The sequence below is a fragment of the Piliocolobus tephrosceles genome, chromosome 5 (assembly GCF_002776525.5).
Source record: "Piliocolobus tephrosceles isolate RC106 chromosome 5, ASM277652v3, whole genome shotgun sequence".
In the NCBI taxonomy this organism is placed as follows: domain Eukaryota; kingdom Metazoa; phylum Chordata; class Mammalia; order Primates; family Cercopithecidae; genus Piliocolobus; species Piliocolobus tephrosceles.
This window is the reverse complement of record NC_045438.1, coordinates 588307-660395: the sequence shown is the minus strand read 5'-3', so window position 1 is coordinate 660395 and position 72089 is coordinate 588307.

Below are 72089 nucleotides of genomic sequence, written 5' to 3'. Positions count from 1 at the left end.
CAGTGAAGAATGGCTTGATAAGAGACAACACAAATTGGCAGTGTCATAAAAGATTTCATTCTCTAAAATCATATGTTAATTTTGTGTATAAAAGATGATACATATTAACAAATAACTACCTTAGGTGTAAACAAATACAGAAAAGCAGCAACAGTAATAGCTGTACCACTTTAGGAACATTTGAATGACTATTCTATAGTTCCCCGTCATTCAAATTATTCATCCATTTATTTGTACTAAATATTTTGTTAATGTCTCTTTTAAAAGATTTCAATGGTTTTTCTCTTCTTTTTAGTTTAATTTATGTAGTATGAAGCTACATATATAATGTCTGTATGTTTCTTTATACAAATATTTCTTTTCTCAGTTCTTCAGGCTTTCTATATAAAATGTCTGAGCATAGCTAAGTTATTCCACATTTTACTGCCTTGGAAATTCCAAGAAGGGTTTCCTGTATTCTGCTGGCCCTTTTTCACTTTCTTTCTGTTCTTTTTCCCCTCAGATTCTCCTGGGCAGTAATATCAAATAACCATGAGGACATCTGATATTTCCAGAGAGAGGATTTTCTTGGGGGGGGGGGGGGGGAACAACAAAAGACCTTTTTGGAAACAGGAAATCATTTTAAGTTGACCACATTTAGCGTTCCAAAGCTAGAAGCTTTGGAAAGTTTTATTTTATTGCTTTTTGATGTCAGCCTAATGTAGGGTTCCATACTTAGTCTGGATGTCTTTCTTAGAATTACTTTAGAAAGCAATGCATAAAAACGTTCTGCAGAATGCAGCCTTATGTATGCACCAATAGTTCTATCCACCTGTCTATCTAGTTCCTCCTAAATAAGCTTTGTATGTAAAACAAGAGTTATATATTGCAAACAAATTCAACGAGTGATAATAAGCAATGATTTATAGTATAAGATGAAGGAAACTATACTGATCCTCTGTGATAATTATTTTAATATATATTTGGATTTATGGGCTTGCTTCTAGATATGTAAATTACTTCTATGAATTATAAAATGTTTTCTTAGAAGACAAGAAACATAACACAATTATAATCTGCTAATTTAGTTTATATGGAGACAATTGACATTACTTTGATCCAAGTTATCCATGTTTAAGTCATAGAATCCATAGAAAATGGATTGAAATACAATTAAAGAGAGATAGATAACATTCCCTCTATATTTTGTTTGCTTCTCTCTACTCAAAATGTGAAATCTCAGACAACAGAGAAGAAAATTAGTAAATCACCTTTTTTTCCAATTTTTAAATTTTTGGTTGCAATGGGCAGAACTTTTGGAGAAAGTTGAAACACAGGCTAAGTGCTCATCATTTTTGGAAGTTCTTTTTTAATGCATTCTAGGATCACTTAAGTTCCTTTTACATGACCATATTGGGAAACTAAAGGAAAGCCAAAGATACATCAGCATTTATTTCCTATATGTGTCATGTGTACATGAGGCAGATAAAGAATTACCGTCTCCTTTGGTGAACGGAATTTGTACCTGCCTAAGAGAGAATGAATGACTCTACAATAAAACACTCCAGGGCCGGGCGCGGTGGCTCACGCCTGTCATCCCAGCACTTTGGGAGGCCGAGACGGGCGGATCACGAGGTCAGGAGATCGAGACCATCCTGGCTAACACGGTGAAACCCCGTCTCTACTAAAAATACAAAAAACTAGCCGGGCGAGGTGGCGGCGCCTCTAGTCCCAGCTACTCGGGAGGCTGAGGCAGGAGAATGGCGGGAACCCGGGAGGCGGAGCTTGCAGTGAGCTGAGATCCGGCCACTGCACTCCAGCCCGGGCGACAGAGCGAGACTCCATCTCAAAAAAAAATAATAAAAAAATAAAAATAAAAATAAAAATAAAACACTCCAAGACCTGAGCATCCTGGCATCAACAACAGTCGAGAGAGCTCACCCAAAGGGACAGTGGAGTCCAGCACGCTGTAATCTGCTTCCAGCCATGAACGGCACCGAAGAGAACATGAGGCCCTGTGTTATGACATAGGTCAAATTCCCAGTGCCAGCGTGGGGAGCTCTGCACAGTGGTTGTTTGGAGGGGCTCCGGGGGGGAAGTGCCTCTCCTTACCCCATTGTATGTTCTTGTCACAGAAATCCCATCTGTAGTATTCACTGTTGTGTCCACAGTGTGTACAACATTGTGATGTCCAATGAATTGAGAATATAATAAACGTTATAAACTGACCCATAGTGCTAATCACACTGAGCATTCCAGTCTCAAAGAGACCCAGGGTCAAACTGAAGACTTGAAAGGGCTCTACTGGGAGATGACCAACCACCACAGGAGCTATGCCTGGCAAGAATCCACTAGTAACCACAAGTCACTGAGTACAGAGGGAAGAATGAGAGACAGCAGGAGACCTGCCTCGACTTGCATCTTTTGCTAACCGAAATTGCCTTTGAAAGCATAAACCCCAAAGCATAGTTCTCTGCTCTCTGTTGTGTTGGAAAGTTTTTAAGTGACAGATTTGGAATTGAAGGGACAAAGGGAAAAGTATAGAAAAAGCAGATGACTCATGTGTACCACTCAGTTTAGAGCAATGTAGCATGCACCTTTTGTGGATTCACTACGAGTTTGGCAAAGTCGTTAATCCACATCTCTTTGTACCTCAGTTTTACACATCTGTAACTTCAATTGTCAGCTCTCTGAGGTTTGCTGGGAAGGACTGACTTAACCTACATAAACCTGGGTTATACCAGAACCAATGATTCCATTATTGAAGACATTTTTAAGATCAATAAATTGCTCTGGGTTAATTACACAAGGACATGCCTAAACATGGTTCAGAGTATCCATTTCATATTTTTTTCCTGAAGCATTCCCTGGCTAGAAACTATACTCATGTTCATTTTTCTCCAGTTCATTCCCTCACACTAGGTACCTCCATTCAAAAAAGATCCATCTATGTAAAGGTCATTTTCATTATATTACAGTGAAATTCATTCCAGGAATAGCCGGTATTCACAGGTGTTGCAGGTGGATTTCCTGCCAAAGAGTCATATTCTCCTAAAAGGAGGTTACCAGTTTCAAGGAAAGCAAGCTCTGCTAGCTAGATTGACAAGTCCTGAAATGGGTATTGTCAGGTGAAATAGTCTTTTTTTTTTTTTTTTTTTTTTTTGAGACGGGGTCTTGCTCTGTGGCCCCGGCTGGAGTGCAGTGGCCGGATCTCAGCTCACTGCAAGCTCAGCCTCCCGGGTTCCCGCCATTCTCCTGCCTCAGCCTCCCGAGTAGCTGGGACTACAGGCACCCGCCACCACGCCCGGCTAGTTTTTTGTATTTTTTAGTAGAGACGGGGTTTCACCGTGTTAGCCAGGATGGTCTCGATCTCCTGACCTTGTGATCCGCCCGTCTCGGCCTCCCAAAGTGCTGGGATTACAGGCGTGAGCCACCGCACCCGGCCTGAAATAGTCTTCTTCATCCTAAACCACTGTTTACCAAAGGATGTGGACTGCCTATTGAAAATTACAGCCTCAGAGTTTCCTTAGACTATGCTAGAGGCATCTTTTCCAAGTTCAGTGTTCTCAGTGTGCCAGCTTAACCTCTTACATTCATACTCTGTGCTAAGTGAGAGTCCCATGTAAATACTCTTGGCTACTCTTTTTTTTTTTCCTGAAAAATCCACATCTTTACACTTAAAAATGAGTTTTCTGGGATTGCGAACTGCTCGATCATTGGAAATGTGTTCACAGAACTAATGAAATAAAAAAATGGTTGCTGTAATAAATTTAATATAAAACCTCGAGACTGTGTCTGATTTCTTGCAAATGAACTGAGGTGGATAACAGTGCCAACCTCTGTGTGCTGAGATTTCTTGCTACTGCCAGGAAGGTGATGTCTTTCCTTAGCCAAAATTCTATTTTACTTATTAACGAAGATTCTGGAAGATATAGAAAATTAGAATGAAAAAGGAAACATTCATAATCTTACATTCACAGTCAACTATATTGATATATTTATATTTATCTGTCTAGCAAATCCATTTTCTATGTATGTGTTCTGTGTTCTCTGCAGTTCTATTGTCAAGCTAATACTTATGGAGCATTTGTTAGCCATAATCCCTAGATTTTCCACTTATTACTTTGTTTTGTCCTCACCCAAATCCTATTAATTAGTTTTATATTTTATGGATAAGGAACCAAAGTTCAGATAAGTCCAGTGAAAGCCCCTTACCACAAAGTTACTGATGGAAGGATTGAGATTCACATCCATGTCTGTCTGGGTTCAATAACCATCTGTTAGCTCTTACTTTGTGTTGCCAATAGCGTAAGGAATGTGTCAAACACAGAAATGTTTGAGAATGGATCATCCCCAACAATAACAACCACTTTTTTAAGAGAAAAAATACTGAGTTGCATTCCTTGAAAAATGTTAATGTGTGCATTTATGGTTATATTCAACAAGGCTAGAGACCACTGAGACCTAAATATCTTTCTAAAGCAAATGTCGCCTTTCATAGTCAGAGATATTTGGCAACCCTAACAGAGTCACATGTGTTCATTTCTTCCATGTGCAGACGCAAACAGATGTGTATACACTGCAAAGCACAAAGGAGCTTGTCCTGGAGACTGTTTTGTCCCAAACGTGATATTCAAGTCCTCTGGGGAAGTATTAAGTCATTGGCATTGTATGCAGTTCTAGCAAGACCTCAAGGGGTTTTAGTAGTTTTGGTAAAAAACATATGGATAATTATTAGGAAACAGCATAAAGCACAAATATACTTACTTTGACTTAAAAAGAATTGGAATAATTGGATTCAGATTTTCCCGATGACAAGGGTGATTATATACAGTTTAGCTTGAGCTCAGGAGTTAGGTGACACATGTTGAAAATCACACCTGTATCAACACCTGTTCTTTGCCTTTCTTCCTCTGAAAAGTCGGGATAATAACACTTTTGAGCACCATTATGAGAGAGAGAGTGCATAATCCATGTAAAGTACTCAGAACTGGGCCTGACTCAGAGTTTGCATTTAAGAAATGCTAGCAATTCAACACTAGAACAGATTAGTTAATGGAATCCTTACCTTAAGCATATTTTTTCTTTCTTTGTAATGGATTTTGTATAGTATAGTATTTCTTTTCATCTTTCAGTGTATGACTTAAAATTCTAGAAAAAAGCTCTAGACATACATAATTTTAAAACATTGTTTGTAGACTTTCATCTCATTTTTCTTTATACCAGACTTAAGTCTTCATGATTTGATTCAACATTAAGAGCCCTCATGCTTCTTTTCTCTTTTGCATCTGTTGCCCAAGTCATTTAAAATACTGATCATATACCTTTATTCTGTTGATTAGCTTTGTATCTCTCTGATCTTATAGTATCAAGTCATTTTTTTCTCTGTGTTTTTAATACTTTATCGAGAAAACTCCAAATCACAGTGTTTAAAACTGCAAAACTAAAGTGATTAGACACAGAAAAAACGAGTAAGCCAAATGAACATTAGAGATTCAGAAAAGAAGCCTGTACGCCTTCATATTGCCCCTTAGTTGGTATGTGACCTTGGGCAGATCACTCATGATTTCCTGGTTCTGCTTTCTTGTCTGTAAAATGGAGATTATAATATCTGTCAGGCTTTTCTCAAAGGATATTGTGAAACAAGATATCAAATGTAAAAACCCTCTGTGTACTCTATGGATTGAGGGCACGAAAGCTTGTTTATTTAAGCTGTGGGATGTGCAAAAGCTCTATGTGCAAAAGTGCACATGACATTGTATGGGCTCCTGATGCAGGCACTGTGGTATGCTCTGGGGTTTTGCAACATGGTAGCAGCTTTCCAGGAAAGGGAGTTTGCAACTCTTAAGTAGAATCTGATGAGAGCCAAATAAGTGATCTTGAGAGTGTGTACTCTAGGTGTCCAGGGGAAGAAAGGAGAACCGGGGACCAACTGAGCTCTTAGGAAACACCTACAAAAGAGGTGGGTTTCTGACCCTTGCAGTAAATATTGGATAGGATGGAAATAAACGGAGGACAGAGGCGGTGTTCCAGATGGGAGGAGCAGCCAGATCAAATATATACAGTGGTGGAAGAGCACAACGGCTGAGCAATGGACTGACTTGAATGAGTCGGAACCTTCCTGTAGGGAAGTGATGAGAGATGAAACTGGCAAGGCTGAGAGAGGCTCAATGGGAGGCCAAGATAATGATGTACTTTGTTAACACATCACATTTGAAACGAAGGCCACTGAAGCATTTCTGAATAGGAGAGTGACGTGGTAAAAATTGTGAACTCTAGCTTCAGACAAACCCATTTTTAATCCAAATTGGCCTTTTAGCCAATATTTTCTTAGGCAACACTTACTGGACACACATGGTACAGTGGAAAAAGTATGAGACTCAGAGGCAAGGGAGGATCTTTGGAATGTAAGGCCTCTTTTCTGGACCTACCTTTGGGCCAGCGTGGCAGGCAAAGCCATTGCCTCATATCCTGCTGTTTCCCAACTCTTCTGGAAACATTCCTGCCACATTCTTGCTTCACTGAATTTCTACCAGTGTTCTCCAGGTTAAGAGTACAAAAAAAGGTTAAAAGATGTTTTCACTGAAAAGTCTTCAAAGAGATTTGAAACTGTCCTGTCTGGTATTAATTCTTTTTCTATTCCTTTATTGCTCAGTCTTGTTTTGTTGGTCATGCTGCCTTTCAGCATTGAGTGTGCTATTACATCACAATTAGAGGCATATGATTCCATTTTAAATGACCATTTCCTGTCCAGATTTATCACTAAAATAGCCTTTAAAGTTAGTAAATTCCAACCCACGTCTAATGTTATTTTAACATCAGATACGTTCTTACTATTTAGAATTATCTTAAGCCACGCTTTTACATGGAAAGTTTGAAAATCTTTTTTTATGTGCAGAAGCTCATGTTAATGATGTCTTTGGTCCTTTCAGGGCCAGAAATATTTGGTTTTAAAGGCATTGGTGGATTTCACATAGATTATTTAGGTTATGACATGCTAGCGATAAGATTTTTCTTTTAAGTAGGGAAAATAGATTCATTTTGCCCATCTGCTCTCTGTTTCTCAAAACTGAAAAGAGGACTAAACTTAAGTTTTTACGTATTCCTTGATTTTTATCTTGGCCTCTAGAGAGTGGCAGAAACTTGTCACTCCATATACACGTGTAGATTTGGAACCAGCATTTTTAAAATCGTGCTCCACATAACCTAATTAGTACACAAAGGACAAGTCTGCTATAACTGCTGAGCCAATAAACAGGACTGAGTAGAGTCTCCTAGCAAAATGATCAACATGGTATCCCCTTAAAGTATAAAATTGAATTGTTAGGAGCCTAAATCACTACGGTAGAGAATCAACCATCTCAATTTCTATTTCTTTCTTTCTCATAGACATTAAATATAACTTTAGTTGAATTGTCTCCATTTCAAGAATGTATTATTTTTCACATCGTGAAATGATATAGATATTTTATGTCCCAAATAATCATGGACTGACTATAGATCAATGTGAGATAGTTGGAAAACAAATAAACAATGGTGGAAATGCCTATGGTAATTTGAGTCTGGAAACCATGATAATATTGCCATCTGAGTTTTAAGTTGTTATAAATGAGAGTGGATTTAGAACAGTGTTACTATGAATTTATTCCCCATGCCATAATCAGTAACATTTTGTAGATAAAAAAGGATGTTTCAAAATGATCTTTTAGGGTAGTTACCTTGTAGTTTATTGTTCTTACAATAAAAATGCTCAGACCTTAAATTTTCTGAAACTGGACAACAAGATGGTCAACATGCGTTCCTCAATTTTCAACTAAATTGGTTATGCTTTGTTATGATATCTCTTTGGAGAATCATTCAGATAAACCCACTCTCTGTTTCTCTGTTTCAAATAAAAGTTTGAGGTAATTAAAAGAGATTTTTATAAAAACAACTCTAAGCCCTGTTAAGAAAATCAGGAATCATTACTGACATGAGATATTTAAAAAAACCTCATGAACTCCTTACAAGACTAAAGATATCTCTTGCCACGTTTTGAAAGCCATACTTTAAATTGCATTTTCAAAGCCAGCACTCCCCCCGGATGATGAAATAAATTGAAAACGGAATGTTTTCAATAGAAGAAAGAATTCTCATGCTGGAAGGGAGAGGAAATGGAAAGATACCATTCTTAGGATTATACTTAATTCCAAGTACAGTTATCAATTCTCACCTTTTAAACTCAAGAAGTCATTAATATTTGCACATGCCTATGACATAGTCTAATGACAAAAAAGACATGGTCACTGGTTATATTCATATTTGGGGGGAAAAGTGACTGTGTATATTTGAACATACATAAAAGTATGGGAACGGATATGTAATAGCAGAGTGCATGTTAAGAATACAAAAATAAGGGTACACTTTACTACCGTCACAAGAGTGTACACATAAATTAAAACCTAGAGCCTATGAATTAAACCAGATAGTTCAAGAAAAGATAGTATTGTATCATTTGGAAGAAGGAGAGGGCCGGGTGTGTTGGTTTACACCTGTAATCCCAGCACTTTGGTAGGCTGAGGCCGTCGGATCTCCTGAGGTCAGCAGTTCGAGACCAGCCTGGTCAACATGGCAAAACCCTGCCTCTACTAAAAATACAAAAATTAGCCAGGCATGGTGGTGCACACCTGTAGTCCCAGCTATTTGGGAGGGAGGCTGAGGCATGAGAATTCCTTGAACCTGTGTGGTGAAAGTTGCAGTGGGCCAAGATGTCACCACTGCACTCCAGCCTGGGTGATAGGAAAGCAGTTTCGCAGAGAGGAAGGAAACAAATACCATTGTGTCATTTACCTCTGTGTGACTGCTCGAGCCCCTCTCCCTCCTCTATCTGTCCTTGGCCTCAAAAATGGACCTGCATTGGTCACATCCACAGACCTCCCATGTCCTCTGGCTCTGTACTGTTTCACTTGAGGTTCTATTCACTTCTCCCTTTCCTCAACACTTTTGGATTAAGAGTGGTAACAGTTTACTGCTGCTGGCCACGTGGTGATTCACTTCCTCTCCACTCAAACATTCACAATCTGTAACTTTTTAAAGAAATACTCATCTAATTATTTCTATTCTGCTGGGACTTTGGCTGATACATTCATTGGTACTAGAAGTGGTCCCAGACAACAGATCTCTTGCAAGGAGATCCTAGGATTCGTACATCATGTCTTTGAGGAGTATAGAGATAACTTTTTTTTTTTTTTTTTTTGCTGGGGGTGGGAGGAGTCAGATAGGGTATATGGCATATGAGAGCATCATAAATATTCAAGTTATCTCTGGTGGTTGCACATGGGATAATGTGCTAGCAGAGATCAAGTGGTTGTGGGACTTAGCTGTTCTAACAATTAAGGTTATTGAGTCGCTTAATTTCTTGTTACAGTTCTACAAAATATACATAGGGAAAAAGAGAGTTATAACTATAAATGTGTAATTAAGAGTGTATGCAGAGAGCCAGAGGGTTTTCTGAATAACTTGGGGTAGGCCCTTCTCTCCTATAGTCAGGACAGATGCAGCTGACAACCAAGCTCAGGGTATGATTGTAAATGTTGCAAAGTTTTAGCACTAATTATAAACTTGACCTGCCAGGTCTCTTATGCTAAGTAAAAGGTAATTGTCAGGAAGCAATGAAACTCTGCCTCAGTGGGTGAGGACATTTTGGTAGATATAGATGAAGCTAAGAACTATGACTCTCAAATTCCCAGAAACTTTCCTTGTCTTGCAAGCAAATACTGACTATTGTTCCAGACTCACTTCACCAGTAGGCCTGTAATAAAAGTTGGAGCCCAGTATAGATTGCACTGAGAGTACAAAGACTTTTCACAAAAGGAGGAATGAATATTCTAGTCATCCCAGTAGACAAAAACCTCTCATCCAGCAGAAGTACTTCCAGATGCTAAGAGAGCGTGGAATTGGATGGTGGAAGCAGGCAGTTAATGATCATCGATTTATGCTAGTGGCCACCTACAGAGGGAGAATTTAGAGGTTATATTTTATGATACTTCATTTTTTTTTATTCCCTTTCCCTTGTATAGCAGGCAAGGCCTGTAATCTCAGCACTTTGGCCAAGGTGGGACAATAGCTTAAGGCCAAGTGTCCAAGATCAATCTGAGCAACACAGCAAGATCACATATCTACAGAAAATAATAATAAAAACTTAGCTGGACATAGTGGCATGCATCTGTAGTCCTAGCTTCTCAGGAGACTGAGGCAGTGTGATCTTTTGAGCCCTGGGGATCAGGGTTGCAGTGAGCCATGATCGTGCCACTGTACTCCCACCTGGGTGATAAGCAGGAGTTGAGCAAGACCTTGACTCTAAAAAAAAAAAAGAAAAAAAAGGAAGAATTAGAAGAGTTAACTTTTTAGGCTTCAGGAGGTAATATGATTGAATTGATATTATCCTATAGTGATATGATAGTTGATGAGACTTTGTTTCTTCTGTAGTTGCAGGCGTAGGCTTTCCATCCAGGCAGAAACATTCTTAAGCAGAAAGCACTGACTGTCTTGTAATACAACAAACAGCCTCCTTTCTGACTTCGGTCAAGGAGGAGCCTAGTAGGAGGCAGGAAGTAGGGAAGACAGAGACATCGGCGACTTATTCCTAGGACTGGCTGTGCCCTCAGTGGGAAATTCCTGCTGCTCTCCAGGTGGCCTTCTGTTCTCACCTTTTTCCTAGCCAGCTCCTCCTCTCACCCCTCTGGCCATGGCATGCGAGAGGAGAGTGAGAGCTCTACTGATGCCAGTGCTGGGTCTCTGCGTGATCTGACTTGTTTCTTAAACTGTATTCACATCTCAGTCATTAGTCCCTTTGTAAACAAACCCTTCTTAAATTATTCTGATGTGAATGGGCCATCTGTTTCCTGTGAGGAAGGTTTCTGAATGACACTTAGATGTCTGATAACAAATATGCCAAAACCAACTTTAGAATAAGGAGAACCAATCTTGGCAAGCTTCACTGTTTAAAAAAGAAAAGAAAAAAAAAAAAAGAGGTCACTAAGAATTTTCCTCTATTGTGTATCTTTTATGAAAAAGATATCACTGGGTCATCTCAGAGAACACATCCAACTATTTCTGAAATGATGCTGAGCTACTTCTGACATTATCCATGAAGCATGCTGAATGTCCCAGTCATGGAAAAACTGGGATCTAGGGCGACACTTTGGAGAAAGACACGATGTCTTAAACTGCTTTGCTTCCCGTATATCTAACAATACATCCCCATTTAGCAAAGCAATCTCTTTGTGAAAAAGGTTGAAATAAAATTTTTCTCAAGTAATATAAAATTTCCACAATAATCCTTTAAATGCCCCCTCTTTTCATTTATATCCTCAGTCAAAATAAGCATGACTGTATTGTGTAAATCATGTGCTTTGAGAATTTTCAAGTTGCCATGGTGGATTTTCACTGATCCATTCAATCTTTCTCGCTTATTTCTCTCTGGTGACTAATGACAGGTTATCAGAGAAGGCAACTCATCCGTAATTACGTTTTCTATCTGGTCACTAATCTACTAATGGGTTAGGTTAATAAACTCTACCAAACTGTGGAAACACATTCCTAGTAATTAAAATCCATTAGGTTTGCTGGCTTCGACATAAGAACCTAAAACAAACAAAATGAAACCAAACAAAAATAACAACATTGTCTCATGCCAGAATTAGTTATTATTATTCTTTTTTTGTAGGTGGTGATTTTACCTGACACGTTTATTAATTCTGTCCATATTTGAATACCAACTGTTAGTTTAGGTACTGGTGATAAAAAAAAAAAAAAAAAAAAAAGGCAAAGCCAAATAATACATGAATTCTTTTGAAGAGTTTCTAGTGTGGTAGAGAAGAAGCAGTTATGAAACAATGGGATTAATACTATGGGAAATATAAGCCATGGACACACATAGGAGGGACAGTATGTCAGGTGGGAGATGGTACAGAAAATCTTTTTCGGGGCATCACATAGAAGAAAGGTTTTGAAGGATAAATAGAATTAGATAGACCAAGAAAGGGAACAAAGACATTCCTAGAAGAGGGACAAACACATACAAAGGTCGATAAGTGAAGATCTCAAACAGCACAATGTGTTCACATCATCATGGTACCTCACATCTGGAGAAAAAGGTGAGTATGGGAAGACGAGCAGTCACGAAGCAAGAGAAGCAGGAAGGAATCAGATCACAAAGCTTGGATCAGGCTAAGAAGTTTACAGAAGGTCGTAAGGATGATGTCATTTGTAATACTATTCATTGTAAGGATGAGATTATCTTATGGTAAATGGCTTAAAAATAAGGGAACATACTGGTTGTCTAACTAAATCAAGGAACTCACTGTGACTTCCTGAGGATGGCTTTTCCCTGTCTCCTGGGTCCAATGTCAGGCTTTGAAAATGAGTATTCTAGTCCTTGGACTCCCACGTGCACACCACAAGGTCTGGAGGAGGAGAAGCTTCTATCCCAGCATTTGAAATGAGAGTTCTGAGATTCAGCCTAATTGAAACGTTTTAGGTCACATGCCCACTCCTAAACCAACCAGGGCCTTCCCTGGGAGTGGAAAACTTTTTCATGAGGCACATATGCCGAATTCTCAAAACTTCAGCATTTCACAAGTAATGGAAATACTCCCATTCCCACTTTTTAAACACTTTACATTTTATTAAGAAGCTCAACGAATGCTCTTAAAGAGATGCTTTATTTCTTTCTACCGTAAGCAGTTGGGAAAAGGACTTGGTATCATTTGACCGTGGACACATTATGAACCAAATGGAAAAGGACACATCATAAGCCAAATGGAATTTCATTATGTTAGTATTTTTTTTATAGAACCAAAATTTAACAGCAGGCTTTCCATGTGTTCAAAACCTTTGTACCGACCATACAACGGTAGAAAGTGTACTTTCGGAAGATCTGAGTTCTAATTCCTACCTCCCTACTTACTTCCTTTGGGCCCGTGAGCAAAAGACTCAAACTTTCCAAAGTCTTAGTTTTTCTCACTTGTAAAATACAGATAGTTATCTGTGACCTGAACACATTACAAGATTATCAGAATCAAATAACTTCATTAGAAAGTGTTATGTAATAGTAAAAATAAAATAAGTCTAAATAGTATTATATTTTCAAATTATTATTCTGTGTAGCTAACTCAACAGGTAAAAATCATTTATTTTCCACTATCTTGCTTTGAAATGAAGATTCTAGGAATATGATTCAACAAAATAAATTTCTGACTTTATGTTTATAGCCAACTCAGATAAGAGTAAGCCTTAAAGGCCTCTATAAAGGATGGCCTCTTGTCTTACCAGAAGATACAATTTATTTTTTAAATACATGTTTGTTGCAGAAAATTAGGAAATACTAATAAACATAAAGAAAAACAAATTCCCTTAGTTTCACTAGATGTACATTATCAGCATTAAATCCTAAACATATTTTTTCAGAATGTTTTTTACTCATATACATAAATATGCTATATATATACATAAGTTCACACTGTGAGGCTTATAATATTTTCTTACAGCTTATTACATCAAAACATCTTTCAATATTCATCAGATTTAATTTCAGATATAAACTGCATGAGGACATATTTTGTTCATTGCACATCTAGCATGAAGTATGTAATAGGTGCTTAGTAAATATTTGTTGAAAGGAGAAATGAGTGAATATACAATCATTTAGATATTCTCCCAACACAAATCAGGCTACATAATAAATTACAATGAGAAATAATAAAATATTTTATATTCCTTAAATATATTATTTTGATTTAAAATATCCAGAATGGTTGTGTACATTTACATATTCATCAGCAGTTCATATAATCTTGACAAATTTGCTCTTATTTTAAAACATTTTTGCCATTTTGTAAGGTGAAAACTGACATCTCATGTTAATCCACATTATTTGAATCTGACGAGAATTGTACATTTTTGTGGTACTTATCCATATTTTGTTATTTTGTAAATTGCTTATTCAAATAATTTTGGATGTGACTTCGAATATCTAAAGCACATTATCATCTACAAATTCAGGTATTCACATTATAACAATAACCACAAAATGATTAAAGAGATGTGCTGAGAAATATTCAACCAAATTTTATAATGAGAAACATAAACAGGATTTTGTAACATTATGTGCAACAAACTTAATTATGCATTGAAGGTGTCAGAATTTCAATACCTGTTCCTTTTCTAAAGAATAGGTGAGAATTTTTATCCAGTATCAGAACAGCAAAAACAGTATCAGTCTCACATGTATCCTCTCAATATGGGTGGTTCACTGTTCTGTATGGATTAGTCCTTGCAGAGATGTTCACATTTTATTTCAGGCATTTCTTATGAGATTCTTAGTTCTTGCCTATAGGTATTTCTTCCACATGCAGTCTTTGAGGATGTCATCTTTGACATTTCTTTTCTTAGAAGTTTTTCTAGTACGTATGCATTCCTCTAATGTGTTTTGCACAATGTTGCCTCTGCCTGTTCCACACTTTGTCTTTGACTGCTGCATTGTCTCTGGGGTAATCTGCTTGTTCTCATCTTAAATGTGATAGACTTATTTAAGCCCCCTTCGTGAGAAGTTGCTTATTCTTAGGCGTTTGAGTTCATCACAATGCCTTGACAATTTATGAAAATGAATATTTAACTCAAAAAGATAATCCCCCTGTTGAGTATTATTTAATGTACAATATTGTTTAGGCTGTACCTCTAGCAACCAATTAATTTTGTGAATCTTTATATTCATGTTTATTAAAGTTCCTTTTTTATTTGCATTAGTATAGACTTTCCCTTCCCTTCCAAGCTGGCTTCTTTCTGGCTTTGATTGTTCCTTAATGTTGTTCTGCATCTGGACAGGACTGATTAGTCTCTTCTCAGGTACTATCTCATTTCTAACAGTGTTTGGGTCAACTTTCGCATATGACTCACAGTGATATTATGTTAATTATATCTCTTCAATAGATGACTCACATTGATATTACATGAATTGTATCTCTTCATTAGATAAAAAATTTCTTAATGGTAGCATTAATGTTTTCTTCTCAATCATTCTGTATACTTTCTAGTGCTTGGAGGGCTACACATCCATGAATATTCAATATATAGCTGATAAGACATGCTCTTAAAATCAGTTAGAAAATGTACTCTTAATCATAGTCCTTTTGCTTGTATAAATGATTACATCAAATGTCCTATCTAAAGATGAACTATCAACATGAAATAATATGGGATTCACTAATGATGTTCGTGATTTTCATTCACCATCTCTGTTGATTACTTGAATTACAGAGTTAAGAATTTGCTTATAAAATTTGTTGATAATTCTAAATTTACAGGGGTAACAAAAACTTGATTAAATGTGAACTTAATTTTTTAAATTATTAATTTAAATATGCTGTGACAATTTGGAAACATTAATCAACAAAAATCTAATGGAATTTATATATTCAAGTATGTAAAAAAATTTAAGGGCACAAGTCATAAGATTTTATCCAAAAGTGCCCAATATAATAATAGAGTACAGAATCAACAAAGGGCTACATTATACAATATGTTTTCCTGTTATTGGTTGTTTGAAAGTAGAGATATTTGCTTTACATTGTTATCATTTAGAGTTTTTAACGAAACAGGCATTTCATTAAAATAGAGTACTGTTTCATAGTAGCATCAGTTTTACCTTTCTTTCTTCGATGTGTAAACCTTATGCTCTGAAGGGTCCTACATCTTAGGGCATGAGTTTGTCACCCTTAATTTGGATAGCTACCTAATGTTGGGGGGTTCAGACCCAATACCAGGTCGTGGGAATGACGAAGTCCGGCAGAGTCAAAGAATGAGAAAAGACAGTTTGAGAGAGAAAGTGGGTCCAGGGGGCCATTGCTAAGTATGGAGGCTGTGAAGGCCCCGAGCTCTGGAAACCTAGACTATTTATTGGTGATCAAACAAAGAAACAAGTGGTGAGAATGTAGGGGTGAAAGGGAGGGTCGCATTAAGCACTTGATTTACAGCTGTGATAGTTTAGCATATGCTCTGCTCCTTGAGACAATAGAGAGCAGGTTCTTTTAACTCAAGATACAATCAATCCTGGGAGAGCAAGGAGCAAGGAGCCAGCAAGTCTAGACACAGTCCAGAGGCCACGAGCCCTGGATTCTATCCAAGCCATGAGGGGCTTTATGCCCTGGGCTTAGATTATGGTGAGTCAGGGTAGCTTTCCACCCTTTAGCACAGAGCTTGGTGTTCCAAAGGCCACAGGGGATTTTAGACTCTGGACCCTGGATATGTTCCAAGACTCTTTTACATTATGTCAGACATGCAAGCCCTGGCTCAGCTTCTCCCATCACTCAGCTTTTCTCCCAACACCTGATGAAGTTGATGGATTTTTCTGAGGTCATTTTCAGGTGTCTCTTCTACCATAGCAGTGAAAAAGGAATCGTTACGATTTAGAGTAGTGAGAAAATGTGGAAAATTTCTCCTCTCCATCCTTTGAACACCATGGAAATTTACATCTTCATTTGCCTTCATAAAATTTGTCTTATTTCTCTATTATTTCTTTAAAGGTAGGTAGGGACTGTGGTATATCATCACACCTCTTGCATCAGTAGGAAAATTTCCTCCATTGGAAAAGTAGAACCACAAGTTTGGTGAGTTGAATTGTCTGTCAGGAAAACCACATTAAAATCCCCCTCTTGCTGTTAACTGTCCATGTGATATTTGATGAATCACTTACTGGCCTCAGATTTTTTCATCTGTAAAATGAAAGGACTGAACTAGCTGATCTTGAAGCTGATCTCTACTCCTAAAATATTACCAAGTATGTAATAGTAATAACCAATCCTTAGTCATCTCCATTAATATAACACACAAGGAACGTGTGGAACATGTTTATATCCCCAAATATTTGGATTTCCTTTGCTGAGAATCACCCACAATCTACAAGAAACTTTGGATTCCACAGGTTAGGCTCTTTTTATTAGCAAACGTGCTATGTTGTATTTATGTCATGTATACTGATAACTGCTCCTAATTGGTGCCAACTCTGAGCAAGGAATCCTCTGCTGGATAAGTGACCTGGAGATGTACCTTCTGTAAGAATTGTTTAGATCCTGCCATTTGCATGACTTTGCCATGTTCCTCCAGAGGCTGAGAAACTTGTTTGTTGATACAGGTAAAATAATTCAAGCTGAAAGTTTTATTTTGTACTCCTGCTTTCTATCTGACTTTCAAACCTGTCCTAGACTAGCAAGTTAACCAGCACTTTTTTTTTTCCAGCTTACTTAATTAGGAAAAAATAATAAGGATATATAGAAGCTGCTGTGTATATATAGTATATATAGTAAAGATCAAATTAGTTCACTGTAGATAAAAGTTTTACTGAAATAATGTTTCCTCAGTTTCTAAAATGATGTATGTGTGTGCATATAATATATATACTTTGCTGAGCTGCACTTTGACACAGAGGGTGTGACTGCAAAGTCATAATAAGCAGAGTAGCCAACAAAAACCACTTAACTAGGCCCACCTATACAGTATGACCAAGTTGAGGATAAGCCTCACTAAAATATTTCACCTGGCATGTGTTCAAGTTTTGAGGTTGAATGAGTCTGCTTTTGTTTCTCTCTAAGCCTGGAAGAAAGGGAACTTGTTAGGGAAGAGGAGAGGAAAGAAGGGAGGAATGAGTTAAGTCCTTAGCATCTTTAGCGCTTTTTCTTTGCTTCTTTTCAAACAAGCACACCACATTGAATAGCATGTGGAAAATTGGCATTTCCAGTGAATAGAAATTAACTGGCAAACAACAAAAGGGAAAACAGAGGAATGCTGCTGGATGCTGTTTGGCTTGTCTCAGCTTGTCAGGGAAGGAACACGTGTGAATCAAATGGTTTAAGATGAATTTACCTACATGTTTGGCTCCTGTTCAGATATTTTAGATTTCTTAGTAATTTTGTTTACTTGGGAGGGTTTTTAAAAGTATGATTCTTCTGTAAGTTAGAAATAAAAAACAGAAGACTTAAAAGTAGTATGAGTGAACAACTGTTCAAATATGCCACTTCAGAAAATGTGCTCACTTTGTTTTCTTTTGGAGAAACACACACACACACACACACACACACACACACACACACACACTTATTTAAATAGCCAGAAAACCAGCACAAGTATCTACAGTGTTCTTACTTTTAGAAAAGATTGCTAGTCTGGTATTTTGAAAAGAAATTTGTTTTTTTAAGAATAGAAAATCTTCTTCAATATCAAAATCCTTTCATATTCATATACAGTAATTTTACCCCCCCATAGTATGATGTATGCACTTCAAAGTTGGAAACTGAAACCTCATTTTATTCTAGTGTATTGTAAAAGTTTACTGTGAACAAGTGTGTTGTGACATCATCTACTGAGTGAATGTGTATGGGTTTAGTAAAAAGCAAGAAGCCAACCTCATGGCTCACCTGTTCTTTGCTCTTTCTTTGGAGAAGAAAACCATATGATACAAAATGCAAATCATATTTTTTATACCAATCAATGTTTTCCTGAATATGGAACAGATACTCTTTGTCATGACAACTCAATCATGACTTGTGATTGAAGCAATTAATCCAAGGAGGATATTTGGTAAAAGAGCATATGTCCAGTGACGGAAATCACCTTTCATGAAGATTACCTCTATAAAAAGTTATATAAGCTTATATTTTAATGATAAAGTTGTTAAAAAATTCATCACCTATGTAACATAACATAACCATGACCAACAATATCAAGATCTTAGAGTTTTCACAGGTCTCAGACATTGTCATTAAATTATGGTGACTGATTTGAGAAAGGGTTTAGCTTTCATGATAATTGAGCATTAACCTCAGGGAAAAATATATCACGAGGAAAAAAACAATGCCTACAGATGATACTGCTCAGTAAAGCTGGACTTCATTATTTTATATCATCTGAATGTTTTCATCTGAAAAGTAGGGACTTTCAGAATCACAGACTAGTTGAGTTGGAAGGAAACTTACTTCACAATACAACCATCGGCATACCTTGTTTGATTGCATTTCACAGTTAATTGCATTTTTTTTTTTTTTTTTTTTTTTACAAATTAATATTGTGACAACCCTGTGTAAACCAAGTTTATCAGCACCATTTTTCCAACAGCATGTACTCACTTCATGTCTCTCTTATATTTTGGTAATTTTCACAATATTTCCAACTTTTTCATTACTTTTATATCTGTAATGTATCTTTGTTATTACTATTGGAATTGTTTTGGGGCATCAGGAACTGTGCCCATAGACGATAACAAGCATAATCGATAAATGGTGTATGTGTTCTGACTGCTCCACCAGCCAGCTGTTCCCCATCTCTCTCTCTCCCCTCAGGAATAGACACAAAAATATTGAAATTAGGCCAATTATAAGCCTACAATGGCTTCTAAGTATTCAAGAGAAAGGAAGAGTTGCACATATCCTGCTTTAAATCAAAACCTATAAATGATTAAGCTTAGTGAGTAGGGTCTGTTTGAAAGTTAAGATAGGCTAAAAGCTAGGCCTCTTGTGCCAGTTAATTGAGTTATCAATGCAAGGAAAAATTTATTGAAGGAAATTTAAAGTGCTACTTCAGTGAATATATCAGTGATAAAGTAAAACAGCCTTACTGCTGATACGGAAAAAATTTGAGTGGTCTGAATAGAAGACCAAAGCAGCCACAACATTTCCCTAAACCAAAGCCTAATCCAGACCAAGGTCCTAACTCTTTTCAATTCTATAAAGGCTGATGAAGGTGAGAAAGCTTCAGGAAAATCTCTGAAGCTAGGAGAGGTTGATTCTCGAGGTTTAAGGAAAGAAATCTCAGAAAAATAGATTTTTTTTTTTTTTTTTTTTTTTTTTTTTTTTTTTTTTTTGAGACAGAGTCTCCCTCTGCCGCCCAGGCTGGAGTGCAGTGGCCGGATCTCAGCTCACTGCAAGCTCCGTCTCCCGGGTTCCCGCCATTCTCCTGCCTCAGCCTCCCGAGTAGCTGGGACCACAGGCGCCGCCACCTCGCCCCGGCTGTTTTTTGTATTTTTTAGTAGAGACGGGGTCTCACCGTATTAGCCAGGATGGTCTCGATCTCCTGACCTCGTGATCCACCCGTCTCAGCCTCCCAAAGTGCTGGGATTACAGGCTTGAGCCACCGCACCCGGCCAGAAAAAAAGATTTCTTTAAAAATACTACTGCTCATTGACAGTGTACCTGATCACCCAACAGCTCTGATGCAGATGTACATGATTAATGTTGCTTTCAAGCCTGCTAACACACATTAATTCTGCAACCCATGGATCAAGGAGTAATTTCGACTTTCAAGTCTTATTATTTAAGAAATGCATTTTTAAAGGCCAAAGCTGCATAGATAGTAATTCATCTGATGGATCTGGGCAAAGTAAATTTAAAACCTTCTGCAAAGGATTCACCATTCTAGATACCATTAAGAAAATTCATGATTCATTGGAGGAGGTTATAATATCAACATTAACAAGTTGGGAAGAAGTTGATTCCAACCTTCATGGATGACTTTGAAGAACTCCAGGCTTCAGTGGAGGAAGTAGCTGCAAATGTAGTGGAAATAGTAAGAGAAGTGGAATTAGAAGTGAAGCCTGAATATGTAATTGAATTGCTGCAATCTCATAAAAACTTTTGAATGAATAAGTAGTTGTTTCTTATGGATATTTAAAGAAAATTATTTCCCGATATGGAACCTACCCTGATAAATATGCTGTGAACATTGTTGAAATGATGACCAAGGATTTGGAATATTGTTTAAAATTAGTTGATGATGCAATGGTAGGGTTTGAAAGGATTGACTCCAATTTTGATAGAAGTTCTGCTATCAGTAAAATTCTGTCAAACAGCATCCTACAGAAAAAACTTTCAAGAAAGGAGGAGTCAATCAATGCGGCAAATTCATCATGTCTTGTTTTAAGAAATTGCCACTGCTACACCAGCCTTCAGTAACCACTACTCTGATCAATCTGTAGTCATCAACATCAAGGCAAGGTCCTCCACCAGCAAAAAGATTACAATTTACTGTTAGGAATTTTTAGCAATAAAGTATTTTTTAATTAAGGTAGGCATATTACTTTTAGACATAATGCTATTGCATACTTAATAGACTACAGTATAATATCAACATAAGTTTTATATGCCCTGGGAAAACAAAATATTTGTGTAACTTGACTTACTGCTGTATTTGCTTTTATGCAGTCTTCTGGAATGAACCCACAATATCTCCAAGGTATGCCTGGAAATTACTTCATGGATGAGGAAGCTTAGGCTTAAAAGTATCAAGTGACTGCACAGCAAGTTGTGGGCAAAATTTGGTCAAGATTCAGTTTTCTTAACCCTCCAAACCCTGTGCACATTCTATTATAGCACATTTCAGGCAGATTCTGGGGATACGCTTGTCTTCATTCCATATTAGTGTCTCTGGCATCTAGAATTCAAAGAGGGAGGTACCTGTATTTGGGTTGAGAATACCAGACTGAATTTCAAACCACATTTTCTTAGGAAATAAAGGCAGTGCTTCTGATGTGTCCAGGAACACCTGACTGCTCACTTTTGATAAATGTACAGTGAAAAGAATATTCTGCTCTTTTTTGAGTGGAGTGAGAAACTCAGTTTCTAAGAAAGAAATAAAGCCTTTCCCCTAGTGTTTTACCATTCTGATGAGTTTCTGCTAGAAGCTGACATTATTTTTCCAAAGACAGATATTCTTAAAAAAGCAAAAGAAAGAAGAGAATGTCTGTTGTAATTTTTTTTTTTTTTGGAAAAAATTTTTAGAAGTGTTCATTAAATAAAATACTCCAAATATAATTGCTATATCTGAACTGGAGTCACCCCGTGACTGTTTTGATTTTATTTGTTAGAAATGAAATTACAAAATTTAAAGGAGAGCATGTTTAACGGATTTTGAAAAGTTAATAATTGTTGACTATAGTAGGAGGTGATTAAGAAAGGGTTCAGAAACTATTTTGCATGGGCCTCTAAATAATTCATCATTTGAATCTGTCCAATGTGTTCAGCTTTCACAGACCAGCTTAGTATCACTGCCAAATTAAAGTTGGCAACTTAAAAGCTTATTGAATCTTTGGACCAAGTGTTTTCTTGTTGTTTAGAATTTTTCAAAGACAGAATAATTATTTAAGGTAGAAAAGCACTTGCCCATGAAAATATGTTTTAACACTGTTTCTCTAAGAATAGGTTCTATTTTAATACCTCGTATTTCTCTTGTATCCTAGTGACTCCTCAATATTCATTTTCATGGTGACTTCCCTCATTTTACTTTGGCTCATAGTAGATGACCTTTAGCTCTATAGGAGAGGGTAATTTGACCCTCCAGGAAGCTAATACTGAAAATATTATTTCCAATCATTTTATTCTTTGACGTTTACCTTCAAAGCCACTTAATAAAAGCCAGCTGAAACAAAGGTTCTTACTTTCCCTTTCTCTATTACTAGCTTATTTTTTCTTAAAAGATGGTGTTTGTTCATAATGTTTAAATAGATAACTCAATTTTATATTAAAAAATGTGATTTACCTTCCAAAAATGCAATATGCTTGAATTGCAAATTATGTACTGGATGTATGTTGCCTATAAAACATTGTGTTCAAGCGTCCTCAAGAGGGCTATCTATCTCATTTTACTGCAAGTAGCACAAAGAAGCCAGATGGGATATTCAACACTCAACTTGAAAATCTCTAGCTGGATCATCCCATTCATTAAGTACATTTTCCACTTTCCGTGTTAGTGCAGGCAACAGTGTTGCTAAGTTTCTGCCACTATGTAACAAAGATTCCTTTCTTCCAGGATCCAGTAACATTCCTTCACCGCTTTTAAAGACCTCCCAGCAGCCTCCTCAAAGACCTTGATGAGACTTTGAGAGTTTTCCTAAAAATGTCCTCAAGGCTTCCAGTGCTTTAATTAACACTTTCCATGGGCCTCCCAAGATTCTTTCTACTACATCGTCCCCAGAGCCACTAATACATTCTGAAACTTTGGCTGCAATAGCACCCCACTTCTAAGTACAAAAATTTATTTGTATGGGCTATCTATTATTGTGTAACAAATCACCTAATAACTTAGTGGAACAAAACAATATTAGCATCCCTCATACCCTCTGTGGATTAGGAGTTTGAGAATAGCTTCTTGGCTGTCTCCAGCTAGAGGTCCTTCAAAAGATTGCAGTTAGATTTCAGCTAAGAAAGCAGTCATCTGAAGGTTACTGGGGCTGGACTATTCACTTTCAAGGTGACGTGGTCACCTGGCTGGTGGCTGGTGCTGGTCGCTGGAAGCAGTCCTCAGTTCATTACCACACAGATCTTTCTCCAGGGATGCTCTAGCATCTCATGGCTTTATAGTGTTAGGAGGTGACTCTTCATACATCTCTCACATCTTGTGAGCAGGGGATCTTAAAATTTCCCTTGTTCTGATTTCTCTTTTCGAAGATGTTTGCATAGCAAACTGCCTTGATAGTCATGAAGATAGTCCCCCTCTAGAGCAAAGGGAACGGATTTTTCATTTGTCTCCTACTTAATAAAGATACTATCTCCTTAAGCTAAAGGTCAGACAACTTTACAGCCCATTGTAAAAAACTGAGTTTCCTAAATTTGGGTGTGTATCTTCTTTAACACAACCCAGTGTGTGTACAAGCATCCCTTGTTCCACTTTGCAGTGGTCTGTGGAAACTGGGGCTGAAGGAACTGAACATGCTTAAACTTTTGGTTACTTTCATTGTTTTGAGTCATCAGCTGTCCTTTGACTTTGACTCAGGGATCTCGTTTCTTCTATTACCATGCACAAAACTGTGGTAAGGTAGCTTGTGTGTTTGCAAGTAAGATAAAATCTCAGATATTCATGGTTCTTGATAGGCAGCTGGCTTCCCCTAGAGTGAGTGATCTGACAGACCAATGCAGAAGCTGAGATGACTTTTTGAATTAGCCTAGAATGTCACATATCATAATTTATACAATGTTCTGTTGGCCAGCCCTGATTCAGTATAGAAAGGGACTATACACAGTTGGGAGTATCAGCAGGTAGACTCATTGAGGACTACCTTGAAACATAGCTACCACAGCTCTCCTACAAGTGGTAAAAACCTTAGCTCAGGGATAATACACTGATTATGTTCCCTGTAGAGTTCAAACTAGTGTCTTCATACAATATCCACTCAACAAATATTTGTTTAGTATCATGTGGAAGAGTACTGAAATTCCTAACAATATGTGAATTAGGATCAAGTGAATTAAATGTAGCACAGTCATCTTTCATTTAATGAATATTTAACCGTATACATTCAACTTTATGAATTAAGGGGGAAAAAAGAAAACGGTTTTCACAAAGCAAAGCCCTTTAGTCATAAGCAAATTACTTCCTCTGATGCCCAACTAATAAAAACCAATTATCTATCCCTACTCCAAGGAAAAATAATTTGCTGAACTTCTTGAGAAATAGAATTATATTATATTCAAACCATGTTTATTCTAATTCGTAAAAGTTTAATGAACTTTCATAGTTAACTTTGACTTAAGCAATCTGTCCCCTATAAATGTATTTAGAATCTAATCACTGAAAATATCCTGACTGCACTGTGTAACATTTTTATGTAATATTAAGATAGGGAAAAGAAGAGATTTTTAGTGTGGTGATATAGTTCATCTAACTATATCTAAATCAAACTGCCATCTTCAAGTCCTGCCCCATTTGGTTTATGATATCAGCTCAGCTAGTGGCACAGGCTTCTTTGAAGCTCAGTGATTGAGATTTATCAAAAACAAACCAAAACCCAAAAAACTTGCCATGATCTTGGTGGAAATAATTTTCAAATTCTTATGCAGTTATTATAGTTTCTGGCTTGTAAGCATAATGAGTTTAAAGCATTAATTAGGAACACATTCCATCCTTTGCCTCCCATGGTTAAACTGTTTAAAGACTTTGAAGCCTCCTGGGCAAAACAATCAGGCCATGGTGTGATCATCTCCCTCTTGTTTTCTTTGCTTTGTGCTTCTTCATCTTTAAAAATGTAATTCGTTTATTCTAGGACTGTTTGGCACTTTCCACTTAGCCAACAGTAGACAAAAGAAGTCAGTAGTAGTTTGGGTTTGTAGATTCTTGAAGTGACTTAGTTCTGATGGTTGTATACAGTCATTTATTGCATAAATATTTGTTGAGCAAGTGCCAGCTAAGAATCCTGAAACCGTGCTAGGTGCTTTGAAACAAGTGATAAACCAGATGCAGCTCCTGGTTTGCATCTAAAGGAGTGCTCAGGAAAGAAGATGAAATGAGACAGGGACATTCCCATCTACAACCCAAAGAAGCAAGGGGTAATGTGCCATGCTAAAATAATACAATAATGCAGATGGTGAAGAGATTATTTCTTGATAAGAGGAATTAAGAAAAGAGACATGGAGGAGATGGGATTCAAGTTCTACTGGAAAGGAATTAGACATGCAGAGGCTGGGATAAGCAAGACTATAGAAGAAAGAAAGAACAAGGAGGCAGAGGAATGTGAGTCATCAAAGTAAAGAATATAAGAGGAAAAAACAATAAATTTGAGCTGAGAAGTTGAAATTCAAATTCTACAAGTGATAGGGAAACATTGAAGATATTTTAGCATGTTGTGATGTCATCTGAAGTTTTCCTTAGGACTTGAAGACAAGAGAATGAAGGTGGTAAGACCAATTAATGGGACAAACCATCTAGAGTTTTGTTACGTCTTTCTAATGATTTTGGACTTTATTCTAGAACCAAGAATAAGGCATTTTAAAAGAGTTTTAAATATAAGAACCAGTTATTTAGATTTGTATTTTAAATAGCTAACTCAGGCTGAGGTTCAGAGTTTGGATAGGAAGGGATAAGAATAGAGGCAATGACAGCCTCTTCTGGTTTGACTCAGTATCCTCTTTCAAGTATCTTTTTGATTTTCACCTTCTGGTCTCTCACCTTGTGATCATAGAAAGAAATGTACTTGGTTTAAATAGAATCAACACTTTGGACCCCCTTACTGCATGGTTTCCCCAGTAGTGAAATAAGGGATGGTGAGGTGAGAGGGAATTAGAGAACATTACCGCCATTTGTCATTGTGGTTATTGTAGAGTTTTCTGTGTTTAAATGAGAAGTGTGTGTGTGTGTGTGTGTGTGTGCGTGCATGTGTGGGTGCCCATCTCAGTATCATTGAAGCCACATACCAAAGACTGTAAGGTTGGCCCTTAACTGCAGGCATGCGACAAAGGAAATCAAAATTCATGTCCTAGACTCAGCAGTCTTAGGAAAGATAAACTCTGAAACTTTTAAGTCTATGAAAATAGAGGAGAACGAGCATTGTGTCCAAAATGAAAAGTCTAATTTTGGTTCTGCCAAAATGGGATAGATGTTAGAGAAATCCTCTGGAGCAATTGAAGCTAGAAGAAGTGAACATTTTTTGAAGAACCTTTAACAAAGCTTCTGGGCACAAATCATTGTGATATTGGTTTGCATTTCCTTGATGATTAGTGATGTTGAGTATTTTTTCATATACCTCTAAGCCATTTATATATCATGTTTTGAGAAATGTCTATTTGGGTCTTTTGCCGATTTTTAATCTAATTGTTTTCTTGATGTTCAGATGTTTGAGTTCCTTGCATATTCTGTATATTAATTCTTTGTCAGATGCATAGCTTGTAAATATTTTCTCCCACACGGTAGGTTGTCTTCTTACTCTGCTGATTGTTTCTGTTGCTGTGCAAACTCTTTTTAGCTTGATATAGTCCCACTTGACTATTTTGCTTTTGTTGCCTGTTGCTTTCAGGCCTTATTTAAAAAATTCTTTCACAGCTCAATGTTGTAAAGTGTTTCCCTTTTGTTATCTTGTAATAGTTTAATACTTTTGGGTTTTACATTTAAGTCTTTAATCCATTTCAAGTTAATTTTTGTATATGGTGAGAGGAAGGGTCTAGTCTTATTTTTCTGCATGTATATATCCAATTTTCCTAGCACTATTTATTGAAACAACTATCATTTGTCCAATTTGTGTTTTTGTACCTTTGTAAAAAGTCAGTTGGCTGTAGATGCATGAATTTATTTCTAGGTTTTCTATTCTGTTCCATTGGCCTATGTGTCTATTTTTATGCCACTACCATGTTGTTTTGGTTATTATAGCTTTGTAAAATATTTTGAAATAAGATAGTGAGATGCCTCCAGATTTGTTCCTTTTGCTCAAGATTCCTTTGGTTATTGGAGGCCTTTTGGATTTCCATATGGATTTTAGAAGTTTTTTCTTTCTGTGAATAATGTCATAGGTATTTTGATGGGGATACATTCAATCTGTGGATCACTTTGGGTAACACAGACATTTTAACAATATTAATTTTTTCAATTCATAAACACAGTGTATCTTTCCATTTATGTGTGTGTCCTCTTCAGTTTCTTTCATCAGTGTTTTGTAGTTTTCAGGGTGCAGATCTTTTATCTCCTGGTTAAGTTTATTCCTAGATATCTTTTTTGTAGCTATTATAGAATTTTAATGTCTTTTTCAGATAGTTTACTCTTAGCATATATAAATATTTGTAATTTTCTATGTTTGTTATATATCCTGGAATTTTATTGAATCTGTTTATTAGTTTAATAGTTATTTGGTATAGTCTTTAAGGTTTTCTGTATATAAGATCATGTCTTCTGCAAACAACAACACCTTAACTTTCTCCTTTTCTATTTGGATGCCTTTTATTTTTTCTCTTGCTTAATTGCTCTGGCTAGGACTTCTAGTACTATGTTGAACAGAAGTGGTGCAAGGGAGCACCCTTGTTTTCTCTCTGATTTTAGAGGAAGAACTTTTTAGTCTTTGCCCACTCGTATGTTACCTGTGAATTTGTCACATGTAGCCTCTATAGTGTTGAGGTACATACCTTCTATATTTAATTTGTTGAGAATTTTTATCATGAAGAGTTTTTGAATTTTACTAAATGCTTTTTATCCATCTATAGAAATAAAAATATGGTTTTAAGCTTTCTTTCTGTTAGTGAGTTATGTCACATTTATTGATTTGCATTATGTTGAACCATCCTTGCATGCCTTGGATTAATCACACTTAATCATCGTGAATAATCTTTCTTTTTATTGTTATACTTTAAGTTCTAGGGTACGTGTGCACAACGTGCAGGTTTGCTACATATGTATACATGTGCCATGGTGGTGTGCTACACCCATTAACTCATCATTTATATTATTAGGTATATCTCCTGATGCTATCCCTCCCATCTCCCCCGTCCCCATAACAGGCCCTGGTGTGTGATGTTCCCCATCCTGTGTCCAAGTGTTCTCATTGTTCAATTCCTATGAGTGAGAACATGAGGAGTCTGGTTTTCTGTCTTTGCAATAGTTTGCTCAGAATGATGATTTCCAGCTTCATCCATGTCCCTACAAAGGACATGAACTCATCCTTTTTTATGATTGCATAGTATTCCATGGTGTATATGTGCCACATTTTCTTAATCCAGTCTATCATTAATGGACATTTGGGTTGGTTCCAAGTCTTTGCTATTATGAATAGTGCCGCAATAAATATACATGTGCATGTGTCTTTATAGCAGCATGATTTATAATCCTTTGGGTATATACCCAGTAATGGGATGGCTGGGTCAAATGACATTTCTAGTGCTAGATCCTTGAGGAATCGCCACACTGTCTTCCACAGTGATTGTACTAATTTACAGTCCCATCAACAGTGTAAAGGTGTTCATATTTCTCCACATCCTCTCCAGCACCTGTTGTTTCCTGACTTTTTAATGATCATCATTCTAACTGGTGTGAGATGGTATCTCATTGTGGTTTCAATTTGCATTTCTCTGATGACCAGTGATGATGAGCATTTTTTCATGTGCCTGTTGGCTGCATAAATGCCTTCTTTTGAGAAGTGTGAATAATCTTATTAATGTGCTGTTGAATTTGGTTTGCTAGTATTTTGTTGTGAATTTTTGCATCTATGTTCATCAGGGGTACTGGTATGCAATTTTATTTTTTGTGTGTATCCTGATCTGGTTTTTGGGTTCGAGTAATGCTGTCTTTATAAAGTGAGTTTGGAAGTGTTCCTGCCTCTTTAATTCTCTGGAACAGATTGAGAAAAACTGGCAATAGTTCTTAAAATTCATCTGTAAAGCCATCAGGTCCTAGTCTTTTCTCTGATGGAAGATTATTATTACTAATTCAGCTTCCTCACTCATAATTTGTTCAGATTTTCTATTTCTTTATAATTTAATTCTTTCTAGCTTATCAAATCTGTTGATATATAGTTGTCTATAATAGTCCTATTTTTTGTATTTCTGTTGTGTCAGTTATATGTCTCCTTTTTCATTTCTGATTTTATTTGAGTCTTCTTTCATTTTTTAACTTTTTTATAGATAATAGTGTGTTAGATTTGTTTTTCTTTCCAAGAAAGCAACTTTTCACTCATTGATCTTTTGAATTATTTTTGCACCCTCTATTTTATTTATTTCTTCTCTGGGCCTTATTATTTTATTTTATTCCCTATATCAATCTTGGGTTTATTTTCTTCTTGTTTTTCACTTTCCTTGTCAGATTGTTTATTAGAAATCTTTCCTCTTTGGTGATGTAGGAGGATATTGCTATTCACTTCCCTCTCACAACTGTTTTTTATTGTGTCCCATAGGTTTTGATATGATGTTTTTATTCTCATTTGACTCAAGAAATTTACCTTTTAATTTCTTCATTGACCCATTGGTTATTTGGGAGCATGTTGTTTAATTTCCATGTATTTGTAAATTTTTGGTTTGTTTTTGATTTCTAATTTTATACCAATATTGTTAGAATATATACTTTATATGCTCTCTCTCTTCTTAGATTTGTAAAGATTTGTTTTGAATCCTAACATGATCTATTCTGGAGAATGTCTCAAGTGCAGTTGAGAAGAATGTGATTCTGTAACTGTTAAATAGAGTGTTCTGTAAATGATTGCTAGATCTATTTGATCTATCAGAATTTCTTTATATGTAAATTGAAGTTTTTCCCTTGATAACTTAAATATTCTGTTTTGACAGTTTAAGTGTAATGTGCCACACACACACAAAGACAGCTTACTTCTTCACTCAGTCCACTTGGAATATAGTTGTTTATTTATTGTTTTAGTGCCTTTTTTTGGAGGGACAAGCACCAAGTAAATCCAGTTGGCCATCTTCCTGATGTCACTCCTTCCTATTTACTTTCTTAACACCAGAGAGCAGAGTTTGTGATCAAAATCTTAGCACTTTAAATTCCCTATGGGTAAGTACTTTTTATACCTTTGGGTTGATAATGAAAATAGTTGAGCCAGTTGTAAATATTTCCTTTTGGTGAGTGACAATACTTTTTTTGCAAGATAAATGACTATAATTTAAAGAAAATTATCTGCTGGCCTCTTTCTATGTTGTTTCATTGACTAAAGCACTGTGACTAGATCAACAGTTTCAGATTTAATTAAAATATTAAAATTGCATTTATATGGGTGGCAAACAATGACATGAAAAGAGATTGAGTCTTTTGCCCAAAGTTGCAAGGCAAATTGGAGGTGGTGTCATCATTAATACAATTTTTTATCAGGGCAATAAGTGGGTTTGAATTTGCAAGGATAAGAAACTAACCTCAAAACACAACAAAGAAGAATGATTGATGAAATCGATGAGAAGATGGTTCACCACCAAAGAATTATGTTTGGCACTACTTTTATGACTTGCTTCTTATACTTGATCTCAAAGCACTATATGATGAAATTAAGAAAACACTTAAAATGTTCAGCTTATGAAATGTATTTGTTTCCTAAGATAGCATGCCCATTCATGACACTTGGGTTCAATGCACATTTTAATGGTAAGAAATCTAGCTTAGAAAAATAATAAAACAAGGAGCCATCAAAGCCCAAATCTGCAGTCATTTTTAAGACACTGTTAAATGTTGCTTGCATCATTAAAAACATTTTCATGTGTCTATCACTGAATAGTCATATACCCAATCTTAGGTAAAAATAACTGCATTTGCCAATAGTTTGCAGTTGAAATAAAAACAAAACTCTTCAGCCAGAGAAACCTTTTAAAATAGTTCAGTATTTGCCTATATCAATTTCCTGACATATATTAATTAACTTACGCTCTCAAGCGGTATTTTTTCAATGACAGATTGTGCAGGTCCTTTTTCTCAAGCAATTTATAGTTTAGAAAGGCAAATTAGCAACACATATATTAAGAAATTTTATTAGATATTTCTGTTAAAAATATTGCCCCACTTTGTAAATATGTGAGAAAATTATGTATGGTGGGTTTATTTCAAGATGTATTTAAAAAATTTTTTTATTGAAGTAAAATATACATATAAACTTTGCCATCTTTACTATTTTTAAGTGTACAGTTCAGTGGAAATACCTACATTTATATTCTTTTTCCCTCCTACATCCCTCCACCCACCAATCTTCATGAGATCCACTTTTTTTTAGCTCCCATATATGGGTGAGAACATGCAATGTTTGTCTGTCTGTCCTTGGATTATTTATGTAAGAAAATGGCCTCCTGTTTCTTCCTTTTTGCTGCAAATGACAGGATTTCATTCTTTTTTATGGCTAAATAATATTCTATTGTGTATATATGCCACACTTTCTTTATCCATCTATTCATTGGTAGATACTTAGGTTGATTTACATTTTGGCTGTTGTGGATGATGCTACAATAGACATGAGAGTGCAGATATTTTTTGACATATTGACTTCCTTTCTTTTGGATATACATCCAGTAGTGAAATTGCTGGATCAAATGCATGTTCTATTTTTAACTTTTTGAGGAACCTCCATACTGTTCTTCATAGTGGCTGTACTAACTTACATTCCCACCAACAGCATATGGAGGTCCACCTTTCTCTGTATCTTCAGTAGCATCAGTTACTGTTTGTCATTTTGATACAAGCCATTTTAACTGGGGTGAGATTATACCACATTGTGATTTTGATTTGCATTTCTCTGATTTTTAGTGATGCTGAACTTTTTTTATATATATTTATTAACCATTTGTATGTCTTCCTTTGAGAAATGTCTGTTCAGATCTTTTGCCCATTTTTAAATTGTATTATTTCTTTTACTATTGAGTTGTTTGAGCTCCTCTTGTATTCTAATTACTAATCCCTTGTCAGATGGATAGTTTGCAAATGTTTTCTACCATTCTGTGGTTGTCTATTCACTTTATTGATTCCTTTGCTATGAAGGAGCTTTTTATTTGGACATAATCCTATTTTTCTATTTTTGCTTTAGTTGCCTATGATTTTGAAATTTTACACAAGAAATCTTTGCCCAGACCAATGTACTGGAGTGTTTCCCAATGTTTTCTTCTCATAATTTTATAGTTTCAGGTCTTAGATTCAAGTCTTTAATACATTTTGATTTGATGTTTATGTATGGTGAAAGGTGGGAGTCTAGTTGTATGCTTCTGCATATAGTTACCCAGTTTTCCTCGCATCCTTTATTGAAAAAACTGTCCTTTTCTCATTGGAAACTTTTGGAGCCTTTATCAATGATGATTTGGTTGTATATGCATGAATCTGCATTCTATATTTCATTCCATTGGTCCATGTGTCTGTTTCTATGCCAGTACCACTCTGTTTTGGTGACTATAGCTTTGTAATAAATTTTGAAGTAAGGTGGTGTGATGCCTCCAGCTTTGTTCTTTTTGCTGGAGATTGCTTTAGCTATTTAGGGTTTTTGTGGTTCCATAGAAATTTTAGGATTATTTTCTGTTTCTGTGAAGAATATCATTGGTATTTTGATAACGGTTGTATTGAATCTGTAAATCGCTTTGGGTAGTATTGCCATTTTAACAATATTAACTCTTCCAATCCATGAGCATGGAATATCTTTCCATTTTTCGTGTGTGTCATCTTCTATTTCTTTCATCAGAGTTTTGTAGTTTTCCTTTATAGATGTTTTACTTCTTTTGTTAGATTGATTCCTAAGTATTTTAATTTTTTGTAGTTATTATAAATGGAATTGCCTTCTTAATTTCTTTTTCAGATTTTTCACTGTTGATGTATATAAATTTACTAATTTTTGCATGTTGATTTTGTATCCTGCAACTTTACTGAATTTATCAGTTTTAACAATTTTTTTGGTGGAGTATTTAGGTTTTTCTAAACATAAGATCATGTCATCTGTGAATGCAGCTAATTTGCTTCTTCCTTTCCAATTTGGCTGCCCTTTCTTTCTCTCCTTTTTTTTTTTTTTTCTTTTGTGAGACAGGGTCTTGCTCTGTCATCCAGGCTGGACTGCAGTGGTGGGATCTCAGCTCACTGCAACCTCCCGGGTTCAAGTGATTCTCCCACCTCTGCCTCCCTACCAGTCGAGACTATAGGCATCCGCCACCACACCTGGCTAATTTTTGTATTTTTTTGTTAGAGACAGGGTTTCACCATGTGGGCCAGGATGGTCCTGACCTCAAGTGTTTTGGCCTCCCAAAGTGCTGGGATTAAAAGTGTGAGCCACTGCACCCAGCCTGTATGCCTTTTATTTCTTTCTCTTGCTTAATTGCTCCGGCCTTTTGAAATTTTTAAGTGTATGTGTAGGCACATCTATTTTAAAAATTATTTTATTATTTCATTCCTTTCAAAGAATTCGGTGTTTTAGAGATGGCATCTCACTCTGTTTCCCAGGCTGGAGTGCACTGGTGTGATCTTAGTTCACTGCTGCCTCAAACTCCTGGGCTTAAAGAATTCTCCTGCCTCAGTCTCCTGAGTAATACATAGGAAAATCGCTTGAACCTGGGAGGGGGAGGTTGCAGTGAGCTGAGATCGTGCCACTGCACTCCAGCCTGGGTGACAGAGAAGGCTCCGTCTAAAAAGAAAAGCTGGGAGGGTTATGCCAAGGGATTATATTCTGGATTTAATCCCTGTCTGTTACCAGCCGCCTGAAAATTTCCTGATAGTTTTTGGGGCCTTATCCTGCCTTCCTCATATCTGCCTATCTACCTATTCTAACAATAATATCTGCCTCATAGGGCCGATAAGAGGATTAAATTAGTTAATGTACCTAAAGGACCATCAATTATGGCTGTCACATAGTAGTAAATTAATAAATATCATAATCATTAATGGTAGTATTATTTCACCAAAGCAGCAAAGTTACTTTATTGAAAAAAATAAGTTTTAAAGTTAGTTATATAAAAATATTTTAATATTGCACAAGTGAAACCATGAACTCATTGATTCCTTTTATTTCACATTCAACCAGTTATGATAATGGGAAAACATAATCTGAATGTAACATTTTCTTTTTATTTATTATATGACACACTAGCATTTAGCTCATAATTTTATTTGACATTTTTTATCCATAAGAGTTAGTTTCAGCTCTACATTCTTGCTTATAGTTTCTTGAATCCAAGTATGGTATTCCTCACTTTTCTTACGAACAGGGAGACTTTTCTGAACAGGGAGACAGCACAATTTCATAGAAAATAAATGCATGTTTGAATTGAACTTGATTTTTAATTTTTGCATAAAATTTTAATTTGTGTGTAACCTATGTGTATCTTAGTGGACAAATGATTTAATTGCTCTGAACTTGAATATCCTTAGATCTAAATTGTAAACTATAAAGCATACCTTGGGGGATTATTGTGTTACCTATTATATATTTAAAATAATTTGCAAGGTGATGGCGCATAATAGATAATCAGTGATGGCGTAAAGTTAAACAGAAACAGCAGAAAAGAAGCAACATTTCCAACATGTAATAAAAATCAAAACAAAAATAAGACTTTTCACCTTTAGTTTTGGAAAAAATTACATATTTAAAAATTATGCAGTATGGCAGAAGGCTGGAAAAACCTGAAACCCTTACAAATTGTTGATGAAAAGATAAAGAGGTCCATTCTGTAGAGAACAATTATGTAGTGTCTATCAATGTTTAAAAGACAGTCTTTGACCTAACAATTCCACATTTATTTAACTTACATAAGAGAAGAAAATAAGTGCAACATGCCAGAAATCCAGTAAAGAAGTTCAAGTATCAGAAGAGCATGAATCAAAACCAAGTACAAGAAGAGGCACCTTGACCTTGAACTAAAGGCCATCAGGTACTCACTGGGTCAACGACTCTTCTCATTTTTATGTAAGTATGAATCATCAGGTGAACTACTTAAGATGCACATTCTCGGACGAATTTCTATTTTTAGAAAAGCTGATGATTCTGGTCCTCAGAACATACTTGAAATACCAAGGTTCAAGTACTTCCCGGTAAAGGAGTACTTAACCAGAAGAGTAAAGAAATGGACACTTCAGTCCCCATGTCCACCCCTCCATGCCTGTGGCCAATAGCACTCAAACTCAGAACACCTTTTCTGATGACCCCATACTGTGTCCAGAATCTAGCCCAACATAATGTCCCATTTTCCAAGTGTAAATCGCTCAGGTATACTTGCAATATGTTAAAATGTTAAGCCCCTTTCATATTATTTCATGTGGTGGTAGGGGCAGTGGTGGTGGGGTTTCAAACTTAGACATGCAACAGAACCAGCCGGAAAGCTTGTTTAAATGAAGATTGATCAGTCCAGTCTGGATGCTGGGTGGAGTTTTAGATTGAGTAAATCTGAGATGAAGCTCAGAATCTGTCTTTTCCTAAGTTCCCAAGTTATACAGATGCTGCTGGTCAGAGACCACAATTGGAAAACCACCATCTTAATGCAATTGCTTCTGTGCAAGAAAACCAAAACCAAAGCCCAAACAAAAAAGTTCATGCCAATACTAAGTGACAAAAACCAAAAAGCTCTAATAAATTCAAAGGAAATATTTTTCTTCTTTGAATAAATCAAACTGGAAAAGCAAGCCCTCTCTATCCTCCCAGAAGAAAAGGGAAACAGGATTGGAAAGGCAACTTCAAAGCAAAGGGCACTCCCTGGAAAATGTCTCACATCCAAGCTGAGAACAGTAGAAGTGTGCAAAAGGAAAAGTCTTAATCACCCTCTGAAGCAAGAGAAACATTGATTCATAAGATGTGTAAGCATTGCTTTTAAATGTGACACTAGATAAGGATTCATCTTGTGAGCCATAGGAAGAGGGAAAATATCTGACACATACCCATTTAAAAACATTTCACAACCATTCTCTTGATAAGTCTGTTGAGATGAAGTTCTCCAGGTTTAGTTGTAACTTTTTACATAAAACAGGAAGAAGAGAAGTAATCCATGACATTCTTACTTTCCTCAAACATTAAGACTAAAGAAATAATCAAAGAGAAGCAAATGTAGAAATGTAATGTAATTCTTTGGATGGAAATAGTGCCTTTAGGAATAAAATTAGGTTTACTTGACAAAGTTTATCCAGGGAATAGTTTGGGATTGTGAGTGAGCTTGTAAATTGCCACTGTTACTAAGTGACTTTTCGAATACTTATTGTGAACATCAGTAAGCTTGTGGATGGTTTTTCTTTCTATCCCTGATATTAATTGAACTAAAAATAAACCAGACGTTTATCCAGAATGATTTACCACATCAATTATAAATGATTTATTTACAAAATTTCCGCTCAGATTTTTAAATCTTGGATTTTTTAAGATGAATTAACACCTTACTTTGAGAAAAAAGAAATTATTTACCTCTGAAATTCATGCGCCAGTTAGCCAACAATGATAATATTTATCCTAAGAGGTGTAAAAGATTTCCGGGGGCATAAGTTTCCTCTTTAAAAAGGGAAAGTAATTACTAGATTTAGAATAAATTTCCCCAAAGCAGAACCTGGAATTTCCCCAACCCCTTTAAGTTCTTTAAGCCTAATAGTTTATTTTTGTTGTTTTTAATTATTGTTACTATATAAAATTCAAGACAGTTTTACATATAAACAGCTAAAAATGAAATTTCCCCAAAGTGCATTAAGGGGGTTGATGTTCCTTCTAGGATTTGTGTGTTGTCTATCATTTAATGTCTCTCTCTCTCTGTGTGTGTATGTGTGTGTGTGTGCTTATATGTGTAGTATATATATTTATATGCTTTTATTTGCAAATAATTTGTACCTTGCTTTTTTCATGTGGCACTGTGGAGATTTTTCTATGTTTATTATTATTATTATTATTATTATTATTATTATTATTTGAGACGGAGTCTCGCTCTGTCGCCCAGACTGGGGTGCAGTGGCGCGATCTTGGCTCACTGCAAGCTCCGCCTCCTGGGTTCAGGCCATTCTCCTGCCTCAGCCTCCTGAGTAGCTGGGACTAAAGGTGCCTGCCACCGTGCCCAGCTAATTTTTTTTTTTTTTTTTTTTTTTTGTATTTTTAGTAGAGATGGGGTTTCACCATGTTAGCCAGGATGGTCTCAATCTCCTGATCTCATGATCCACCCGCCTCAGCCTCCCAAAGTGCTGGGATTACAGGCAGCAGCCACCGTACCTGGCCTGTTTATTCTATATCAAGATATGTAGACCTGTATCATTCACTTAATAGTGGTATGGGATTTCATAACAGAGACACTAGTTCAGTTTAATATTTGTCCCAGTGATAACTTTAAGCTATTACCAGCATTTTTGCTGCATCAATCAAAGCTGCAATCAATGTTCTTATAAACACAATTTCGTGTACATATACAACAGCTTCCTAGATGGCATTGCTGGATCAAAGACTACCTACCTTCAAAATTTTGATTGATTATGCCAAATTATCCTCCATAGGGTTTGTATCGATTTGTCATTCTACCAACTGTGAGAGTTCTATTTTATACATCATCTCTCATACTGAATGTTATTAAATATTATTTCCCAAATGAATAGGTAAAAATGACATCTGGTATTCTTTAGGTTTATGATTGTTTATTAGTTAAGTTGAAAGGAAAGTGAAGACTTCATTCTAGTAATAGCAGGAGGAAGAAGGGAATGAGGGCAACAGCAGCATTCACAGAATATTAGGTAAAGTCAAAGCTTAGCTGGTGAAATAGAAAGACCTCAAAATACAGAGGCCTAAACAGTAGGTAAGTTTCTCTCTCTCTCTCTCTCTCTCTCTCTCTCTCTCTCTCTCTCTCTCTGTCTCTCTCTCTCGAAATGTCTGGCCAGTGTGGGCTGGTGGGGCAGCTCTGTTGCAGGTGATTATTCAGAAACTCATATTTATAGCATTTGCTACTCCTAGGATATGATCCTCTTCTGTATGGTAGAAGCTGGGTTCCTGTGTATCTATGCAACCTGTGGGAAGGGGATACTAGGGATGTTGAGATGTGGTTTCTAGCTAGACGTTTATGCATTCAAAACCCCAAACACTAGATTTTAGCAACTTTTTACAGTGGAAGTGAGAGGTGACAACGTGCTGGTAGCCCTCGCTTGCTCTCCGTGCCTCCTCCGCCTCAGCGCCCACTCTGGCTGCACTTGATGAGCCCTTCAGCCCGCCCCTGCACTGTGGGAGCCCCTCTCTGGGCTGGCCAAGGCCAGAGTTGGCTCCCTCTGCTTGAGGGGAAGTGTGGAGGAAGAGGCGTGGGCGGGAACCGATGCTGTGCAAGGCGTTGGCAGACCAGCACCAGTTCGGTGGGCTCGGGCTCAGTGGGCCCACACTCAGAGCAGCCGGCTGGCACCGCTGGCCCTGGGCAGTGAGGGGCTTAGCACCCAGGCCAGCAGCTGCGGAGGGTGCACCAGGCCCACCAGCAGTGCCGCCCACTTGTGCCCTGCTCAAATTCTCACCGGGCCTCAACCACCTCCCTGTGGGGCAGGGCTCGGGACCAGCAGCCCACCATGCCAGAGCCCTGCCCTGCCATGGGCTCCCACGCAGTGCAAGCCTCCCTGACAGGCACCACCTCCTGCTCCCCCATGCCCAGTCCCATCCACCACCAAAGGGCTAAGGAGTGTGGGTGCACAGGGTGAGACTGATGGGCAGCTCCGCCCACAGGCCCAGCTTAGCATGTGCTAGGTGAAGCCAGCTGGGCTCCCCAGTAGGGTGGGGACTTGGAGAACTTTTACGTCTAGCTGGAGGACTATATATGCACCAATCAGAACTCTGTGTCTAGCTCCCGGTTTGTGGATGCACCAATTAGCACTCTGTATCTAACTAATCTGGTGGGGACTTGGAGAACTTTTATGTCTAGCTGGAGGATTGTAACTGCACCAGTCAGCACTCTGTGTCAGCTCAGGGATTGTAAACGGACCAATCAGCACCCTGTGTCTAGCTCAAGGTTTGTAAATGCACCAATCAGCACCCTGTCAAAATGGACCAATCAGCTCTCTGTAAAATGGGCCAATCAGCTCTCTGTAAAATGGACCAATCAGCAGGATGTGGGTCTAGCTCCCGGGGTCAGATAAGGGAACAAAAGCAGACTGCCCCAGGCTGCATCCCCTTCCACACTGTGGAAGCTTTGTTCTTTTGCCCTTCACAGTAAGTCTTGTTGCTGCTCACTCTTTGGGGCTGTGCCACCTTTATGAGCTGTAACGCTCACCACGAAGGGGTCTGCAGCTTCCCTCCTGAAGCCAGCTAGACCATGAACCCACCAGAAGGAAGAAACTCCGGACATGTCCAAACATCAGAAGGAACAAACTCCAGACACACCATCTTTAAGAACTGTGACACTCACTGCGAGGGTCGGTGGTTTCATTCTTGAAGTCAGTGAGACCAAGAACCCACCAATTCCGGACACAGAAGTGATGCTCCTGACAGCTGCCTCTCAAATGGACGCATTGTTGCTTTGCTCCAAAATTCTATATATATGCCCTGTATGTGCTGGAGGCTTCGTATAGTGTCCCTAGGGATGAGAAAAGAAAAATGTTTGCCTGGTGAATAGTTGCTATCCTATTAAGCAGGAGCTATGTTAATTTTCACCAGTCTAGATATCACTTATAGAATAACAGCTAAAATCAGATAAAATTGTTGATAATTCACAGTCATTCTCCAAAGAACATCTAACCATCTTCCCTGGGGTTGATTTGCAGGGTCCTCAAAAACTTCCTAGGTCTAGAAAATGAGTGAGAGGCTATAAGAGGTCATGAATGTTCCCCCCCCCCCCCCCCCCTTTGGCAACTCAAGCCAGATTTCTGTTTAGAAAACATACACTTTTTGCAATTATATAGATCAAGTAATACCTCATCAACCACCCATCCACTTTATTACAGGGAACATTATCATTAGCCACCGCCACAGATTCCTGCAGGTCAAAACACTGATTGCCACCCCATCTCTGTGACTGATTATGGTAATTGCAACCACCTTTTCTCCGAAGTTTAAGCACTACCACATGGCCTTTCGTACCCCAGGATTCCATTATTCTCATTTAAATGAGAGATTTCTTCTCTCATAAACAAGAAATGAAAGATCCTAATACAATGGCAGCATCCCCCACCTTTATTTTCAGTTTGTCAAAGAGCTACTTCAAAACTTTCTGAAGATGATATTCTCTTCTTTGTGAATTTTCTTATTTGCTTTGATGGAAAGAGTATTAATTTTTTAATGTCTTCACAGAAAAAGGTACAGTGTTCTCTGGATATCTTGATGGACAGACGAGGAAGGTGTATACATTGCATATAATAAATCAGCCTCAAGACCTTAATTCTTTAAAGTCTTGTTTTTTGTTTTTTGTTTTTTTTTTCCTTCAAATTAGATCAAGAAAGTTCTGGCAGATTAATATCATGAAATGTTGTTTTTCATTAAATCCAGGCTTCAGTAGCCAACAAAGACAACTACTAGAGGTGCTTACAGTTGCCTTGTCTGGCACACTAATTCAAAATACTGGGTAAGTGCATCTGTTATCTATTGATGAATTGGCTCAATTCACCATTATATTTTGTCTTCTTCAGTGTAACACTCTTAGAAACCATCCTTACACAGTTTATAAGGTTCATGATGATTCAGTTTTAAAAGATCTTTTAAGTCTTATGATATATACTGTCTCTTTATGAAACAGGGTTATCAATTCTATATCTGAGGGCTGCTGAGATATAACTCTAGTTATGGGTACAGAAGCAATGAGAGATAGTGGGGGGGGGTGGCTTTTGAGAAGAACTGGCATCCCTTTGTGAGTCAAAAGTGCAGATTGGGTTATTGAAAGGTCTTTCTACACAGGAAGTTTATTTTTCTAATACCAGGAAAGAAAGGCTCCTTCTTTTTGCAAAATAATCTTGAGGTGATTTGGAAAATCAAAGTTTACACATTCAAATGGGTCTCTCCTATCCAAATATCCTTATCCCCAGTCTCACAGTGCAACTTCTCAACCAATACCCTAAACTTATCATAAGTGCTTTGGTAATGATGTACATTTATAAAATGCAGCAATTCTGCTACTTACACAATTATACATTGGGGCCCAGTCTTCAGGCATGTCTGTCCTACGAGATATAAGGGATTCTTTTAAGATTCGTTAGAGGAGCTGTCTAGTTCTCCACTAGTGCTTTGTGTTTGAAATTTAAGTTGCTGTGCACTTTGTTTTTTGTGTGTTTGTTTGTTTGTTTGTTTGAGCTCCCTGCATAGTCATAAGTAGGTAGCCAGCCCATATTTTTTATAATTACCATTATTGACATAGAAATGAAATGCAACAGGAATTGGATACCTGATCCTCCATCCTATGCCAGCACTGGCAATAATCTGAGTAATTGTGATACCACAGCAAGCCTTTACCTATCTCCTATTTTCCTTCAGGAAGATAATGCCTCATCCAACACTTAACAAACCAGCTTCTGAATACCTTATTAAGGAGCTACTTTACGTGGCTATTCCTGGTAGTAAATACTGTATTATTCAGAATCCCTACAGGAAACGATTCTTCCCAGATGGTTCAAATGCAGAGAATTTAATGAAGGACTACTTATGGATGTGTGTGGGGTGTGAAGGGATAGTGAGGCATCCATGGACTCACACCAATAAGAAAACATTACTCAAGGACAGAAAGGTCAGGGAGGAAATGAAATTACTCAAGCACAGAGGGAGCTAGGATTATTAAAAATATGGGCCACCTGGTTGAAGCATTAGTCTTGGAGGGACGCGGCCAGTGCTAAATATACCTGCCAACTCATAGAAACAAAAGGGAAGAAATACTCTTACCTCTCTTTTTGGTATTCTCCAATCTCCTGCCAGTGCTTCCAATCGCTGAACTGAACTGGGAACCAATCAACAAGGGAAACCAGGAGATGCAGTCCCTGAAGTTCAGCCTCAACTAAGGCAGGGGAAGAGAATACATAGATCTGTGGAGAAGAGCGGTGATGGTGGGAGCTGCCAATAAAGAACCATCAAAAAGGTAACTATCTCACATGTCATCTCATTTTATCCTTGTACAAATGCTATCAGCATTTCCCTGCATTTTATAAATAAGGAAAGTGAGGGTCAAAGATAAGTTGCTTAGTAAATTGCTTAAGCTCACATAGCTAGTAAATAGCCATGCCAAGGATGAAGCCAGATGTGTCTAGTGCGTATTACAGTCCTTCCTCCACCACACCATATCGTGACTTAAACATTTAGATCTCAGCATGAAAATGAAAAGAGACTGAAAGTGATAGAGTTGGTATGGGGAGTGGGCACACACAAAACATGCGTTTTTGACATTCTTGAAACAATTTTAAATACATGTTCTTAATAGAATTTATAATAATATGAGATTATTTATTTACGAATTTTTTACTTACTTGAATGTAGGGCTCATGAGGACAATGATTTTGTTTTTCTTCTTTACTGCTATATTCCTGATGCTAAGATCATTGCACAAAATTTAGTAAATTTTCGAAGAATATTTGTTGAATTAAAAACTAAACAAATGAATAAATGAGTGGGTCAGGATATATGCATGTTCCTTTGGAAAACTAGTAGCATAGAATTGTAGCCTGAAACAATAAAAATTTAAATAACTCTTCATACTATTGAGCATTTCCTGAATATTTCCAGGAAAAAAAAATCAAGTTATATAGGTATCTATTTTCTCATTTAAATATGACAATCATAGTTACAGCTATACTAAACACAATCAATTCTGTCTTTACTGCAAGTTTTGGCCTCTATGATAACAAAATAATATATTGACCACAGGAACCTTTTAAACACTTATTAAGAAAGTTATCTAAAAATTATTTCTCTTCTTTAAGATTAAAGTCACTTGCCCCTTCATCTTTTCCTTATACAAATATTTCCAGATAAATTACCTTTTTGGGTGCCCTCTTCTGTGAATAGTTCAATTGTTCATTCATTTTCTGAAAATGTTAATACTTGGTAACATAAACTTAATATAGTTCTCTGTATGTTTACTGACTTGTCAAGAGCAAAGTGGGGTGATTGCCTTCCTTTTTTAGGAAAATATATCTCTATTAATTAACCTATTTGGGAAATATATCTCTATTAATTAACCTATCAGTAAAACAGTTTTCCATTGTAGCCATAGTCTGTTGTTAATTCAAATTGAATATACAGGGAACTAAAAACATTAAGTAATTTTCACAAAAACTACTCTTAAACAAGATTCATTGTGTATAGGTCTACCCAATAGTCTTAAGACCAAATTTTGAGTTAGCCACTGGACAGTTTGCAGAAGTGCACCCATATGTGTTTTGTCCACCACTTTATCTGTAGCATGTAGCACAGTAACTCATCTACAATAATAAAAAGAATAATAATGTTAAACATTTATGAGTGCTTACTTATTTTCCAGGCACAGAATACGTATCAGATTACTGTTTCAGTCACTAGAGTTGGCTCCTGGCTAGTTAGTGAGACTTTATCCTTACCAGTTTTGGTGACATATATTAAATTCCAGGTTTAAGATGATAGTAGGAATTAATTGTGATGAACCCATTCATTTCCTTGTAATGTCTTTTAAGGCTCACTTGGGACTGAATAGAGACCTCCGATTCTAGTCTATTTGATCTGCATAGACTCACAATGAGTATTGTCAGAGCTGTTTCATCCCATTTACTTAGCACTCACTTTTTGTTACATTTTCCTTTTCTAATTTCTAATTTTTTTAGGTAACTTTTTGTATAACTTTCCTTATTCCATGCCTAAACCATGGAATAAGAGTTAGAGAGAATAAAGGAAAATCACTGCAATATCCAAGGATGTACTGGGGTTTGGGAAGTATAATTATGTTTGATGAATACAAGAGAAAGACAAATGTTTCTGAGAATGCTGGCCTATCTGTATGAATGGCTATGAAATCCTATGTGTTCATTTGTAATTGGCATTATTACATGAGGTTGATAAAATGTGTACAAATCATTTTCTAAAATACAACATTTTCTTAAATACAACATTTATTTTTAATGGAACCTATTGTATAATATAACACTCGTGGCAAGTCACATCACATTTAATGCGCAGCCTGAGGTAGAGTCCAGAAACAATGGAATATTTTACCTTCCATTGGTCACTATAGATTCAGTAATTTTTCTCAATTCTCCCTCCTGCCGTGCGTCTGGTAGTGCGTGACCATGAGTGGAGATTTCTCTCTTCCAAGGATGTTGGGTTTGGCCACATGAAGTTTTTGGCCAACGAATATGGAATTCTGAGCCAAGATCTTAAGAGACATCCTAGGTTTTTGCTTGCCTCCTTGGTCTTCTGTGAACCACTGTGAAGAGAACATGACTTGGATAGCTCCTGGTCTAGGGGTATGTGGAGACATACAAAGCCCATTTGTAGTTAACCTGAAGCCTGGGATGAAGCACAGTCAACTCATAGCCTGCAGCAGAACCATCCCAAACAAACCACAGACCTGTAGGAGAGGAAATAAACACTTGTGGTTCCAGTGCACTGAACTTTTGAGTGGTTTGTTATGTAGTATCATAGTAGCTATAGCTGATTAATACAGTTACACTGAATTGGGGGAAATTTTCAAAAGAAAGGATAAGAGCAAACAAAGGTAACGATGATGTCAGGAAAGGAGCACAAGAGAGAACTTCTCTTTTTAACAGCTAAGAGAGGAATGAAAGTTATTAAAAAGAATCAAAGTTCCTTTTGCCTTCAATTCCTGGCCTCCTTTCAAGCACTGGATTAAATTAATTGTTATCCCCATATTAAAATTTCAGTTTTTAAGGTGCCCACTAATGTGAGTAGTGAATAAAAATATCTGGTAGCAAAGGAACAGTCTAATTTTCTTAACTAAGAATACACTGGTAGATAAAGGGTAAGCACAGATGGGCTGTATATTTTAGCCTGCCTGAGTCAGAATTTCCAGTGAAATTCTGTGTGCCTCTTAATTAGGTTTAAATGTTTAACATTTAAACATTTAAATGGTCCATTTGTAGAATACAGTATATCTGCTTTTGATATCACAATCATATGTCATGGAAAAGATAATTGGGACTTGGGGAAGAAAAGAAAAGGACAATATTCTTAGGAAAAAAGTTCTGAAACATGATGTGAGTTGAAGCTTCCTTTGAGTATCTCTTTGCTACCATCATATTAGGAGAAGCTGAATGGAAAAACTGATCCATTGTTTTTAAAACTGGGAAATTAGAAAGTTACTCTTCAATGCTTTTATGAATATATAACTAATGAGAAATAAATTCAGTTACATTCTTTAACTGCTACCCCCTCCCCCCACATGAGTGATGTCTATAATTCAGCATGACCTACTGTCAGCTCAGGAAATTTCCATCCTGAGATTTTCCTAGCAGAGTCAAAATCAGTCACCATCACAAACAGATAAAAAATGTTTTAAATGAGAGTGCTTGAAACTGCATTTAAATTCTATCTTGAAAAGTTGCAAAGTGCTTGGTTAATAATTTTCCATAGTATCATTTTTAAACTATTTTGGCATGCTCTATAAACAGTACATACGTTTACTGTTCACATAGTTTAAAAAAGGTCTTATATTTCTTGGAACGGAGTATCTTTGAGAAAACAGAAATACATCCCAGTCCACTGACATTATCCAGCTCATTATGGGTGACAGACAGGTTTGGGTAGACCTTGGCCTGGCAGTAGATTGGAATGAAAGAGGAATTTGGAACAGGTTGGTCTCTCAGGCAAAATAATGGTATGGGTTCCAGGTGGAAGAAACATTGTTTGGGTTTTGGGAAAGCCTCCATCCCTTTTCCCCAGCTGTTTAACAACACATTCTGCAAAGATGTTATTTCTGTACTATTCTAGGCCTACTGTTAAGAGAGTCCCAAGATTCATCCATGTTCCCTTTATTTTTTCCCCTAAATTTTGTAAGGCTGTTTAGGAAAGCTCAGCGAAGAGGCAGAAACAACACATTTAGGAGACAGAGTCATAAAGGAGGTATGGATTCATAATCTGGTCGGTTATTAATTACACACTGAGTAGACTAAGAAACAAACTTGTTTCTACTTGTTAAACAAAGTTGAAAGCTTGTTTCAATTTTCTGTCACTGGGATAAAGGAAACAAGATGGAAGAGGAAGGAGTTCATAGACAACCCAAATCACAATTAAAGCAAAAATAGTTGAATGGATTTGATCAAAACATTTATTTAGGCAATATTAAACATTTGGGAACAAAAGTATGATTCTGTAGGCATCATTCAAAAATGTAAAAATGATATAATTGTAGTTCACAAAGACCTTAAATTTCAAATAAACTTTCATAAATCATGAACAAAAAGATTTTCTGTTAGTCTGACCTGTTTACATTTAATAAATTTATCTTTTGTCAATTATTGGAGTAGGAGCTGTGCAAGGCAAAATGAAAGCCCATGCTCCCTTCCTTTCCTCACTTAATTCCTCCAGTTTCACAGCCAACATAAGGGCTTCTTCTGGATTGAGAGCTGACCCTGTAATTCACTCTCAGAAGACAGACCTAAGCCAGGATTAGATTAGAGCTGGGACTGACTTCACCTTCTCACCACCTACAGCACCGAGTGCAGGATCCAGTATGTAGCCAAGGCTTCATCAATATTTGTTGTACAAAAACATGAACAAGAGACTGTTAGCCAGGAGAGGAGTGTTGATGTTTAATGGGCTCAGTTCTCAACACCTCTCTATTCTGTTTGCCTTATGAACTAACTGAGAAGTAGGACAACAGAATAAGTCAGATGGAAAACAAAATAATTCCCAATGAAGCTAATAAAATAGAATATGGTTTAAATGTATGGGCAAGTGAACTTCCAAATACTGATCCTCAGAACTAGATAAACTTACCTACCAGTTACAAAAAGTACCGGACTGCCAGATGCCTTCTCCCCAAAATAAATGGGGATAGAAATAGACTAGTTTGTATGTATCTAGTTTCGTTTAGATTTACCCATCAGATTGAATGCTATGTCTTTTTGAAGAGAAATAAATGAAGGAGTAGAGAGAGGCTAAGAACATCACACTGGTGGGATTCCTCCACATAGAAGACAACATTGAGAATGCTGGAGAGCCATCCCCTCACCTCCCAACAGGGAGGACTGTTACAGAGTCAATAGTTGAGAGCAGGGAGCACTTTGGTACACAAAGTAGTGTCCTCTGGTTACTTTTAGTTTCAGGCATTAAATCTCTCTCTTGCTCTTTTTTTTTTTTTTTTTTTTTTTTTTTTTTTTTTTGGTCGACTTTTGGGTAATTAGGAAAAATCTTAAAAGTTCCCAAATGTGTTGTCTCACTGTTTGTCTTCACCATTACCATTAATCAGCCCCCAGATAATGAAATTGACTCCAACTTCCAAAATTATCCCTTAAGCATGGAGACAAATTCTGTGTCCACCATTATGGAGGTGTTACCGAATGAGGCCACTAATAAAATTACACATGAATCATGTGAAAAATTCAATGCTAATTTTAAGTATATTAAAACTGTTTGGGGATTTGTGAAATATGGTATACTATAGGAAGCTTTTTTTGTTAATTCTGTATATACTAGTATTTTAATACCACAAAACACGCCCAGGAAAATCTTCAAAACAGTCCAATAGGGCCAAATGCGGTAGCTCACGCCTGTAATCCCAGCACCTTGGGAGGCCAAAACAGGAGGATTGGTTGAGCCCAGGAGTTCAAGACCAAGACTGGGTGACATAGTGAGACCTTGTCTGTCCAACAAGTAATAATAATAAGAAGAAGAATAGTAATAAAATAGCTGGGTTTGGTGGTGTGTGCCTGTAGTCCCAGCTACTTAGGAGTCGAGGTGAAAGGGTCCTTGAGCCCGGGATTCAAGGCTTCAGTGAGAGGAGATAGCACAACTGCCTCTAACCTGGATGACAGAGTGAGCATCTGTCTCGAAAACAAAAACAAAAATGTAAATATGGATTTGTGTTTGAGTCCCAAGAAAAACAGAACCCCATAAAGATCCAACTTTAACTGATTTTAAGGTAAAAAGTCTTAGAAACTACCAAGCAGCACATGGTTCCCCTCAGAATATAACTGAGTCTGGTCAGCCAGAAATTCACCTTAGAACTGTCAAAAGGTTTAAAAGTCACCGAGAACGTGATCAATATTATTAAATTATACTCAAGAAAAGTTTTATCCTATTTCATTTTTTATAGTCAAATTTTTTCTGTTTCCATTTATTTTAAAGTAGCTTAAAGTGTATTTCAAATACTGACAAACGATTGAAAGTTGTCAAACAAATGAGATTATGTAGATATACTGAAAGGATTACAAAGTTGTACCTGTCTGGGAAACTTAGAAACTGAATAGGAAAGGTTTAAAAGAGGAAAGCAAAAAAAAAAAAAAAAAAAAAAAAAGGAAATAACCCAGGCCTAAATATTATATTTAGAGAATTAAGTTTGCCATGGAATTGTTTTCTTCTTGAATTAAAGCCAAGTCAGTGGACACTTTTAATAAAAATCACATATTTGATAAAAATTTATGACTAATTCTGTCTCTATTTTTAGTTATATTTCTTATGGAAAAAACATGAAAAAAATCATGTAGGTACTTTTTGAGTTCATCTACTATGAATTAGTTCTGATTTCATATGGGTTAATTACAAACAGATATTTCTTAATAGTTTAGACCACCTCTTCCTTGAACTCTTTTTCTATGATATTTTCATAAAGAGGGCATAATAGCCTCTTAAGATTTTATATGTCCTTATAAATTTGTAGTATTATATTATCAAATAGCATATACTTTTGTGCAATCTTCCTTTACAAAATAATTTTAAAGAAAGGTTTCATGGAGAATCACATAAATATAAAAATACAGAAAATGATACAGAAATAAAGCTTCTACATTGCTGTGCTTCCTTATCTTTTCAATTTCTTTCAACTCTTGTTTTTCCAACAATCTGCTTATGACTCTTTGTCCAACCTCCCAGTGTGCATTGCCTCAGAAAGCTTCTACTCCAATCCAATGCTTTCCACACACTACATTTTGGACTTACATGTTCTCCTCTCACTTGTGGTTCAATCCTAATTTTGTATTTCCTAGAACCTTTTTTTTTTTTTTTGAAGAAGCCATGTAAGTGACTAAAATACAACAGTTTTAAACAAAACTCATTTCTTCTCCCTCAGACTGCCTTTCCATTCTAATGCTGGGCAGCAGCTGGGGCACTACATCTACCTGCCTCTCAAGCCAGGAACTTTGCAGTCATACTTTTTCCTCCACCTTTCCTCACTTACATCCGTTCTTCTCATTACACCCTAGTTTGTCATCCAACCACCAAGGTTTTTTGTAGTGAAGTTTTTTCCCCTATGATATAGTACTCTGTTACACCATATCTTCTATAGTGGGATGCACAAAAAGACAGTTTATGGTACAAATATTAATTCCAATCGTATAGAGATAATTCTGGGTTACTGTAGTAATTGAGCTACAGAAATTTTGGTCTCATGACTCTTTAAGTTGATAAAGTTTGAAAGTAGACATAACCACCTGGTGCCAAAATAACAATCCCAACTATGGATTATTAGTAGCCTAATAAAAATAGAACCCTACGTATTTCTTTTAGATTTAGGGATATAAAATTATCAGTTAAAATACCTAAAATATTTGAACCCCTTCCACAGCGAACACTTACTTTTGTATTCCTTAAAAGAACTCTCAAGGTGCTATCACTTCCTCTGGCTTCTGGGGCTGCTTATGGAGTTTGGGGGCAGCACAGCCTCGGATACTCTGAGTAACAAGTTACTGGCACCTAAGATTCTTTAACCCTGGTGGTACTGTGACACAAATATAGTGATACTGGCTATTCACATTCCTTCCTATAACTTCTCGTTCCTTTTCCTGCTTGCTAGTTGATTTAGGAGCCAGCCATCTTATGAGACAGCTTTAAATTCAACCTTGACTAGAAGCAGAGGGATGGATAAAATATAGATTTCAAGACCCTTTCATTCCTAGAAATTTTGCTTATTTATTTCTTAAAAAATTATTTGGTAAGTAAGTGCAGTGAGTCTGTGTTGATGGGTGCAAGAAAAATGTCATCGTATTAACTTTTGTCATTACGCAAAGAGAAGATAGCTCTATATTATTTGTATATATATATCAATTTAGTTTATATATTTGCAGTTTTTCCTTTCCTTTGAATATCATTTCTTTGTTAAATAATATAAAAACTTCACCAAAATTGCAGCAGGTTAATAAACAGAATTGTAATTTAGTTCATTGAAAGATACACAGATGAGTTTAATCAAAATTCATACCTATTTTACTAACTGAACTCGTTGATCAGCTAACAGTGTAGTAATTAGTAGTAATTAGCTATCAGCCTCTTTTTTATGGTCATTTTACTAATTAAAATGTTAGCTTTGATTTGAAGCATAGGAAATATAAATTGAAAATTACTTATTCTAACTACAGATTACAGTGAATTACAGTCACCAATACATTATTGGTTTGTTTGTTAAAATTTCTGTGAGATGACATGTCCAAGTCTTGTGGGTCTTGTGGATATTTCCATCTTAAAGGTGAATGGATATTTTGCAAGACTTAAAGTAAAATTACATATCAAGTAAGTGTTAGATCAAATGGAAGAATTAACCATACATTTATATGTTACTGCCATACCATTTAAGAAAAATAAAAGGAATGTTTTTATTCAAACCTGTAAATTACTCCTGTCATCTCACTGAATATCTTAAAAGCGTCAAAACAAAACTTCATTTCATTGCAAAGAAGATCTAAGACATTAAGATGTATTTGTTTTAAGTAATAAACTTTTCTGTCTCCAACACAATAATGAACCAAGTGGTGAAAGGATGCAATTGAGGGATTGTTGTCCCTCTGTTACTCTGATCAGTGTAATCAACATGTTTATAAACATGTACAGGAAACTGGAAAGAGAATAGAAGGAAAAAACAAGAAAATGTGTTTGTACTGTTCATTCAGGCCCCTATAGCTGTGTGATCCAGGGATTACTCTCAGTAGGATTTCCAAGGGCCCTTTTTCCTTATTTATCTGAAAGACTGTTGTCCTGCAAATAACACTCATGAAGGGACCCCCTAGAGATTGTTTCGTTAATCTTTAATGCTTAAGGCAAACCTACATACAAATGCTCATATGAGACAAAGGAATTATTTTTATGGAGAATTCCACAGCGTCCACGAATACCCCATTCCACTGTTTAACAGCGATCATGAAGTTCTGCTTTATTCTATAAAGTTATTCTTTGTCTCGACTTCGTGCTCTGACGAGATTGAGAACATCTGGTCCTCATTCCTAATATAATGACATTTCCTGCTCCAGAGTTCCTCTTTAAATCACCCTCAACCTTCTCTTCTTTAGGCTAAATTCCAGGTCTGCTCACTCTTCTCCAGAGTCATACATGCCAAGCTTTTCGGTATGATTGCCATCCTAATTGGTAAAAAGCCACTGTCCTTTAGCCCAGAACCGGTCCCTTAGCTGAGAGGACCAGAACTTCCCACCTGATTCCTGCTGAGCATTATTACATGACCACCTTCCACATCTCTGTATGCTCATTACCTTCATTTACGTTCTCAAACATGCTCGAGGAAACGAAACGATTTTATTTCAGGAAGAGACATTTCTTTCCATCAACATGCTTTCCTTCTCTGTCCCAAGGGAAGATTGCAGATCACACTGAGCTTTGGGAGTCAAGTGGCAGACAGCTGTGGCTTCAGCTTCCGGCGGTCACACAACTCCAGAGGGACTGGAAGGTCAAGGGAAGCATGTAGAACCGCAGGCTGTTCACGTGGCTTGGAGGAGGAGATGACCAACCCTTAATAAAACACCGTCTGCCGGACATGCCATTGGGACTGGCATGCTAATTGAAAACAGCAGGCGTGGCTCTGCAGCTCTTTGACTTCAGCACACGGCTTAGCATAACTTTTCCTTCCACAGGAAAGGCAGTCCTCGGCCAGTAAAGCTGTGTTTCCTAAAAAAGAGAAAAAAATCCGAACAAACCACTGCTCTAGGAGAAGATAAAGAAACATTCCTCTTTATTTTCTTTTTTAGGAAGTTCCGTCTTACTTAATTAATTTATGTTATTTTATTTTTTCAACTGGGCCAAAGCTTGACACTGCTGTCCACAAATATTTTATCAAATTAGGATGGAAAGTATCTATTAATCAAATTCATTTTTTCAGGATTATGAGTGCCCTGTTATTTTTACCACAATTTATTTTTCTTTTTTTCTACATCAAAGTAACATGGGCAAATAGTTCAGTAGGTTTGTATTATTTTTATGGAATAGCAATAAAGGGCCTACGTCTCCCAACCCCCGTTTTCTTTCCTGCAAGCAACTACTTTATTCTCTTTTAGCTATTTCCTTTATTACTTACCTCTGTTCCTTTAAATAATATGCTTAGTGTTAGTTTTGGTTTTTTAATTTTAAGCAATACATATTGACTTTCTACTATGGAAAATTAACATTTAACTTCTGTCACTCCACCTCTTTCTCATTCATTTTTTGTTTCCCTGGCCTCTCAATATAATTATATCATAATTTTGGTTAAATAGGTGATAAGTATTCACATTATTAAAAATAGCATATATATGTATAATGCTATTTACCAATGAGCTATATAGGATAAATGATTATTCTTCACTATTTGCATAGCATTTTATTTTCCCTAGAATTATAAATTTTTCTGTTTTTTTCTATCATTTAGTTTTCTATATATTTATCATGAATTCATTTTTAAACTCTCACAAGTTACCTGTATCTCCTTTTTAAATGTTTAAATATCAAGTGTTTTAACAGTTCTTTCTTGTGGCTATATTTCTTCTTAAGCTTTTCTTGCATGCTAACTTCTTTGTCTTTAAATTGATATATCATACATGTTCCTAGTCTTCTAGAATTTTTTGATCTGCTGTAATCTGGACTAGTTTCTCTCAAGGCCTGGTCCATAGCCGTCATCATGTTCTTTCCCTTGACCATTATACTGAGAATTCCATTTGCTTCCCTCTTGAGTGGATCCACTGTTTTCTAGATTCTCTCTCTTTATATGGATTTATTCTCTTATTTTGGTGAAAGACATCTTCTCAATAATTTCTTAAGAAGGTATATGTGAGTGATGTATTATTTTAGATCTTTCAAGTTTGAAAATATCTTCATATTGTCACATTTAATAAATCAATAATTTGGTTGAGTTTAGAATTCTAGATTGGTATTATCGTCACTCAGAATTTTGACAACTTTCCTCCATTGACGTCTAGTTTCTGGTGTTGCTGCTGAGAAGTCGAAAGCCATTCTGATTCTGGATCCTTCTTAAGTAATTTATTTTGTTTTCTTTCTGGATGCATACAGAATCTTCTTTTTATCCATGATGTTCTGAATTCTACAATGGTGTGCTTTGGTGGAGTTCAACGTCAGGACTGTGCTGAGCACTTATTGGGCCCTTTCAATTTTGTGATATTATCTTAGATTATTATTATGTGACTTTTTCCTCTCATTTCTCTGTTCTGTCTTTGCTGATACTTTGTTTCCAAATGTTGAAATTCCTGCATCACTGTTCTAATTATCAATTATCTCTTTCAAAATTTCTATTTATTTTACCTTTCTACTTCCTGGAGTCTCCCACCCCCATCCTTATTTTTCATCCCTTATACTGGAGTTTAAATTGTAACAGTAATATATTTTAGTTTCAGAAAAATTATTTTGTTTTTTGGATTATTTTAAGGTAGAAACCATCTATTCATCCATGTTCTATTTGATACGACCCTATTCTTGTTTCATAAATGCTGCATTTTCTCATATTGCTAATGGGAGTAATAATTCTCTTATTTTAAACTCTCAAGTCTCTCTATAGACTCTGGATCTTCCATTTGTTTTTATTCTGTCTCCTTTGTAATATTTATGAGTTTTGTGCTAGCAGATTTATTCAAATGTTGACAATCATCAACTGCTCTTAAATAGTAAAGATTATGACACAAATCAATTGATTAGAAACTGAATTCTCCCCGTGTGCTTCACTCTTCATGTGTTCTGGCTGAGGTATTTCACTGAGGGAAGCCTGGATATCATTAACGGGACTTTTCTCTTGAGCTGATCAAATTCCCTGGATAATAACTCTATAATCTTCTGTTTGGGAGGCAGTAATCTGTTGCTAGTATTCTGGAAATCAAGCAGCAGAAGAAAACTGGGACTTCAACACTGAATATTAAAACTTTCCTTGAATTCTCCCCTTCCCTGTAAAAATTCCTAAATCTCATCATTTCTTGGTATCCCACAGAGCATGTCTACTTTATCTTCTGCAGAGGAAAAACATCCTGTATTAAGGTAAAATGGGAGAAGGGCAGTTACATAGGGTGAGGAGAGGCTCTAGAAGGTAAAACTGTTTCTTAAATTTTCAAACAAGTCTCTTTGCAGCCTTACCTTCAATGCACTTTCACAGATACCTAATGCCATTTTACCAAGTTGTCTGGGTACTATGGGGTAACTGGTTTCTTCTTAGTTTTCTCAGCTATCATCTTAAGATTCTGTTTTCTGTCTTATAATGCCAGTTATCACTTATTCAGTTTTTGAGCTTTCTACATTTTATTAATCTTATATCATTTCTAGTCCCCTTTGACTTAGGTTTCATTTAGTAAGCTCTATTTTATTATTTTAGAGAAATTTTGAATGAGTCAAGGAAAATCTGTATGCTCAATATGCCATCTTGCACTGGAAGTCACTTGGTTACCATTCATTCTTTCACTTATTCTTTTAAAAAGTCTAAACCAGTGATATAAATGAGCAGATCACACAGACCTACTCATACATGAGACATTAATCCATAGACACTGGTACTATCTATTGCATTACATCTACTTGATTCGCAGATGTATTTTGTCTCTAGTTTTGCAGGTATTTTGACTTGTAATCTGTAATCTCTCACTGTAGTCAGAAGTGGCTTTGGATTCCAGCCTTACAATTTACTAGACACTTGACATTTGACAATTAACCTCATCTCCCTGCATTTCAATCTCTTCATCTCTAAATGAGGATAAAATAATTTTCATGTATGACTATTTCAAGAATAGCTATGTTGTATGCAAAATTCGTGGGATGCAGCCATTATAATTACTTCATGATTTTTCAAACATTGTTTTTCTAAACTTTTCCTTTCTCAAAAATACCCAGAATGATTAGATAGCTCTGTTTACCCTGTTTTGAGCTACAGCTATGACTTTTGATCAAAATCAAATCAATATAAAATGGATATTGATTTTAAGTGATATATTCTGACCTCAAAAATTTGAGGTAGAAATATATATGTTATGGTAGTTGCTTTACAGTTATTCATCAGAACTTTATTTCTTAGTAATTCACTTCTTTAAAAGCTATGTATTTTTTCAAGGTTTTTACCATAGCTGAACTTCGTATTTTCTTCCGTAAAATGAGGATAATGATATCTTCTTCACATGGTTTTGCTGAATGAAATGGGATAATCTGTATAAAGTGCCTAGTACTGTGCTTGGCCTCAAGGATGTGCCCATTAAATAGTATCAGAGAAGAATAACTGCAATAACAGCAATCACATGCTAATATAAGGAAATTTTTATTCAAATATAGACAGTTATTAAATAACCATCTGTCACATTCAGTTCCAGGATAATCTAAGAAGTCTCTCTCACTGTCACTGGTAAAATTTACTCCTTGGAAAAGTACCTCTTTCTAACACAAATGTTTTTGTCTAGAGATATTTAGAAGGATTCAATAATACTTTCAAAATGTAAGATTATTCTTTAATGCAGCAGTTCTACTTCTAGCATTTTAACCTCCTATATAGATATACATGTGTGTATGTGTATATATACACATATATGTATATTCATATATGCTTATATATAATTAGAAAGTCTGAGAAAACACATCAAATACTTAAACATACATCAAATAGTTATCTCTGGGAACAGGTGAGTAAAGGGCAACGTTCGCGTTTTATTTTGTCTCTTCATTGCTTGAAGTTTTATAGAGAGATATTCTCTTTGTATTTTTTCATAATCAGCAAAACATGTAGTTAAATAATAAGGTTTAAAGTTCTTTGTGGAGTCAACTAGAATCTACACAGGCATACTGAATTATACTTAGTACAGAGGGTCCCTGAGTTACAATAGTTCAGTTTATGTTTTTTTTTTTTTTTTACTTTAGGGTGGGTTTATCAGGACATGACCCCATCATAAGTTGAGGAGCATCTGTAATGCAAAGCGCTCTGAAGATTTTGCAGTATTTGAGCCTCACTGTAATTTCTCCTTGCTTATTTATGAAGTATCTCATCACTGTAGTTCCCTCACTTTCTTCTGCAGTTTCTCTGAACCCTTTACTATTGGGGAAAGGACAATGTTGTTTAAATACTATACAGTATTATTAGTCACATTGTACTATGATCTGTTGAAGGAATTGAATGTCACGTGATTCCATTTTTAATTTTTTAGAATAAGACAACAGATGTAGGAGTAATATCTGTATTTTATTGAACTTTATGATAATATGGCAATTAAACTATTTTAAAAAGGGCTCGGCTCTGCCACTACAGATAGCTAAAAGTTCAGGATAATATGTAATAAAATTTAAAAAATATATAAACTGGTTTCAAGTGAAAGGAAAATTCTAAGTTGGTAAATACAAAAAAAGAGAACTCAAAGCCAGATCAGGCTGTGGGGGCAGCTGAGACTGTGTAAACCACAGAGGCTATGGATACAGCTATCGAATTTAAGGGCTGGGAGATAGGCTATTAATCCCCAGTTGGGAGGAGGAAAAGGTCGTAAAACTGCAAGCTTTGAAGTCTGAGTGGAAAGAAGTCTTCACATTCTTGCTTAAAATTCTACGGTCCCTTACCGTAACAATCAGAATTCAGTCCACATTAGCATGGCTTACAAAACCCTTAATCTGAGAATTTTCTGTGAGATTTCTAGCCTCAGCTCTTTCCATCTGGTGCCTGAAACATATATACTGTCTTAATCAACTATGCACACAGCCACAAATAGGCTATACACTCTTTCTTTTCCACATGAAAACTTTTTATTATTATTATTATTATACTTTAAGTTCTGGGATACATGTGCAGAATGTGCAGGTTTGTTACACAGGTGTACATGTGCCTTTGTGGTTTGTTGCACCCATCAACCCATCATCTACATTAGGCATTTCTCCCTAATGCTAACCCTCCCCTAGACCCCCACCCTCCGACAGGCCCTGGCATGTGATATTCCCCTCCCTGTGTCTATTTGTTCTCACTGTTCAACTCCTACTTTTGAGGGAGAGCATGCACTGTTTGGTTTTCCATTCCTGGGTTAGCTTACTGAGAATGATGGTTTTCAGCTTCATCTATGTCCCTGCAAAGGACATGAACTCATCCTTTTTTATGACTGCATAGTAATCCATGGTGTATATGTGCCACATTTTCTTTATCTAGTCTATCATTGATGGACATTTGGTTGGTTCCAAGTCTTTGCTATAGTGAACAGTGCCACAATAAACATGTGTGTGCATGTGTCTTTATAGTAGAATGATTTATAATCCTTTGAGTATATACCCAGTAATGGGATTGCTGGGTATATTCCTAGATCCTTGAGGAATCGCCACACTGTCTTCCACAATGGTTGAACTAATTCACGCTCCCACCAACAGTGTAAAAGCATTCCTATTTCTCCACATCCTCTCCAGCATCTGTTGTTTCCTGACTTTTGAATGATCACCATTCTAACTGGCATGAGATGGTATCTCATTGTGGTTTTGATTGCATTTCTCTAATAACCAGTGATGATGAGCGAACTTTTTTTCATGTTTGCTGGCCACATAAATGTCTTTTTTTGAGAAGTGTCTGTTCATATCCTTCGCCCACTTTTTGATGGAGTGGTTTGTTTTTTTCTTGTAAATTTGTTTAAGTTCCTTGTAGATTCTGGATATTAGACCTTTGTCAGATGGATAGATTGCAAAAATTTTCTCTCATGCTGTAGGATGCCTGTTCACTATAATGATAGTTTCTTTTGCTGTGCAGAAGTTCTTTAGTTTAATTATATCCCATTTATCAACTTTGGCCTTTGTTGCCATTGCATTTTGTGTTTTAGTCATGAAGTCTTTGCCCATGCCCACGTTCTGAATGGTATTATTTAGGTTTTCTTCTAGGGTTTTTATGGTTTTAGGTCTTATGTTTAAGTCTTTAATCCATGTTGAGTTATTTTTTTCTATAAGGTGTAAGGAAAGGGTCTGGTTTTGGTTTTCTGCATATGGCTAGCCAGTTTTCCCGCCACCATTTATGAAATAGGGAATCGTTTCCCCATTGCTTGCTTTTCTCAGGTTTTCCAAAGATCAGTTGGTTGTAGATGTGTGGTGTTATTTCTGAGGCCTCTATTCTGTTCCACTGGTCTATATATCTGTTTTGGTACCAGTACCATGCTATTTTGGTTACTGTAGCCTTGTAGTATAGTTTGAAGTCAGGTAGCGTGATGCCTCCAGCTTTGTTCTTTTTGCTTTCAGATTGTCTTGGCTATACAGGCTCTTTTTTGGTTCCATGTGAAATTTAAAGTAGTTCTTCCTAATTCTGTGAAGAAAGTCAATGGTAGCTTAATGGGGATAGCATTGAATCTCTAAATTACTTTGGGCAGTATGGCCATTTTCATAATATTGATTCTGCCCATCCATAAGCATGGAATGTTTTTCTATTTGTGGCCTCTCTTATTTCCTTGAGAAGTGCTTTGTAGTTCTCCTTGAAGAGATCCTTCATATCCCTTGTAAATTGTATTTCTAGGTATTTTATTCTCTTTATAGCAATTGTGAATGAGAGTTCACTCATGATTTGGCTCTCTGTTTGTCTGTTATTGGTATGTGGGAATGCTTGTGATTTTTGCACCTTGATTTTGTATGCTGAGACTGTGCTGAAGTTGCTTATCAGCTTAAGGAGATTTTGGGCTGAGATGATGGGTGTTTCTAAATATACAATTATGTCATCTGCAAACAGAGACAATTTGACTTCCTCTCTTCCTATTTGAATACTCTTTATTTCTTTCTCTTCCAACACTATGTTGAATAGGAGTGGAGAGAGAGGGCATCCTTGTCTTCTGCCAGTTTTCAAAGGGAATCCTTCCAGCTTTTGCCCATTCAGTATGATATTGGCTTTGGGTTTGTCATAGACAGCTCTTATTATTTTGAGATATGTTCCATCAATAGCTAGTTTATTGAGAGTTTTTATTTATTTTTATTTTTATTTTTTTGAGATGGAGTCTCGCTCTGTCACCCAGGCTGGAGTACAGTGGCCGGATCTCAGCTCACTGCAAGCTCCGCCTCCCGGGTTTACGCCATTCTCCTGCCTCAGCCTCCCGAGTAGCTGGGACTACAGGCGCCCACCACCTCGCCCGGCTAATTTTTTGTAGTTTTTAGTAGTGACAGGGTTTCACTGGGTTAGCCAGGATGGTCTTGATCTCCTGACCTCGTGATCCGCCCGTCTCGGCCTCCCAAAGTGCTGGGATTACAGACTTGAGCCACCGCGCCCGGCGAGAGTTTTTAGCATGAAGGGATATTGAATTTTATTGAAGGCCTTTCCTGCATCTATTGAGATAATCATGTGGTGTTTGTCATTGGTTCTGTTTGTGTGATGGGTTATGTTAATTGATTTGCCTATGTTAAACCAGCCTTGCATCCCAGGGATGAAGCAGACTCGATTGTGGTGGATAAGCTTTTCGATGTGCTGCTGGATTCAATTTACCTGTATTTTATTGAGGATTTTTGCATCAATGTTCATCAGGGATATTGGCCTGAAATTTTCTTTTTTTGTGTGTGTCTCTGCCAGGTTTTGATATCAGGATGATGCTGGCCTCATAAAATGAGTTAGGTGGTGCTTATTTTTCTATTGTTTGGAATAGTTTCAGAAGGAATGGTTGTTGTGGGAAGTCAGGGACCCCGAATGGAGGGACGGGCTGGAGCTGTGGCAGAGGAACATAAATTGTGAAGACCTCATGGACATTTATCAGTTCCCAAATAATACTCTTGTAATTTCTTATGCCTGTCTTTACTTTAATCTGTTAATCCTGTTATCTTCGTGAGCTAAGAATGTACGTCACCTCAGGACCACTGCTGTACAAATTGATTGTTACACATGTGTGTTTGAACAATATGAAATCAGTGCACCTTGAAAAAGAACAGAATAACAACAATTTTCAGGAAACAAGGGAAGACAACCATAAGGTCTGACTAACTGCAGGGTCGGGCAGAATAGAGCCATATTGTTCTTCTTGCAGAGAGCCTATAAATGGACGTGCAAGTAGGAGAGATATTGCTGAATTCTTTTCCTAGCAAGGAATATTGATGATTAAGACCCTGGGAAAGGAATGCATTCTTGGGGGAAGGTCTACAAACAGCTGCTCTGGGAGTGTCTGTCTTATGCGGTTGAGATAAGGACTGAAATACACCCTGGTCTCCTGTAGTACCCTCAGGCTTACTAGGATTGGGAAACCCCAACCCCAGTAAATCTGAGGCAAGACCACTTCTCTGCTCTCAAACCCTGTTTTATGTTAAGATGTTTATCAAGACAATATGTGCACCACTGAACATAGACCCTTATCAGGAGTTTCTGATTTTTTCCTTGCCCTGTTTCCTCAGAAGCATGTGATCTTTGCTTTGCTTTTTGCCCCTTAAGGCATGTGACCTACTCCCTGTTCATACACCCCCCTCTCCTTTTGAAGTCCTTAATAAAAACCTGCTGGTTTTACGACTCAGGGGGCATCATGGACCTACAGATATGTGATGTCACTCCTAGTGGCCCAGCTGTAAAATTCCTCTCTTTGTATTCTTTCTCTTTATTTCTCACACTGGCCAACACTTAGGGAAAATAGAAAGAACCTACTTTGAAATATTGGGGGCGGGTTCCCCTGATAAACGGTATTAGCTGCTCTTTGTATGTTTGATATAATTCAGCTGTGAATCTGTCTGGTCCTGGGCTTTTTTTTTGGTAAATACCACATTTTCTTAATTCATTCATTGATGGACACTTATGTTGCTTTCACCTCTTAGCTATAATAATAATGCTGCAATGAACATGGCAGTGCAAATATCTTTTTAAGATCTTGTTTTCAATTCTTTTAGATAAATATTAAGAAGTTGGATTGCTAGATCCCATAGTCATTCTATTTTTAATTTTTTGAGGAAACTCCACACTGTTTCCCGCAGCAGCTGCACCATTTTACATTCCCACTGTCGATGACAAGGGTTCCAATTTTCTCACCTCTACTTGTTACTTGTTATTTTTCAGGTTTTGTTTTGTTTGTTTGTTTGTTTCTAACATAATTGCTATGCTAACAAATGTGAGGTGATATCTTATTGTAATTTTGATTTGTACTTCCCCGATGATTAAGAGAGTATCCTCTGTTCACCATCTTTACATGTACTAGTTAGCCATTTGTATGTCTTCCTTGGAGAAATGTCTATTCAAGTCTTTTGATCATTAAAAAAAAATTGGTTTATTTGTTGTTGTTAACATTATTGAGTCACAGGAGTTCTTGATAGTTTTAGATATTAACCCCTTTACAGATATCTGGTTATGCCAAGATTTTCTCCCATTTCATTGGTTGCTATTCCAATCTATTGATTGTTTCCTTTGCTGTGCAGAAGCTTTTTAGTTTGATGTAGTCTCATTTGTCTATTTTTGCTTCTGATGTTTGTGCTTTGGGTGTCATATATAGGATTTCATTGCAAAGACGTTTCCCTTATGTTCTTTTCTAGGAAATTTATAGTTTTCAGGTATTATGTTTAAGTCTTTCATCCATTTTAAGTTGATTTTTGTGTATGGTGTAAAACAAGGGTCCAATTTCATTCTTTTGAATGTGACCATATACTTTTTTTTTTTTTTTTTTTTTTTTTTTGCACCATTTGTTGAAGAGACTACCCTTTCCCCATTTCGTGATTTTGGCACACTTGTCAAAGATCATTTGTATACGTTTGGGTTAATTTCTAAGCTTCCTATTCAATTCTATTGGTCTATATGTCTGTCTTTATGTCAATACCATATTATTTTAATTACTATAGCTTTGTAGTGTGTTTTGAAGAAAGGAAGTATGAGGCCTCCAGCTTCAATATTTCTTCTTAAAATTGTTTTGGCTATTCTGTGTCGCAAGTGGTTCCACATGAATTTTAGGATTTTTTTTTTTTTAATTTCTACAGTGAACACTTTTGGATTTTGATAGGGATTGCATTAAATCTGTATCTTGCTTTGGGTAGTTTGAGAATTTTAACAATATTAAGTCTTCCAATCCATGAACACAGATGTCTTTCCACTTATTTGTGTCTTAATTTCTTTATTGAAAGTTTTGTTATTTTCAACATACAAGGCTTTCACTTTCTTGGTTAAATTTATTCCTAAGTATTTTATTTTTGGGATTATTGAAAGTGGGATTGTTGAAAGTGGTATTACTTTGTTGTTAATTTCCTTTGCAGATATTTTTTTGTTATTGCATAGAAGTGGTGAGAGTGGGCATTCTTGCCTTGTTCCTGATCTTAGAAAATATGGTAGTTTTTCACTACTGAGTATAATGTTAGCTGTGGATTTTTCACATATGACCTTTATATGTTGAGGTAAAATCCTTCTAGTCTTTGTTTGTTGAGTGATTTTGTTCTGAAAAGGTGTTCAGTTTTGTCAAATGCTTTTTCTGCATCGATTGAGATGACTGTGTAATTTTTATCCTTGTTCTGTTACTGTGGTATATCACATTGATTAATTTTCATATTCTGAGCCATCCTAGTGTTCTAGGGATAATACCAAATTGGTCATGGTGTATGATCTTTTTAATGTGCTGTTGAATTTGGTCTACAAGAATTTTGTAGATTGAAGATTTTTGCATCTGTATTCATCAGGAATATTGACCTACCGTTCAATTTCTCGTAGTGTTTGGCTCTGTTATTAGGGTAATGCTGGTCTCATAAATGAGTTTGGAAGTGTTCCATCTCTTTAATTTTCTGGAATAGATTGAGAATAATTGGCATTAATTTTTCTTTAAATGTTTGGTAGAATTCTTCAATGAAGCCATCTAGTCCTGGGTTTTTCTTTGTCAAAAGGTTTTTGATTATGGTGTGAGCCCCCTCACTAGTTATACATCTGTTTAGATTTTCTGTTTCTTCATGACTCAGTTTTCATAAGTTGTACATTTTTGAGAGTTTATCCATTTCTTCTAGGTTATCCAAATTGTTGGCATATAATTGTTTTAGTATTATAAAGGGGTTAATATCTAAAACTGTTAAGAACTCCTACAACTCAATAATGTTAATGATACTTATAATATTTTTTATTTCTGTGGCATCAGTTATAATGTCTCCTGTTTCAGTTTTTTATTTTATTTGAGTCTCCTCCCTTTTATTCTTAGTCCAGCTAATTGTTTGTCAATTTTGTTGATCTTTTTTATTTATTTATTTTTATTTCTATTCTTTATTTCATTTATCTCTGCTCTAATCTTTATCATTTGTTTCCTTCTGCTAACTTTTGGCTTAGTTTTATTTTTTCTATCTTCTTGAGATGTAAAATTAGGTTGTTTACTTAAGATCGACCTTCCTATTAAATCTAGACATAGACCACTACAAATTTCTCTCTTAATACTACTTTTGCTGCTACCTTAAGTTGTAGTGTTTTGTATTTTCACTTTTCTTTGTCTCAAGATATTTTTTAAGTTCCCTTTTAATTTCTTCTTTGATCTATTCATTTTCATAAGTATGTTTTTTATTTTCCATATATTTCTGAATTTTCCAAAATTTCCCATTATTGATTTCCAGTTTGATTCCATTGTGGTTGGAAAAGTCTTCTTACATACATTAAGAACTTATTTGTTACTTAACACATGTTCTATCCCAGAGAAAATCATGTGTGTGCTTGAACAGAATTTGTATTCTGTTCTTGTTGAGAGTATGTTCTGTTATGTTTTTCAGTTCTATTTGGTATATAGTGTTGTTCAAGTCCTGTTTCCTTGTTGATTTTTTGTCTAGGTGTTCTATTTATTATTGAAAGTGAGTGTCAAAATCTTCTGATATTATTGTGTCACTATCTGTTTCTTCATTCTGTTCTGTTAAAAGTTTATGTACTTAGATGCTTTATATACTTAGATGTTCTGATGTTGGGTGCATATATTTATAGTTGTTTTATTTTCCTGATTAGTTGACCTTTTTAAATTATTTTGTAATGTTTTTCTTTGGTTCTTGTGATAGTTTTTAACTTAAAGTCTACTTTGTCTGATATAAGTGTAAATACCCCTGGCTTTCTTTTATTATTATTTGCCTGGACTATGTTTCTCCATCCTTTCACTTTCAGCCGTAAGCTTTAAGTCTAAAGTGTGTCTCTTGAAAATAGCATATAGTTGGATCCTGTTTTGTATCAATTTAGACATTCTTTCTAGTTTTTGTTTAACTTTTATTGTAGGTTCAGGGGTACATGTGCAGGTTTATTTTGTAGGTAAATTGCATGTCATGGGAGTTTGGAGTACAGATTATTTCAACAGCAAGATAATAGGCATTGTAGCTAATAGATTTTAAATCCTCAATCACCTGCCCCCTTCCACCTTCAGGTAGATTCTGGTATCTATTGTTCCCTTCCTTGTATCCATATGTACTCAATGTTTAGTTCTCAGTTATATGTGAATACATGCATATTTGGTTTTCTGTTCTTGTGTTAGTTTGCTTAGGATAATGGTCTCCGGCATTACCTGTGTTGCCACAAAGGATATGCTCTTGTCTTTTTTTTATGGCTGTGAATATTCCATGGTATATATGTACCACATTTTCTTTATCCAGTCTACCATTGATGGGCATTTAGGTTGATTCCATGTCTTTTCTATTATGAATAGTGCTGCAATAAATATACACATGTATTCATCTTTATGATAGAATAATTTATATTCCTTTGTGTATATACCCAATAATGGCATCACTGGGTTGAATGGTAATTTTGCTTTGAGTTCTTTGAGAAATTGCAAAACTGCTTTCCACAATGGCTGAATTAATTTCTATTTCCACCAGCAGTTTATGAGTGTTCCATTTTATCTGCAAACTTGCCAGCATCTATTATTTTTGGACTTCTTGATAACAGCCATTCTAACTGGTATGAAATGGTATCTCATTATAGACACTCTGTTTTTCTTGATTTGGGAGTTCAATCACTTTACATTAAAAATAATTATTGATAGGGGAGGTATTACCATTAATATCTTGCAAATTGTCTTCTCTCTCATAATTTTTTTGCACTTCTTTTCCTCTCTGTCTTCTTTTGTTTTTCATTGATTTTTTTTTTTTTTTGGTAATGACATGCTTTGGTTTCCTTCTCATATTTTTTTGTATATCTTCTGTAGATGTTTTCTTTGTGCTTACCATAGAGCTTACATAAAACATCTAATATACATAACAGTATATTTTGAACTAATGATGACTTAACTTCAGCTGCATAGAAAAAACTCTACTCTTTTGTTGTCCCACACAGAATTTATGTTGATGCCACAAATTACATCGTTTTATTTTGTGTATTCATTAACACATTTTATAGTTATTTTAATACTTTTGTCTTTTAACATCCATCCCAGAATTGGCATTGATTTACGTACTGCCACTATATAGAATATTCTGTACTTATCTATATGGTTACATTTACCAGCAAGTCTTCTACCTTTGTATGCTTTCAAGTTGCTGTTCAGTGTCCTTTCACTTTGACTTGAAAGACTCCCTTCAGCATTTCTTATAAGTCAGATCTAGTTGTGATAAAACTCTTTAGATTTCCTTTGTCTGGAAAAGTCTTTATTTCTCCTTTTTTGAAGGATAATTTTGCTAGATATTGTGTTTTTGGTTGGCAAGTTTTTTTTTTTCTTTTAGTTTTTTCAATACATTAACCCACTTCCTTGTACAAAGTTTCTGCTAAGATACCAGCTGATAGTCTTATCTCTCCATGTAGGCTATCTTGTATGTGACAATTCACTTTAGTTTTGATGCTTACAAAATTCTTTTTTGGATTTTGACAGTTTGATTATAATGTGTCTCAGTGTTTCCTTCCTTGAGTTTATCTTATCTGGTATCTTATCTGGAATTCATTTGGCTTCTTGAATCTGGATGTTCATTTCCTTCACAATAATGAAAAGATTTTGGCCATTAGTTCTTTAAATAAGCTTTTTTCCCCTTTCTTTCTTTTTCTTCCTCTTCTATTTCTGGGACTCTCATAATGTGTATTTTAGTCCACTTGGTGGACCAAGTAAATTCCTTAGGCTTCTTCTCTCTAATAAATTCATTAGGCTTCTTCTCTTTTCATCCTTTTTTAAAAAATTTCTCTCTGACTGAATACTTTCAAATGACCTGTATATCAGTTCACTGATTCTTTCTTCTGTTTATCATAGATGATATTGAACCTATTTAGTGAATTGTAAAATTCAATTATATTCTTCAGCTACAAAATTTCTATTTGGTTCTTTTGCACATTTTCTATCTCTTTATTAATATTTGCATTTTATTCTTACATTTTCCTTGATTTCAGTGAGCAGTTTTATGATGCTTATTTAAAATTCCTTGTCAGACAATTCATATACCTCTGTTTCTTTAGTGTTGGTTTCTGGAGATTTATTTTGCTCCTTTGGTTTGACCAACTTTAACTATTTCTTTCTGTGCCTTGTTACTTTGTGTTGGGATCCATGCATTTGAAAAAACAGTTACCTCTCCCAGTCTTTATAAACTAGCTTTATACTGAGAAAGACATTCACTAATTAGCCCAATTGGAGATTCCGTGGACTTCTCAAACCTTTTCTGTGAATGTATCTTCTCTAAACTTGTGCATATACATTTCCCATTAGAGAGGTTTTGTCAGGTTCTCTTTCTCTGACAAGTGAGTATCACAACTTTCCCTACTGGTTTCAATGCAGTTGATTTCACACCCACTTGGGATGCATGAACCTCTTGAATGCTTTCTGGATTTCTAACAAAGATACTTTGTCTGTGTATTGTTACTGAATCAGTGTCTCCACTGGGGAAGGAGGTGCTGGAGCTTTCTATTTTGGCATCTTGCTGATGTCATCCCTCAAAGCATAATTAATTGTATAAATAAGAACAAATTTCTCTAAAGTATCAGATACTTATTAGAACACACAGGTTACAACAGGGTACTTTTGATAGAGCAAAGTTCCACTCTTCCTTTTCTACCTCTCTTCTCCAACTTATACTGCAGTTGAATTTGGGGTTTGGATTGTAAAGCAAATTTCTAAAGAAAGGGGACCTTACAAGGAAATTTTAAAATAAGTCTTACTGATATTTTTAGAGCATCCAAAATAAGTCTCTTGGGAAGTAAGTTTCTAAAATTTCATGTCTTTTCTTCGTCACTCAGTCTTGAAGTTGGAAAATCATACTTTTTTAGTAGCTTCGTAAAAAAAGTGTCAGAACTTTGTGTAATAAGTAGTTCAAATTATCTCAATTTTCCTACTTTTCTCAAATATCTTCGTCATGAAGTGATGAGTCCCAACTGCAAAATTTTTATTAGCTGTCAACTTTCCATTGACCAATGATTCATTTTCTCATGTAATAAATCACTTCCACTCCACTACACAGTAGGAAACTTTGTGGTATGTTTCCAGCATAATTAAAAATAGTTTGTTATTCTCAGCTTCTCCTTGGCTATTTGAATGAAGACATTAGAGAACCATCAAAGTCTGCATACTCAACACAGGATTGTCACACTGTTGGTCAGAGTGCCAAAAAGCCGAAGAGAAGAAAACCACAGTTGAAGAAGAAGCATTCTTCTGGCCAAAAGGAAAGATGAGTACAACTGCCTCATACATTCTAGTTCTCAAAAACTGGGTTCAGCTATATATATATATATATATATATATATGTAAAAATACACACACATCTATATACACACATATACATACACACATATAGGTATATCTATGGACAGCTGATACATATATATGTATACATTTATATATGTATATGCATATGAATATATATGAATAGCTTAATATTTATATTCTATACTGTTTGTACATATACATATATGCCAATATTAAGCTATTCATAAATATTCTGTAAGCTTCTTTTTTATTATTTTTCCTCTAGAATAGAATGCATTACTATATTAGATTTTCATTGTTTTGGAGCTCTCATTTGCTACTTACATTGTCTAAAATAAGCTATTTTATTTTATTTACCTGGCACAGTGAGAGGGGCAGATAAAACACAGAGTATAAATAAAATCTTAAGAAAAAGTTGACAGTAATTAATTTGAAAATATTTTTTCCCAAATAGCTTTTTTTAGATTAAAAAAAAAATCTAGTCTAGCAAGCCACAATGTTATTGGTAGATATTTTGGTCTCTAGCTATAATGCTACTGATGAATTTTATCCTAATATTAATTTTAGAAACAATATAAACAAATAAATTATTTTCTTTTTCTTTAACTTTTTGATTTCTTCAATATGTTTTTGGGGAACAGGTGGTAATTGGTTACATGAATAAGTTCCTTAGTGATGATTTCTGAGATTTTGGTGCACACATCACCTGAGCAGTGTGCAGTACAATGTGTAGTCTTTTATCCATTACCACCCCTCACCTTTTTTCCCGACTCCCCACAGTCCAATGTATCATTCTCATGCCTTTATAGTTTATGTCTCCTCATAGTTTAGCTCCCACATCTGAATGAGAACATACAATGTTCTCCATTCATGTTCCTCATTTGATATTGGTTTTCTATTCCTGAGTTACTTCACTTAGAATAATAGTCTCCAATTCCATCCAGTTTTCTTTGAATGCCATTATTTCATTCCTTTTTATGAATGAGTAGTATTTCATGGTGTGTGTACCACATTTCCTTTATCCCCTCGTCGATTGATGGGCATTTGGGCTGGTTACATATTTTTTCAATTGCAAATTGTGCTGCTATAAATATGCATGTGCAAGAATCTTTTATGTATAATGACTTATTTTCCTCTAGGTAAATAGCTAGTAGTGGGAATGCTTGATCAAACAGTACATCTACTTTTAGTTCTTTGAGGATCCTCTACACTGTTTTCTATAGTGGATGTACTAGTTGACATTCCCACCAACAGTGTAAAAGTGTTCCCTTTTCATCACGTCCACACCAACATCTATTACGTTTTGATTATGGCCATTCTTGCAAGAGTGAGGAGGTACCACATTATGGTTTTGATTTGCATTTCCCTTATAGTTAGTGATGTTGAGCATTTTTCCACATGCTTGTTGGCCATTTGTATATCTTCTTTTTAGAATTATCTATTCATGTCCTTAGCCTACTTTTTGATAGGACTGTTTTTTTTTTTTTTTTTTTCTTCCTGATTTGAGTTCTTTGTAGATTCTGGATATTAGTCCTTTGTTGAATATATACATTGTGAAGATTTTCTCTCACTCTGTGTGTAGTCTATTAACTCTGCTGATTATTTCTCTTGTTGTGCAGAAGCTTTTTAATTTAATTAAGTCCCATCTATTTATCTTTGTTTTTGTTGTATTTGCTTTTGGGTTCTTGGTCATGAAGTCTCTGCCAAAGTCAATGTCTAGAAGGGTTTTTCTGATAGTGCCTTCTAGAATCTTTAGGTTTCAGATCTTAGATTTAAGTCTTTGATTCATCTTCAGTTGATTTTGGTGTAAGGTGAGAGATGAGGAACCAGTTTCATTCTTCTACATATAGCTCCCCAATGATCCCAGCACCATTTGTTGAATAGAGTGTCCTTTCTCCACTTTATGGTTTGTTTGCTTTGTCAAAGACAAGTCAGCTGTAAGTGTTTGGCTTTATTTCTGGTTTCTTTATTCTGTTTCATTGCTCTATGTGCTTATTTTTATACCTTTACCATGCTGTTTTGGTGACTATGACCTTATAATGTAGTTTGAAGTCAGGTAATATGATGCCTCCAGACTTGTTCTTTTTGCTTAGTCTTGCTTTGGCTATGTGGGCTCTTTTTTGGTTCTGTGGTAATATGAAATTTAAATTTTAAAATATGAATTTTAAGATTTTTTTCTAGTTCTGTGAAGAATGTTGGTGGTCGTTTGATGGGAATAACATTGAATTTCTAGATTACTTTTGGCAGTATGGTCATTTTCATAATATTGATTCTACCCATCCATGAGCTTGGGATGTGTTTCTGTTTGTTTGTGTCTTCTATTATTTCTTTCAGCAGTGTTTTATAGTTTTCCTTGTAGAAGTCTTTCACATCTTTGGTTAGGTATATTTGTAAGTTTTTGGTTTTTTTTTCAGTTATTGTGAAAGGGGGTGAGTTCTTGATTTAATCCTTAACTTGTTTGCTGTTGGTGTATAACAGAAAACTACTAATTTGTGTACATTAATTTTGTATGCTGAAACTTTTTCATTTACCAGTTCTAGGAGATTTTGGATGAGTCTTTAGTGTTTTCTAGGTATACAATCCTATCATCAACAAACAATGACAGTTTGACTTCCTCTTTGCTGATTTGGATGTGCTTTATTTCTTTCTCTTGTCTGATTGCTCTGGCTAAGACTTCCCATATTATGTTGAATAGAAGTGGTAAAAGTGGGCATCCTTGTCTTGTTCCACTTCTCAGGGGGAATGCTTTCAACTTTTCCCCATTCAGTATAATGTTGGCTGTGGATTTGTTGTAGACAGCTTTTATTACCTTAAGGTATGTCTCTTCTATGCTGATTTTGTTGAGGGTTTTAGTCATAAAGGGATGTTGGATTTTGTCAAATGCTTTTTCTGTGTCTATTGAGATGATCATGTGATTTTTGTTTTTAATTCTGTTTATGTTGTGTATCACATTTATTGACTTACATATGTTAAACCATCCTTGCCTCCCTGGTATGAAACCCATTTGATCATGGTGGATTATCTTTTTGATATGCTGTTGGATTCAGTTCTCTAGGATATTTTTGAGGACTTTTGCATCTATGTTCATCAGGGATACTGGTCTGTGATTTTATTTTTGTTATGTCCTTCCCTAGTTTTGCTATTAGGGTGATACTGGCTTCATAGAATGATTTCGGGAGATTCCCTCTTTCTCTATCTTTTGTAATAGTGTCAGTAAGATTGGTGTCAATTCTTCTTTGAATGTCTGATAAAATTCAGCTGTGAATCCATCTGGTACTGGACTTATATTTTTGGCAGTTTTAAAAAATTTTATTTCAATCTTGCTGCTTATTATTGGTCTGTTCAGAGATTCTATATCTTCCTAGTTTAATCTAGAAAAGTTGTATATTTCCAAGAATTTTCTAGTTTGTGTGGATAAAGGTGTTCATAGTAGCCTTGAATAATCTTTTGTATTTCTGTGGTATCAGTTGTAATATCTCCCGTTTCATTTTTAATTGAGCTTACTTGGATCTTCTCACTTCTTTACTTGGTTTATCTCGCAAATGATCTATTTTATTTAACTTTTCAAAAAAACAGCTTCTTGTTTCATGTGTCTTTTGTACTTTTTTGTTTCAATATCATTTAGTTCTGCTTTGATTTTGTTTATTTCTTTTGTTGTGTTGGGTTTGGGTTTGGGTTTGGATTGTTCTTTTTTCTCCAGTTCTGTGAGGTGTGACCTTAGACTGTCTATTTGTGCTCTTTCAGGCTTTTTGATATAGGCATTTAATGCTATGGACTTTCCTCTTGTCACTGCTTTTGCTGTATCCCAGACATTTGAGTAGGTTGTATCACAATTACTCAGTTCAAATATTTTTTTAATTTCCATCTTGATTTCACTGTTTGCCCAGTGAGCATTCAGGGGCAGGTTATTTAATTTCCATATATTTGCATGATTTTGAGGGTTCCTTTTGGAGGAGGTGATTTCCAATTTTATTCCTTTGTGTTCTGACACAGTACTTGATATAATTTCAATTTTCTTAAATTTACTGAGACTTATTTTGTGGCCTATCATATGGTCTATCTTGGAGAATGTTCCATGTGCTGATGAATAGAATGTATATTCTGCAGTTGTTAGGTAG